General features: G+C 38.6%; 1 protein-coding gene across 3 annotated transcripts; it reads right to left on the reverse strand.

Moving 5' to 3' along the window:
• Window positions 5,262-36,570, reverse strand: HERC4 (HECT and RLD domain containing E3 ubiquitin protein ligase 4). Of its 3 annotated transcripts, none has more exons than XM_021398934.1 (26): window positions 36,400-36,570; window positions 35,474-35,619; window positions 34,073-34,359; window positions 31,378-31,537; window positions 30,319-30,395; window positions 28,264-28,485; window positions 26,741-26,832; window positions 24,212-24,342; window positions 22,965-23,125; window positions 22,492-22,568; window positions 20,861-20,985; window positions 20,268-20,327; window positions 19,638-19,749; window positions 19,106-19,295; window positions 17,606-17,778; window positions 16,056-16,172; window positions 14,719-14,742; window positions 14,150-14,248; window positions 13,346-13,513; window positions 13,077-13,220; window positions 12,174-12,340; window positions 11,315-11,381; window positions 10,992-11,074; window positions 7,475-7,658; window positions 6,763-6,865; window positions 5,262-5,918 (listed from the first exon to the last, which is right to left on the reverse strand). In XM_021398934.1, exons 3-26 carry the CDS (start codon window positions 34,296-34,298, stop codon window positions 5,710-5,712), a joined length of 3,171 nt encoding a protein of 1,056 aa, XP_021254609.1. In that variant the 5' UTR covers window positions 34,299-34,359; window positions 35,474-35,619; window positions 36,400-36,570; the 3' UTR covers window positions 5,262-5,709. The 3 variants fall into 3 exon arrangements, with proteins under 3 accessions (XP_021254609.1, XP_021254610.1, XP_021254611.1); XM_021398935.1 differs by lacking the exon at window positions 36,400-36,570 and adding an exon at window positions 35,738-36,201; XM_021398936.1 differs by lacking the exon at window positions 14,719-14,742 and having other exon boundaries at window positions 36,400-36,569.

Raw genomic sequence — 52,395 nt, forward strand, 5'->3', positions numbered from 1 at the left:
TCAAACCCTGTGCCGTGTTTAGATGTAGTCACTGAGCAGTGCTGTTTGCTCCTACATAGTAAGGGTTCTGAACTTGCTACAAACACCACAGTGCCCTTAAAACAGTCACCCTCTGGTTAGCGTTTTTAAGAGAACACCTGGGTGGCTAGGACTTCCTAAGAAAAGTAACATGTAATGGCGCACACAGAGTTTACTGTCACGACACAAGGCCCAAGGAGCAGTGAGTGAACACGCAGGCAAGCAGATGAAATGAAGCAAAGCGTCGCACACACTGAAACTGTGCAACTTAGTGCCATACAACGCTGTGGGAGCTCAAAGTGGCCCACAAGAGAAATGGGAGGAATTCGGGTGGGACAGAGGGTTCCCAGACAGAGGTCATCTTCATTTATGCTCTCCCTGAAGCACCTGGACCGCTACACACGGTGACAGCTTTCAGCCCAGGTGAACACAGTGCAGCTGGGAGCTCCCAGGGCTCCTGGGAGCTGCATGACACCGACTGCTACTGACAGAGCAAACACCGCAGGGTACACCCTGAGCATGGCGTCCTCTGCCTCGGGGCTGGTGGGAGCACATACACGACCACGCGTCTTTCAAGGACCGATTCTCTTACCGGGCACAAAACAATGCTCTGTGACAACGCACCGTCAGTTCTTTCATTCCTCACCCCTGCACGTGCCCGTATGGCTGCCCAGCCCCAGCGCCGCACAGCAAGGAGTAACTACAAACCGCCCTTAAGCAGCAACTGAAGAGCTCTGAAACAACATACAGACGGATCTCACTGTTGGTTTTTCGCGTGACTACTATTCCCAACACCCTGAAGCAGCAGAGCAGCAAGCACGAACTGCGGCGGAAGGAAAGCGGCTCTCCCACACCTCGTGGGCGGCTCAGGAAGAGCCCCCGAGTCACCGAGAACAACGCTCCGCTCTCAGCGCCGCGCTCCCCACTTACCGCCTCCGCAGCGGCCCCGGGACCCGCGGGGCGGAGGGCCCGAGCCAAGGAGCAGCCTCAAGAGCCGCCCCCAACACGCCCAGCTGCGCTGCGTTTAAACGCAGGCTCCTGAAAGCGACGTACCCAGGGCAGCCCGGGGACACGAGGCTACTTAACAGGAGGCTTCCTGCCAGCAAGGCGCTCGAAGGCTCCCGCGAGGAGCGGCCGGTCCCTTCCAGCTCCTCCCTCAGGCACAGGTACGGCCGCACCCCCTCGCCCTCTCCCTGTACCTACCGCCAGCCGAAGCCCCGCACCTCGCTGCGCGCTGGGACGTCCGTCCCTGCCGGCGGGCACCCCCGGGCTCGCTGAGCCGCAGCGCGTAGCTCCCAGAGAACTCAAGCACCGGTTAGGAAGCACACCTAGGTAGCCTCTGTGCGGAATTAAGGCACAAACAAATTAGTTTCAGCCCTACCACCTGGCTGATCGTTTCTGCAGGAAGCTGGTTTCAGCTACAGCACACCACCGCTACTCTAAGGGAAAGGCTGGGCTCTCTGCTCAGCAGGGAAGGAAACTCACTTCGTCTCTGCAGAAGCCTCTGAAGTCAAATCCTTTCACCTCACGCGGCATTTTCTCCTCTCGCTGTAACTCCCACGTAACGAGGCACGCTGCGAGTACCTGCAGAGAGCTCTGCCCGCGGGCCGGCCCAGCCTCCAGCCTCGCTGAGATAAACATTGCTCAAGTACTGCGCGTACCGAACTACACCAAACGTACCGGCCCTACGGTTCCCATCCCAGACAAGGTTCAAAGCCCTCATCTTTTTTAATACTCTTAAAACTGGTGGGAAAAAAAATTTCAACAACAACAAAAAAACTGTTACCCCAGCTCACGTTCCTGGCATCAGCAACACATTTTATGGATTTGCAGAAGACAGTATATTCAAAGCCCAAAGACAGGCCACGTACAGCAACTGTGGCTGCTGGTGTTACTTTATCGATCCATGGGAGTGTATGTATGCCAGGAAAACACGGCTGGATTTCTCGGAGGCTCTAGTGTGTAGTGTCACAGGACACTGTTACCCGGTCAGTCCGGTTTTAAGCCATTAGAGGTCATGGGAAGGTTCTTAAAGTTGCTGCTTCAAACCTGACTAACAAAACTGAATGGCATGTTCAAAAACAAGAGTGCAGCCTGATGATTTCAGTGGAGTTCACCCCACTCCAGACTGACCCACCAACTGAGAAACACCCACTGGTAAGCAGTGGAGACCATCCCTTGTCGGGAGACAAGTGTTTTGTTCTTCTAGCAACAAATTAGCAGTGACAGCCCTACAGAACTTAGTTCTGGTTGCACACACAAGTCATTCCTGTGGTGCTCACTATATACTACTTCAGCACAATGGCTACCACGTTATTAAAGGAAAGCTTTCAATATCACGTGCCTTTAAGCACTGAGCTTTGTTTTACAGCTATTTGTATTTGATGGTACACTACATTCATTCTGGGATAAACCAAGTTTATTGCAATGCAGAGCAGTGCAATGATTTGAAATCCTTCACAGGAGTGTCAAACTTCTTGAGGGGAATTCTGCATCTTGATGTCCTACGTTACTAACAACCTTAACAGCAGCAACTCCAATGAAGTGCTTAAGTGGAGCTCGGTTTTCATAGCCCTACACTGGCTCAGAGCAACAGCCCTTGGATTTTCCCCTGGAAAATGACGGGCAAGCTTCTGTGACAAAGGTAAATAAAACAGTCTGTGTAGGTCTGTCACACAGATGCAGTCTGCAGTTCTGTACCTGTGACAGAAGCACTGCTATGGCAAAAACAAACCTTCCTTCAGTAAACATAATGGAGATGGATACAACTAGCATTCTCCAATGGTAATTCTGAATGCTTTATCAGAATGCTAATTCTGTTATCAATACTGCTTTAGAGATCTGTAGTCACTGTAAAACATTCCCACTGGCACCAAAATACCACTTCCCCCAGTTGCTCACACAATCCTTTTGAAAGCCTACAGGTTTTTCTTGATTAATTGGAGATGTGACAAGGAGGAAAGCATCTTTCTTCCACAACACCATGGCAATTTTACTTAAGCAGGAAGTTGATTTTTCTTCCTCACATGAAGCACAGCATTGAATACTGCATGCAAAACGCCACTTGATCCAAGCAGGAGAGAAAACACTTCTACCAGAGGAAACAAGTAGCATTTAGCTTTGGTTTAAGTCCTTCACACAGCTCTTAGAACCCTTAGCAGAACTAAGGACAAGGTAAGTATTAACACCTGTGTGACAGAAGTAACGTAACGACTAGTCACTGTTCTAGTACCGCATCAAAGTCTTTTACCTTGTTGTGTAATGTTTCGCAACAGAGCACCTGTTTCACTGCACTGCACAAGCTAACACCTGCAAGGTAACCAGGAGTGCTTAGCAGGTTTTATCCTGCTCTGTAGGATCCAACTCCATTTCTTGCAGAGGTGCATAGAATCAAGGCTGAAAGTGCAAAAATGTCTCAGGTTAGTGCAGTCTCAAGGAACGTGACTCTCACCCTGCTCTGTCAGTGGGCTTCTTTCCATGTGAAATTTAACCAATCACCCAACCCCATAAGGCTTACCGATTCCACTAGGGTTCCAAGAGAGCAAGCCTGTCTTTCTGATGCTGGAGAAACACAAAGTAATTGTCACAGCAGTTTTAGTCAACGTTAATTACAATTCCAAGATGAAGGACATCTATAGTTTTCTAGCACATCCTAAATTGAGCAAATGGTCAATAATGTTCAATAAACAAACATTCAATATCTGGCTTGAATTCTGTCTCTGACTATCTCATCTACAGAATAAGCCTACTGCTCATCTCTCAGATTAATAAGAACTCAATAGGGCAGAAAAACCTATAGGAAAGCAAAAAACAAGCAGTGCTGAGTTTAGATGCTACACGTTGCAATCAGACCTGCACAGCTGAACAGAGAAATAATGCACGTATCAACTGGGTGCACTGAGTGAAGGAAGGGTCCCAGGGGAGGCAGAGGAAGAAATAGCACTTACGTAATGATACACAAGGGAAAAAGAGACAGCTTGATGTTAGTCACTTCCTAATTTCTGAGTACTTGCCTTGGCAAGTCTGGTCTTCTATAATCTCAGAAGTTTTACTATTACCTGGTAAAATGAAGGCATAATATACTTTTTGTTTTCCTCCTTTCTCCCACGCATAGTAAGATTAAGCTGCTGTAGCATTTGTCAGATCCTCACATTTCACAACAGGGAGAACTTGCCAGCCAGGTAACACATGTTGGAAAAGATGAGATATAAAGGCTGCACATAAAGAAGTTACTAGAGGTTACACTGCATCGGAATGCTGTAAAAACACAGTTATGGGAAGAATGCTCTTAACTGCACTGACTGCTTTGTATATCTACATCTAACAGCACGTTCAACAATTTATTCTCTACTTTTAAAGTGAGATCGTAGTGTCCTAGCTATATTCTTGATTTACTGCATGCAGAAGTTACCCTTTGATTGAATGCATCGTTGATGCATGATGCAAGCATCCATACACATCAGTCAACAAAGGTTTTCATTCAAGTCTTTTATTATAGCTTGAAGTTTTTGTCACTGCATTTAAAAATCTAAAAAAAATAAATATTTGTTTCACAGCTGCAAGACACATCATATGCATTAACACCACAAAATCTGGAATTTAACCAGAGAAGGAAAGTCAACTCCAAAAGTGTCCAGCTAAGCACAATTGTCTCATGGCATTTATACTAAAAATAAAATCTTAAGAAAAGGGAAAAAGGGTGTTAAAGAGTTATTTCAAACGCATTTATCTGGAAAAAAGTGAAAACTCTATTAGAAACCATAAACTACACTTTCAGCATTTAAAAATAAATGTTTAACCTCTTGACAGCAACAACTGTCTGGAGCATCTTTTTCTTTTAAGCTGTATCCTTGACACATGGCTGCAGAGGTTCCCAGTGATCAACTAACCTCTTTTATAATTGTGTCCACTTACAGAATCAGTCCTTAAAAATAAAGCAATGTATTAAGTCAGCTTGTCCATCCATGTATTAAAATTGCCATTGTATGCAGGTTTTTGATGCGTTTTTGTTGGGTTTTTTTGTTTTTTTTAATCAGCATTAAGTGACTGCTTCATGGAACTTGTTGGATTGTACACTGTGAAGATGAATGTCTTTCAAGCAATAATTTTCATTATTAAGGTTCTTAAAACAAGCCAGAAAAATATATCTTCAGAAATCAGAGTAGTCACTTCTTTGTTAAAAGCCATAAAATAAGCTCATATTCGATTACAAGCAATAGAAACCATACTGCTATTGGAACATAATTATTTTATCACAAAAATTTATTATTTACAAAATGAAAAGTTACCAAGTGAATTTATCAGGGAAAGACTTAAGTATTCTTACTAAGTGATTTGAAAAACTTAAGCAAGTCTCTCATGCACTCACACGCCAAATTGTTTGCATAAGATGAAATGTTAATTCATGTTAGTGAAACTTGACTCCCACTCACAATACTCGCATTTTATTGCAAGATGGCAAAATTGACATGGTTTTGTACAAGATTTATTAAGACAGTTCCTCATTTTTGTCCCTCTCCCCCCCCCCTTTTTTTTTTTTGGCTCCAATGAATATCCATACCACTTAACATTTTGCAAATAATCAATTATATTATCATCTCCATCATTTAATCCACTGAATTTACCACCACAAAAAAGACACAAGAAGTTAGTTTAATGATCCCACATTACACAGATCTCTCATTTCTGAAGTTATACTAAACTGAAACCTTCGTAGTGATCTATAGCCTGGATCAGCTTAGATTTTAGGGTTTCTTTATCTGTGTATTTTGGAAGATCAAGAAGATTAAAGCAAGTGTGAGCTACCGGAAGATAACCTTCTCCACCTCCTGTTGGCTGGATGACTAGTTTAAGACACTTCATTCCAAGGATTGGAATACGATCACTGCCTGTCAGAAACACTGCCAAGAAAAAACAAACAAAGTCCTGAAAGCAGTTTAAGAAGGAACACCCTATATTGCACATAAGCTGTTCTAGCCCTTATTTACATTTCTCAATTATTCCAGCTGTACTTAGCTTTTCATACTGAAATTGTTCAGATAAATTTGAAAACAAGAAATGACTTAGCCTGATCTCCAGCCTGCTTAAGTGAAGCCTCCACTGTAACCCAACGTGTTATATACAAAGGAAAACATTTCATTTTGGCATATGAAACCAGTGCCCTTGACAGTCAAGACCAAAAAGTTCTTGCATCAGAATCAGTTACTTAACATCCACTAGCTGTACTGCTAGTGTACTCCTGAGCATCTTGAAAATACACAGAATTAGTTTATTCAGTAAGAAAGAGGTTCTCAGCATCAGCTCATTCACAAGAAGCTTCCCTAACTTGTTTTAGCCTGTGCATTTTCCCTCACATCAGTATCTTGAGGTACTGACAAACAGTTATAACTTCACTATTCCATCTATTTACAATGAAAAAAAACTAGAGAACGTGAACCTGATGTGAAATCACAGAGAAAAAAAATTGTAATCAGACAGATGACACTAGTAATTCACATTGCTGGGCAATTTTATTTTAAATGCTGCTTTGGCCTACTATGATCTTATAAACCTCCACCACTCAAAATTAACCAGGACAACTCCATGAAAATCATAGACAAGCTTATAATCAATTGCTTCTACTCTGATTTTTTTTTCCCCTCTATGTAAAGTTGATCATGCTGTGACTGTTCCTATTGCAAGAACCTGAAATCACAGCGATCCTGTTCACTTAGAAGCTTCTGCAAGGTACCGTTGAATACTTACACAAAAACTGTTTTTTCTTCTCTAAAGGCAACTGATGAAAAACTTCCCAGAATATTTTAATTGTAGGATGGTCAGCCCAGTATTCTCCTTTGTATTCCGTATTCTAAAATGAGCAGGAAATTAAGTTATTTCTCACATGTAGAAATAATAAGATAATGCCAGAATTAAGCATAAAGAACATGATTTGTGACAAGGGATACTGCACTGAAAGTGACACACTGTCATTTTCTTGGGTCAAATTTCTTCAGCTCTTCAGTCTGACTTCAGCTGTACGGGCAGATGGACGCACCCCAAAGCAGTTTAAATTCCAGGGAAGTCTTAACAAAATCTCACAGTGAGTTTCAGTAACCAGGAGTATCTACTTATATCAGCTGTATGTGCTTTGTTCACTTTTCCCCTTCTAACTTAAATTTACAGCTGCCTTTCGGTTCTGTGCAATTTTTCTTCCTCTTGGTTCCCTCTAAATCCAATTTTCTTCAGAAATTACATGAGAAAGCTTTAAACAGGAAAGTAAATAATATTTTAGTGTCTTTATTCGCTGACAAAACGAGAAGTTTCTTAGTTATGCAGTCTATCCAATCAAGGCTGGAACTCACACATCACATGCTAATAGAGAAAATAGCTTAAAAGGATACGTCGAGATTGTTTTTGCATCCTGAAATTAAAAAAAATATATGAAACAAAGATCCAACTATGTTGTTTGTTTTTTTACCTTCTCCAGTTCTTTCCAATCATAATTTGTGTTCCCAATTACCATTGATTGCAACTCGCTGGGCTGGAAGAGCTGAAGAACTTTACCTCCACATACTTTGTGGAAGCCTGCATGGAATGCACTGAATAAGGAAGCTACTGATTTATTGAAGATGTAATCCACATATGCATCTACAAAATCTTGCCTGTATAAAGAAAAAATAATTACGTTGAGAGGAGAGAAAAATAAAAGTATGCGTCACCCTTCTATCCCTAAACAAGTAGCCATTTCAACACAGAAAACTTCACAGTAAGTTAAGCAAAAGGGATCCTGAACTATTATGTTGTGCTCCACTTTCCAGCCATAGAGAAGATGACACGAATGAAAACATAAATGTACACATTTTTTTCCAAGACGGAGCCTGTAATGTACAAGATAAAACCAAGAATGTTTTGTGTTACTGATTTCAGGCATCACATCATGGTATACATCACAGTGAACTGGACTGAACGGCAACAAGCTTGAAGGCTTGAGTTGTACGCATTGTCCTGAAGCCAGCTACTGCCAAAATTGCTGTATTTTGGTTTTGCTCTCTTTTTATTACAAAGCATTACCATATGTGCACTGAAGATGAAAATCAATTTCAAGCAGACATTTGAGTCCCACACAGTTAAAAAAAAAAAAGCATCAGGGAAAAGGAGCTAGGATACTAAGAAACAGATTGCCTTATCCATGCTTCAGTACAAGGAGTTCTCTCCTCTTACTGCAAACACCTTCTTCAGCAGAAGCTAGTAGTTAAAATTTCCTGATACAATATTTATTATGATTTATTTATTAAATGATTCTAGTTAACACTGTTAGCTTCTTCATTGGCTCCAGTTATTTGAATAAATCCAGTATCTGAGTAACATCGCCAATAATCTAAAGAACCATCAAAGCACATTTTGATGATACGTTCTACCACTTCAATAATAATGTATCTTCCCTATTTTAGGCACACTGTGGAAGACTAATAGTGGAAAGAAAGGTTTCTCCAGAGAAAACTGAGAGCAGTAAACTAGTTAACATCATTATACTCTGCATTAACATTTTTCAAACTGAATTAAAAATTCATGGAATCATAGAACCATAGAATCATAGAATGGCCTGGGTTGAAAAGGACCTCAAAGATCGTCAAGCCTCAACCCCCCTGCTAAGGGCAGGGTCTCCAACCACTAGACCAGGCTACCCAGAGCCACGTCCAGTCTGGCCTTGAATGCCTCCAGGGACGGGGCATCCACAACCTCCCTGGGCAACCTGTTCCAGTGCGTCACCACCCTCTGTGTGAAAAACTTCCTCCTAATACCTAACCTACATCTCCCCTCTCTCAGCTTAAAACCATTCCCCCTTGTCCTATCACTATCTACCCTCACAAACAATCGATCCCCCTCCTGTTTATACGCTCCCTTCAAGTATTGGAAGGCCACAATGAGGTCTCCCCGGAGCCTTCTCTTCTCCAAACTAAACAAGCCCAGTTCCCTCAACCTTTTCTCATAGGAGAGGTGCTCCAGCCCTCTGATCATCCTGGTCGCCCTCCTCTGCACTCGTTCCAAGAGCTCCACGTCCTTCTTGTGCTGGGGGCCCCAGGCCTGGACACAGTACTCCAGATGGCTGGAGCCCTCACAAGAGCCGAGTAGAGGGGGACCACCACCTCCCTCTCTCTGCTGGCCACTCCTCTTTTAATGCAGCCCAGAACACAGTTGGCCCTCCGGGCTGCCAGCGCACACTGCTGGCTCATGTTCAGCTTCTCATCCACCAGGACCCCCAAGTCCCTCTCCGCAGGGCTGCTTTCAAGTACTTCTTCCCCCAGGTTGTATAAATACCTGGGATTGCCCTGGCCCAAGTGCAGCACCCTGCACTTGGCCTTGTTGAACCTCATTAGGTTCTCGTGGACCCACTCCTCCAGCCTGTCCAGGTCCCTCTGGATGGCTTCCCTTCCCTCCAATGTATCGACTGCACCACTCAGCTTGGTGTCACCTGCAAACTTGCTGAAAGTGCACTCGATTCCATCATCTATGTCATTGATAATGACACTGAAGAGCACCGGTCCCAGGACTGAGCCTTGGGGGACACCACTCGTGACCGGCCTCCACCCTGACACAGAACCATTTATCACAACCCTTTGGCTGCAACCAGCCAACCAGTTCTTAACCCACCAAACAGTCCATCCTTCAAATCCATACCGCTCCAATTTAGAGAGAAGGATGTGATGAGGGACCCTGAATATTTGGGCCCTGAGAAAAAAAGACTTCTTCAGACAACTGGGGACAACAGCACAGCATACATTCCATGGGCACTCTAAACCTTTTTTCGTATTTCAACTCTAATCTCACTGTCACTTCGTGACAGAACAAACCACTTCTGGACAACTTAGAAAATGTGACGTATAAGACAAAGCACCATAAATCCTCTACTATCAGCCAAGGATTAAAAAGAAAAAAAAGTTGACCAGTAGAAGTGACTGCTAGCATCATTAGATGCTTACTGTGCTTGTTTGCTTTTCCCTTCATCGAAGCTGCTCAGTCTTGCTCCTGTGCTCAGAGCTCTGAACCCGGGTCTTTCTCTCCCAGTAATGAGAAGTCAGGAGAATGAAGGTGCTGTCACTGCACAGAGTTTGTGATACCCTCAATCTTCTCTCACTGCTTTTTCCCCTACAAGGGACTTAGCTACTCACAGAAAACGCTGCCCAGAACACGGAACAGAGATAAGCAAGAACATACCTAAAGGTGCTTTTTCTCCCTTCCTATGACACATAGCCTAGGTATCTTCTGTTCTCACACAGCATACCCTTTCCATTTGATTCTCCCTTCACTCAAGGAGAAGAGAAAGCTCATAGAAGACACAAAGATTAAAGCACCAATGGAAATACATTAATGGAATGACTAAAGAGAGATAACAAAGTGATAATATTCCACAAAAACAGAAAAGAGTACCAGACATATTCTATCTATCCTCCAAGAGCAGAAGGGGAACAAAGGGTGGGAGAGGCTGCTTTTATGAAACAGAATTAATGGAATGCAGGAAAGAGGGAGAAAACCACACCCCACCTACTCGTTAGACAATAACACTACATAACAGACTAACTTATCTGCTCTACAAATGGAAGACTTCTCTGAAATGGTATTTCACTACAAAGAGTTGTCACATAATGGCATCTAAGTTGATGTTTTCATTGTTACTCAGTAACTTCCTGCAGAACAATTTTTGACCTTCTGAAATGAAGATCATGTATTCATATGGGCACTAAAGAGTTTCAAAATACTTCCGAGGTCAAAGTGGAAAAAAAAAAGAGATATTGCATACTGAGCAACCTTAGATAGCTGTTGTAGTTACAGACTTGCCATTTACACAATATACATGAGAACAGCTTGGAAAAAACAACAGTAGCTTTGCCTCCCATCACTCGCTTAGCAATCTGGCAAAGGATCTCTATAGCAGCTCAGTTATGTTCCCAAAACAGACAGTAACACTCAACTACTCTATGACCCATAACACTCACCGATTTTGTTTGACTACAGGAATGTCAGCACCATTAGGAACAAGCTCTTTAATTTCTGTTGTACCAAAATTTTCCACAGTGATCTATTTAAAACAAAAATAGTATTAATTTTATTTACTGTGTAGAGGACTTCTTCCTACCACTCAGTTAACAGTATCACGAATGGCAGACAGATCTTAACATATTAAGCACAGAACACTACAATTCACGACTATCAGCAGCCAATGCTTCTGCTCAAGCAATCCTTTAGATGAAGCTGTAATACACAGTACAAGCTTCACTACAAAAACAAAACAAAGCTTCCAACGCCATGCAAAACTTACAGTAAAATTAAGACAAAATGCTTCTTCTATGTCATCCTCTGGATAGTCTAGTAATTGCTGCATTCCCCTGAAAAACAAATTACAAAGTACTCGTACCAGTGAGAGGAGAACAAAAGAGTTCTACTATTATATTCCAGATAGTAGCGTGCTGATTTGCAGTGCAGTGCTGGGAAATTTCAAGCAAATCGTGTTGCTTTTAAAAGTACAGAAAGCAACGCTTTAAAGCAACAGTGGTTTGGTTATTCTATTACTTGTACTGTTGTTTCCTTTTGATTATCTCCAGGTGTTATGAGAAGATTCATACCCTAATGTCTAGCTTCAGTTCAGGGAAGGATTCCCAAGCCAGAGGTGCTAAGTCCTCAATAAGCATTGATGGTGTTTTCCATTAATGTCCAACTTCTCCCTGACCTCTGAAAACTTTCTGCATTCACAACAATGAGGCAATCTAACATCAACTCCGCTACACCACCTGAAAACCCTGTTGGTTCCATTCAAATCCCAACTCAAGGACAGTTATTTAACACATGAAGCAAACACATTTCCTCCTCAGACTAAGCAGAATATACAGAACTGAAATTATGTTCACACTTATTTTATAGAATTAATAGCAGAAACTCAAAGCTCTGAAGTTTCAAAGATTCTTGTAGGACGATAAAGCACAGAAGAGATGAATACCAATACAAAACATTTAGAAGCAGGTGTTTAACAATAGCACACATGTCTGAAATAGCATGATGGCTACAAGTTACTCTGAGATGTTCATGCTGTGTGAATAGCATTCATTTTCTTTAAATCCTCAAAGGAAAGCGTTGAATTCAAAACTAATTCCTAACGTCATTCATATTTTTTTCTTGCCTACCTGCCAACATCTGGCATCAACTCTTTTAAATCATCCAGGGATGGCTTCTTATTCAACAGCTTTTTGTACAAAGCCAAAGGGAAGTGAAGGTCTACAATAGTAAAATTATATATTGCTAGTCCACAGACAACACCAATCAAATGAAACAAGTCACTGTCTTCAAAGGTCTAAGAACAGAAAACAGACAAAATATTTTAAAACGAGTTATTTTTATCATTTATAGACCAGAAAAAAAGGTATGTATCTTAAAAAAACAGCTGCAATATAACATGTTTTGTACTCAGTGATGCATGCTGCTGAAACTAGTGCGAAAAGATTCCATTTTTGTTGGTGACTTATTGTTACAGTACTCATGCCTTAAATATATTTTAATTTAAATTAACTGGGAAGGAGAGGTGAGGAGCTCGCTGTTGACTCCCTTGGACTTAACAGCTAGGGCTTAGAACACAACTGTGGAACATTAATATCCAGATACCAGTGACATAAGCGCTCTAGTCAGTGTCTTCCTTTGAAAGAGGACTAAAAAGTCAATGATCAAAATTTTCAAGCAAGTACAACCAGGTGACTATCCACAAAGTGGGCCCATGAATGCGAATGAACGCAGAAAATAAAGGTTTCACATGCCACATCCATGCCACTCCAATTCTGCTTTTGGAGTGGGTTAGCACATCCTCTGACCAAAGTCATGTCAACTGGGGACAAGTGATAAGGAGTAAGTGAGGAATAAGGTTAAAGAACAAAAAAAGAAACTTTTACCTAGCAATGGCAAAAATTACCATTTTTCAAGATTACTTCCTTCAGCCTCTCCTCTCAAAATAAAACTACCACAAACGACTATGTTTTTATATTATTAACACAATATTTTAACTTAAAGAAAATTCATGACTGTCAATTGCACCCTACCTTGTCAGAGAACCAGATCAGCCTGGACTCTTCATAATACCTGAACATTCCATATTTGGGATCTAGCAACTCCCTCATTATGAGCAAAAAAAATTCTTTGCGAACACCTCCAACATCAACAGCTTCCTCCCCTACAAAAATAACCTGAAACATACACTTCAATTAGCGCAGAATTAAAAATGGAACATGAAACAACATCTGTCCAAAATACATTCTTAATTACTAGCATGTTAATGAAAGACACTCAGACCAGTATATACTGGCAATACCTTGAGTGGCTTCTTGTAGTCTACATTCTTTGTTTTCCTTAGGACTTCCACAGCATCTCCTACAATATTGTCTCTCCTCACCATTAGTATCAGGCATGGGTTAACAGACTCAAATACTGGCAGAAAAAGAAAAGACAAATTCTGCCTGTGAGCCTGATCAACAGCCATCTGGGGGGAAAAAAAGTAAAAAGTAAGTGTCAGTAGGTAACTTAAGATTCCTATCAATGTTAAATGTCCATCACTCTCATCTTAAAGAAGTCAGAAAACATCAATGTGAATACCTATTAGGAAAGTTAATGAATTCACCCAAGTTTCCTTCCTATTCCTTTAACCCCTGACAGCATTTTCCCTCAGTGTCATCAACACTAATACACTCAGGGAAGACACAGAATACAGCTTCTGACATTCCATGTAAAATATTCTGGATAACAAAAGGAAGCAAAAAGAAATATATGTGTGTATGTATATTATATATATAAAATTTTTATAATATATATAATTTTTGTTTGGTTATGGTTATACCTTATTGCTATGAGCTAAGATGTGAAAGAATACATCCAGTTAACAAAAGGGGAAAAAGTTCAATGGATGTTTATATAATTATTAATTTTATTTCAGTGAGATTCCTACTAGCTTCTGTCATACACATACTTAGAGGAAAAATCAGATCCCTTACTTTCATGGAGAAGAGGACTGAGTTAGCAGAGCCGGGAACAACAAACAAGAACAAAAAAAGGCACACCAACCCTCCAAAGCCTCCAGCTAAACCCAAAATAAGTTAGATCTTTAAAAACTGACTCATACCTGCATCTGCATGACTGCATCTGTTTGCAGAAGAGTTGTCTTTGCCTGGGCATCAAAAACAAATGGGTATGTGCAAATGGTAACAGGCATGTCTGTAAGCTAGAATAAGAAGAAACATGTCACAACTCTGTTTATTAAAGAAAACCCACAACCGTGGTTAAAGAAACCATTACATTTATATTCATTTAATATATATTTCACTGAAAAGAAAAAGAAATCTTTACTCATTGTCAACACAGGACCTGAAGCATCTCAGAAGAAGCAGACATTCAATAGTTCAGCATTTCAGCCAAGAAAAAATCCACCCCCACTTAGTACATTTTAATTTCACTCCTTTTAAATTCACTCCTTTTATTACAGCTAGTAGATATCACCAAACAAGTCTGTGTTTTCAAACTCTGCTCTGAATTTGCAATAGAAAGAATTACATACTAGTGCCCCATAAGAAACTTTACAGTCGTAACAACTTAAAGCTTTACTCCTAATGGAACACATCATACAATCCTTGGCATTCCTGTTTCTGATTTCCTCACGTTCCAGAAAAGAAATCAGACTGCAACCCATCTTACCTCAGTTAATCCATGGTTGACATCCTATGACAGCATTTGCACAAAGGCAGCAATAATTAAGATGAAAAAGCAGCATTAGTGTCTGCATTAATTATTCATCTCTGATGTAGAATTATTTAGCTATAGCTTCCCCCCAAAAAAGAATGTTTACTAAAAGATTGATAATCACTGTAAACATTTTAATTAATCTACCAAATACAACTATGCCTTTCAACACCCTAAATATGTTTTTAGAAGGGAGCATTAGAACACCTTTTAAGTATTTATTCCCACGCATTAATAAATGACATTTGCTTTCACATATATATTTTTATTCTTAAGTGACTGTCACACGTCACATTAAATTCAAAACGTTTTAAATGAGTAAAAACGTAAAGGTAACAAAAAAGTTGGTCATTAAATCTCAAGAATTATTTAGACCTACAATACTGCAAATGAGAAAAGCAACTGACTTTTGCAATTTGAGACAGACCACTACATATTTTGCTAGGACTGTGAGGAGACTTTCAGAACAAGTTAGGTAACTCTGCTAAGGAACTAAGTCATGCATCTGGTGGACAAATAAATAAATTTGAACTGCAATTATACATGAGACTCTGAAGTACAACATGTAGACACCTACAGCTCAGACAAAGGGAGGGCCAAAATATCATCATCTGTAAAAAGTGCTCTCTCCATATCCCTAATTTCTAAAGGAAGCACTTTCAGCAGTCCATTTCTCACAGGTAGATTTATGCAACTTTGTACTCCTATTGTGATATTTATTCCTAACTGACTGCTTCCGTGCATGGTCATTTATTCCCACTTACACTCTTCTATTTACAGATCCAAGAAATAATTATTTCACTTCTTATCACTACACTCAAAGTATAAAATGGTATTCATTATCTGTTCCCTGTAACTCCCTACTCTGTTTCCCGACTTAGTTTTCTAGGACACTTTCACCTTTAAGTCTTGATTATTCTGACTGAAACACACTCACATAGTAACTCAGGTTATTCAACATGCTTCCCTACCAAGCGTTATCACTTCGGCCCTAACTTTTTTGATACAGCAAATCTTAACGGATAGCACTCTGAGTCACATTTAACTAATCCATTAGAACACTGAACAGTGTCAGTCCTAACAACGATACCCTACAAGAAGCACATCTACTTAACATATCTTCCTTAACTAGTACCTGACATATAAGTTGAGTCATTTATTATCACTGTCTGTCATCACACTTGTATGAAAACAAAGTGTCCATATTTAGAGAATCTACAGGCTTCTCTAAAGAGATAAAGCCAAACACAGTGCGGAGGGGGAAGATAAAATTAAAGCAAAAAAACACTTACCATTCCAAATACCTGTTGCTGGACCCAGTTGACATAGTCATTTCTGATATCTATCAAATCTTGTATTTCATGAATATAAAATCTGTCGTACTGTATAACTTGTCCTCGTTCATTTACCTAAAGAAATTAAGTTTATTTTATCACTTTGAATAACCTTTTTTTTTTTTTAGAAAGGATTCTTTTTTATTTATTTTTCAAGCATTTGTTATGCCAGCCACAGATAATCAGCCATTAAAAAGTTCTAGAAAAACAATGCCTGCAAGCAAAAAAAAAAAAGTGGCAAAAATAAGCAAACGTGGATTATTCACAATCTCATCTAAGTTGCAAAGAAGAGTAACGAAGTGTACAATACTGCACAACACAGCGCTGCCACTCTGCCGCATCATGTGATCACACAGAATTAGTATTTGCTCATGTACAAATTTAAGAGCTACGATTCAAGAACTTTGGTCTTAATTACAATATGAATACTACTTCAGTGAACTGTGATCTGAGGAACAATTTCTATTTAAAAATATTAAGCTTAGGAAAGTAAGAGACAGAAAGACCGTTATACAAAGGCTTGTCTCTACAGTGTAATTTTAATCCCAGACCTTCCCAGAAAATGCAATAAATTTGCTTTCCTAATACACACTTCTTTTCCAAATGACAGATAAGCACCATTAACTATCAAAACAGTAAGACAGAGTTTTATCTTTATAAATGGATAATCTAAATTTATTTTCTTAAACAACTGAAGAAACCCAATCCCCCCAATTAAGCACAAAAAAATAAAAGAAATAATTTTAAAAACCTGATACTAGATCTGTGAAATATCCTGGATACGTTTTTTCTTATTTTCTTCCTCTTACTTTAGTCCACACCTGTTAATTATTAAGAATTTGTCAATATACCTACCTTGCTGCTCAAATGTTTAAAAATTTATTTCTACGTTGTTACTACATATTAGTCAAAGTTGGGTTTCAAAAAACCAGGAATTTGGAAGAGGAGATCAGAAGGGGGATCTTCAGCAGCAGGTACACACAAAAGCTTCTCGGGCTTGTGATGTTTAGTCAGGTTACTCTGAATCATTTGGGCTATTTTTGTTCAAAGCTCAAAAATTAATTAATTTTCATGTATTAAATTAAGATACTAACACCCTGAGTAAACAAATCAGAGAAGAAATGTTTGTCCTGGCAAAACTGTTAAGATCTTCCTCAAAATGCAACCTGCTCTTACTTTCCAATTTTGACCTTATTCACTATTATTTCTGATATTTCTGAAGTAGGAGACAATTCTTTCCAGCATGCCCTCACAGATGTAATTGCTTGGGTCAGTCACAAGAGAGTAGATAATTCCATCATCATGTCAGATTGGAATTCAGAATTCTAATGGTTTTTAAGTTCAAAAGGAACATGTACAGATATTTCTGTAGATGTCAAGTCTAAATATTTTAAATTGTTTAGTCATTTAACTTCTTTCAACAGCTACACAGCACACAGATGTTGACAAAAAACAAACAGATAAAGTAGTTGGTTAATTTAAACGTAAACATTTAAATGTAAACATACCCTGTGCAGTATTTCTAGAACTCTGAAAGCTGTGTGTAGAAAGTTCGTAAATATTCTTCTTTCGGATGGAGGAATGCCAATCTTATACAACTTCAGGAGGTGGACCACAACATCCTTGTAGAGTTCAACTATCTTGAGGAACAGCGGAGGTTCAAGTACAGACCACCAGTTTTCTGTCAACAAAAGACAAACATACAAATATAGTACTTGCCATTACAGCATTGTTATACTGTTTTTTTAATTAAAGAACATGTCTTATTAGAAAACATACTTGTCAGTTACCAAAAACTGTAAGAAGAGGTGAGCAGAGAGAGAACAACAGAATATTGATGCTTTATTACAAATTCAGCTCTGTACAGAGCAATATTTAGAGAATCAGCAGTCTTCCAACTTTAAAATGGTCCTGGTGTACTACTCCGTAGTATAACCCTTCTCTGCCCACCCTGTTCTGGGATTTAAAACACCACATGGGCTATTAGCAGACGACCACACATAAGCACTACTTTAATGGGGAACAAAAAAGAGACATCCGACAAACTTCTAATTGCAGAAGGCAAGTGAAGAAAGTATGTGAATAGGTATTTGCAAGTGGGGACAAGCAAGGGAGAAGAGGCTGCTGCTTTCAGAAAAGAACTTTTAACCCAGTGATACAAACTTTTAAACAGCAAACTGCTCTTCGTACACATAATGCAACTTCTATTTCAATCCTTCACTGTTACACACCAACTCTAAATTTAAATTGTCCGTTCATCTGAAGTACATGATGGTGTCATGAATTTACTCCTGACACAAAACAGATGGCTCAAACCCTGAAATCATAAGCAAACAGTCCTAACGTGAACAATGAAAACATCTGTAGTGAAGCAATACATAAAAGGACCTGCAGTCCAAAGAAATGACCAGACCATTTTTCTTTACAGCAGACACGCTCTTTACTGACTGCATGCTTTACTCTCACCAAAAACTACTGAGAAGTGTAACAGGTGGGTTACAAGTAAAAGCAAAATAAACCACAAAGTAAAATCCAAAGAAGAAAGCAAGAGTCGCAACAAAAAAAACACATATTGGGATTAGTCAAGAAACATGGGTCTCTAAGAAGAAAAAAAAGGTGCTACAGTCAAAACAAAGACTATTTAACATCTGCTCTGTAGCACTCCTGTAAATTACCGAGTGCTTGTTAGTTGCCTGACCGTGTAATTTTCACTTTAAAGCATTAAGACGCGTATCAAACACACCGGAGTACACAGTATAACCCTTCCCAAACATAGCGAATCCCAAGATTACAATACCAGAGGAATGTACATGGAAGGCCAGTTAACTGACTTAGAAGACTAGGATAGGTGTTTCATATTATGCAACATTAACCCTTATCTTTCTGACTGAAAAATTCAACAGAACTGTTCTTAACAACGTGCTGGTTATTTACATGTCCTCACTGATTAAATTTCTATACATTTTCACTCCTATAACCATTTAAGAGTAAAATATTCTATTTCTTACCAAGAACTTTCAGAGGAGCTTTTTCTAGTTTCAGAATAGCTGTTCCAAATGGAATAGCTAATGTTGTGAAATTGTTTGCATCACTCATCAGCGGGCACTCTGGTAAAGTGAGATACAGCCTTAAAGCTTCAACATCTGGTAAGGAGCTGCTCAATTTTGGAATAAGGTTCTTTTCCAAACTAGCTGCCACCTACAGAGCATAATAAAATTCAGTTACTTTAATACATTTGTACATTAAAACAAAATCTCATCCAGATAAAAAGTAAACTAGAAAATAATAATCAAGGCTTTAACTTAAACTACATTATAATATCTAATTTACTGCCTTGGTTCCAGATTTTAAAATACAGACATACAATATGCTGGTGTGTTACCTTCTGGACAACACAGTACAGTTTTTACATAGCTGTAGTTGATATATTATTGAGTAAAGAAAGCAATTAAAAGTGTCTGAGCAAGCGTAACAATAGTATTTCTGGATAGGTATAAAGAAAGATGTTCCCAAACGTTAAGGAAAACATGCAACACAAACCTGTTGCGATATATGAACGTGGTCAGGCTGTATAAGTTTGTGAAATAGTAGTCTAGCAGCATTCATATCAACCCCTGAGAATCTAGTGCTGGTTTTGTAATGATCATCATTGCTATAGGAAGGGGAAAAAAAAAAATACAGAGAATGAATCCTGTATTCTTAGCATTCTACAAGTTTTCCACCTTTATTTTTTATCCTTATTTACTATGGAATTTAAGTGTTGTTGATCGCAGTATCAGACTCCCATCTCTCATGCAACCTTCGAAGCAGTAAAAAAAATTCCACCTGCCAGGCAATCAAGTAAAAAACACCAAGATCTAAAACAGTCTGTACAATACATTCCTCTTGAATCACATACAACTTGTGGCTGTTAAGTAATGAGTTTTGCTGGTTGACAGGGCAGCAGCCAGGCAGCACGCACTTCCAAGAACTGCTAGGAAACATTCTGCATTTGGGCCAGCTGACAAACCACATGCAATACAGGAGCTAGAAGGTTAAAGTAAAAGCGTCTGAGTAACATTAAGATAAGGAAATCGAGGGAAGGTGTTATTGTTTCAACAAGAGGCACTAGGAAGTTAGCGACTAAGTCTTCAGTTCACAGGAATACTTGTTTAAAAGCTGACCACTTACCTCAAAGCCAAAAAGCTCCCATTCAGGCACCCAGCTGAGGAGAACGTTCCGTCAATTTCACTGAAATTTTTCACATGAAAGAAGTTATATTCTTTTGTTTTCTTTTCTACAAATTAGCATTTCCTATTAAAAACCGTATTTAATCTCTAATTAGTTACATTGTACATAAAATCTAATTCTGAGTTTAATCTGACATTTTAAGTCATAACATCTCCATTCAAGACTGAATGCTTAAATAATGCTAAAAACAAAGCAAGAATCTTCCAGTTTGTTTTTAATTTCTTTGCACTGTCCTTTTGAAAAGTAACAGAAGTAATCTTTGAGTTATGCTCACATTCCTTTACACACACTGTCATTTTTCAATGTGCAACTAAATATTCAAGTTTTGTATAAAGCTGAGGTGACTAAGTTGCGCCAGCTGAGACACAGACTTAAGGAGCTAAATTACTTGGTAAGTATGACAATGAAAGCACAGCAAATGCTCTGCACATAAAAGTCAGTAATCAAAACTACCTTTGCTACGATCTGAACCACATTCATGCCCAAATCAAATAAAATTACGAAAGACGACTTTTTTCCTCAACAATGCTTACTTAGCTATTTCTACAGGAAGCCTTCCAGATGGGAAAGTCAGCAATCTTTGAATAAATGTTTCATTCACAGTCCAGATCTGCTTCAAAAAGTCAGGATACCTGAAATCATCCGGTGGCACCATGTTCTGAAGTTTAAAGAACACAAAGAATTAGGCACATAAAGCTGATTTCCAGGAAATCAGTCCTGTGCTTAAGCTCTCTTTTTCTTCACTGATTGACAATTTGTCTACCCAAAGTATTACTGTGAAATAAGCTAATGGATAAAATTACTGTATTCTAGTAGTTCCGTACTTGCTATGAAAACAAGTAAGCTATGGTAAACTAAAACAACCCAGATTAGTATGTTAATTCACACCACAGGATATCTCACGGCAAACTCTCTAAACTTACAAACACTCTTTTAAAAGATGAAAACAAAAAAATAGGCTTTAGACAAGAACGGCAGATATCTGGTTACTATCAGCCATTTACTTCACTGCCAGGCCATAAGCATACAGAAGAGGATCCATTCAAATTTTGGGTAGCTGCCCTCCCACCCCACATCCATCAGACTCCTCTGAGAATGAATCACGTTTCTCTCTTGAACGTTTACTACATCAACATAGAACTTGCATTTTGATGCGCTGCTCATACTGAATGAATTACAGTGAGATTTCTAATAAAATGATTTTCTTGTTTGTTTCCCTTTTCTGAGTAGGAACACTGGTTGAGAAAGAGGTGGGAAAAAGAACCAAAAAAGTAAAACTATTAAAAGAAATTTCTCTTGAGGATGCAAGCTTACAAACACAGCTGACTCGGTATAATGATGACTAGCTGTTGCCAGAAATCAGTATTCTGATCCCATCCTCCAGGATCTTGCAGTTTTCCTTGGGTCCAGCAGAAATATCATTTAACCACACAGTGAAACAACTCAGGGAACTGACCTGTCCAAAAATTAACTTGAAAAAAACCAAGGAGGCCTGGCTGAGACCCCTTAGCTGGCACAGACACACAGGTCCCAGGAGAACAGTACTCACATAACTTTAAAAGAATTCAATGCAAATTGACAAACTAAGAAGTACTAAAAGGGATGTTTCTGCAGCATCGAAGTCCATCTATTGCTAACGCTTTTTGTACAGAACAAACCACAATAACTGCATTCATAGAGTTCACCTCAATTAGTCAGTCAGAATCTACTTCAGCAGTTATGAAACTCGTGCAGCAGAATTTTTTTTTTTTTTATGAGAAGAATTTTAATAGAGAAGTTTTGAGCCTTTGCCACCAGCGATTTTCCTGGTCTACACCTGTAAAACTTCTATCAAATACAGTAACAGTTACCAAACTCAATCAGCATTGGAGAGGTGGAAGTCCCTTTCAACTTCAACTATTCTGTGATTCCATTAAAAGGGAAGAAAGGCACACATTCATTACTCAGCAAAAACCTTGCACCAAAATGCTTCACTGACAGCTAACACCCCAACTGTATCCAAGTCCTCTCATAGCTAAACTGATGCAGTTTCTTGTGCTTCCATACGCTAAAATATTACAGCGTAATTCTGCATCTTCAATATCAAATTCTCTTGAAGTGCATCAGAAAAAAAAAAATTGAGTTTTAATATATTTTCATTCCAAAGTATATTTAATTTATTTACCTGTGGATAAAAGTAGTGTGCAAAACTTTGGTCTCCACCAGAGAAAATTCTTTTTACGCAATAATACTGCTCACTGTCTGCAATAACAATAAAACACAGGCAACTGAAAAAGTGAATTTGAGAAATAAGATACTGCAATAAATACATTCAGTTGGGAAACAGTTCATTACATAACCTCGCTGTCAGTAGTTCTTCAAAATGCAATCGTTCAAGCCATCCCTGACAGAGGTAAGCAATAAGAGCTCTAAGCTAATGCTCTATTGCTAACAAGGCACCTAACCCAACAGCACATCTAAGCAATTTCTGCAAGTACTTCTCACAGCAGAAACGGACTTCAAGAGAATAGAGCACAGCAAAAACAAACTGTTGGGAAGGAAACAACTATTATCTGTATCTAGTTTAAGTCTCAAGATCTGCAAAATGCTTACAAAGGAACACAAATCCAAGTAGTAAATATGCCAGGTGTTACTTACCTGCAGGTATCAGGCATTGAGTACTGTAAGGAAGCCAGTTTCCTTTTACTGTGAAGGGACTTTTCCTATTACTGGTTGTTCCTGTACCTAATTGCCCATTACCTCCAAGTCCAAAGGAGTAAATTCTCCCAGATGAAGGAACAAATGCAGTAGTGTGCTGTCTAAGGGAAACAGAATTCAGTAACAAAACCCTAAGTATCACAACATGCTTTGCACAGGCCAACCTAAGAATTTTGTTAAGCAGTATGGTAAAGGTCCTATAAACACTCTACATCTCTATTAGCAATGCACCATCATCAACAACATTGCCAAAACATCTTCCTGGAAACATTCAAGGAATGGAGATGCCAGGTTTTGCCTTGAAGCCCGACACACAGTTTGATCCTTTGAGCACTTCTCTGGATGTTCAAAAATGTTTAGTTTCTACCAGATTGGCTGCATCCTGCCTTGTCCCTGCAGATAGCCCAGGTCAGGCTGGACGGGGCTCTGAGCTCCTAATGGCGCTGTAAGTGTCCCTGTTCATTCCAGGGGAGTTGGACCAGACGGCCTTTAAGGGTCCCTTCCAACTCAAACCATACAAGGATTCTACAATTCCTGATCCCAGCACTAGTTGCCCCCTCTCCTATCATCCACCAAGGATGAATCAGTATTGAGTTCATTTAAGCAATCAAATGAAACAGGTCTGTATGGAGAAAGAATTACATCATACGTTTTTTTTTAAATCCAAATAACAAAATATGCCCATCTCTTCAAAAATTGTTAGAATTAAGTTATTTGGACAAGGACATTTTCATCTGCATTGATAAGTTTTCCCATTTCTGGGGTGCTGTGGTATTTATAATATAACAAAAAGCATTAGGAACTGAAGTACAGTATAGTTTTATGGATCATTCACATAATGAGCTACGCTCCCAAATTTTATACTTATCCTCACTGCAGAGGACGTACCTTCCCAAACACCCTCGTTCTTTTTACAGGGAACAATTAAATGACAGCTATGAACAACCACCTGATTATCAACGTTTTCAGTTCAGAGAATCAGAGCTCTCAAATATTGTAACTTTCATATTAGTTCTAGCGAATGTTTTTAAAACCTCACTAACATACCTATCTTTCACTAGAGACTATCTTCCACAAAAGTTAAAAAAGGTTAAAGAAAAAAACACTTCATATTAGAATATATACAAAGTTTTACACAAAACAAGTAGTTCGTAAGATTCACAGAGCTAGAACAAAACAGACCTTACCTGCCACAAGTTATCTGCGTGACAAGACTTCCCATAAGTTCAAAAACTTTCCTTGGGTTTATCTCATGGCTGGTAGAGTTATGACCCAACTGACCATAGCCTCCAGCTCCAAATGTAAAAACCCCACCTTCCTAAACAAATAAATTGTGCAGATTAAAATAATAATATGCTTTGGAATAAGAAAACTGTAAGAAAAAGGGGTTTAATAAATCACCTAGTCTGATAATTTTTGAACTGTGGGGAAAGGACAGGAAACAGATTCGCACAAGAGGTCCCTGAGACACAGAAAGAACACAAGGTTATTACTCTCATGAAAATGCAGCATTGCTATCACAGCTATTACCCTATTTGTGTTAAATCTCGCCCTTGTAATTTCACATTAGTATGCAGCAGTTCTGCCATTAACTTGTGTCACTGACAGACTCTAATCCTCATCCTTTCCTCCCTTCCAGATTTCATAATGAACTATTACGGTATATAAACTCATACTGCTTTAAAGTATAGTTTGGCTTTTAAACCCTGAATGCAAATTTTAAAACAATTATTAAATAGGATGCTGCAGAGTATGACTGAAATAGTTAACTTCATTATCCGAAAGGACAAAACAGAAAATTTCAACGCTGTTGTAAGGCAAGTCAATGTTAAAAGTGTTTTTGATTAATTTATCAAGAAATTAACCAAAAACTTTAATGAATGAATATTAAAACAGAAACATTTTCTTAAGTTATACAACTTAACTTAACTTACAACAACTTTAAAACTTTCCACTTTGACATACTTTGAAATTGGAAAGCTGTTTCTTACTCTGCAACACACTGGACCTCTGCTGGAAATCATCATTAAAATGGCAGCATCCGCTAAAAAAAACCAACAGCTTCATTAACTGAATCAGAATAACAAATAGCGACAGGTTTTTCTGTATTTCCGAAGGGCTTGAGAAAAGGTCACACACATACACAGTACACCTACAAAAGATATAAGTCAAGACCCCCGGTTCTGCAAGGCCTATCATGCAAAGAGAAATGGATTCATACAGGTAATAAATTTGTAGAATTTACAGTAAATTCAATATTTTGAGTCTATCGGCTTTGAAGCAAGCCTGAAGTAAACTTCCGTACATAAAAAGGGGAAAAAAATTATAATGCAAGTTATAAATTGCTGTTTTCTTTACATTCTATATTTCCATAACCTTGTACAATACATAAATGTCAGAGTTGCAAAGTTGCCGCGTCTTTTCCAGTCAGAAGAAGAAAATATTTTAGAACGAATTCTTCGTGAACAGGTTTTTTTCCTTCCATTGTAGAAACATGAGCTTATGTAAAGTATATAAGGTACGGCCACACTTCAGCAGACCATATTCTTCCAAACTTTTCATTTGTTGCAGTGTAAAAATTGAAACATACACATCAAGAAGTGTACATTCTCCAAAAGTAAATACTGATCTTTTCCTTCAAAAATAAAACATTTAAAATAGTTACTTCAATAATTCCAGCACCTCCTACAACATTCTGAATACAGACTCAGAAAACAAATGCTTAGTCACTTGTCCAAATCTTCATCAGTCAGAATTCTCTACTGCTACAAGTTCAAAATATTCTGTTCATAAATTGGTACATTTCATCTAAATGTTGAAATTGAATTCAAGTACCAGAACACAGGCAGGAGGGTACAGGAGTCAAGCACTTAGAGAAAGATGTATATGTACTACTTTACCCACCACAAAATAAGGCTACTTATCACTTGATGCTTGAAACGCACTACGATGAGACAAAGCTCTAGCGTTATGTTTCATGTCTCTCCTTGAAGTTTCCAAACCTCAAACAAACACAAGCCTCCAAATTATGTGTTTAGCCAAGTTATGCATACAGCAGCTTGGCACACCTAAGTTCTCTGTTTTGATTTCTACATCTCTGTATGAACATGCCACACTGACACAGAACACATGCTCTTTTTTCCACCCCTCTTCCCTCCCCCACCACCACCCTCCAAACCGGCCTTGAAATCAATGGCCAACTTTCTATAGAGCCTCACACTAAAATATTTTCTAGTGGCTTGTGTAATTTTTCAATTTCTTAAGTACCTAAGTAGCAAAATGCAATTCAATAAGAAAACTCTTTAGAAAACCACGCACCGCCAAACCTCTGGATATGGAGTTAAAATTCAAAATTAACCTGATCTGATTAGCGATAAAAACAACACTAGAGATGTTACATTCCAGGAACAGCTGATCTCTTTAGCATACACTAATGTAAATACCTGCACAATTTTAATAATGCAACACACACTGCCTTATCAAAAATGCTCTTTTTTGTATGCTCACCCTTACCACGTCTGACAAGATTTTAAAACTACGGAAAGATTTTTTGCATTTTTTTCCCCCAATTATTTAACCACTTCTCCAGCGTTTCCTCAATTTCGTCCAATTAACACTGAAGAAGTTTTAAGTGGAATTTCGTTACTTCCTAATCAGGTAGCATCTTCTCCCAGGAATATTCAAAATGAAAGCATAAACATTTTTAAAAGTTGTACCTTTGTAAGGGCAGCAGTATGATCTTCTCCACAACATATGTGAACAACCTTCTGAGTTCTCAGTGACTTCAGCAGGGTAGGAACATACCTGTCTGAGAGGTTTAATACAGCAACAGATTGCTTGTTTTGAAGACAAAAATCAGAAGACAAATAATTTCACCCATTCATTCTTACTCTGTTCCAAACAAAAAAGTATTTTAAATTTGTTAACAAAAGGCCATCACTGTGACTGAGCCTATACGTCTTTGAGATGGAACATTACTACAGAAAAAAACAGAACTACTATACAGAGTTATTTTGTACCAAATATCCTCATTTTCACATGATCGACCAGATGTTAATATGTAAATAATGAAATACGGAACAGTGCATCAGGCCTGCCATTGACCATGACAACAGAAAAGAGATGACAAATTTTGAGTAGTTGATGTGTTTCACGATTTTAAAGCGTTCCATTACGCGAGTATCAATTGGTTCAATATTACTAAATGACTAATAGCATAGAACATGGAGTAGTCAGGAGGTATAACTAACTTCCTTCTACAGTGGCAATAAAACAACTTAGTCATCTAGTTGCACAAAATAATATTTCTAGATGCTAATACTAGTGTCTATAGAATTGTCGGGTACACGAAGATATCTGGAAAAATACCCTACCTAAACGTAAGAAAAAATAGATTCTGCTGAAAAGTGAAGCTATGTAAAAAAAAAAAAAAACAAGCTGTCAATTTTGCAAAGAGTATGCAGAAGCAACCAAACTTTCCCACAAAAATTTGATTTCACCAGAAAATTACAGAAAGTCTGTGTAGATTTCTTATTACATAAGCATGGCCAGATTTAAAGCATGAATTCAAATACACTTCTTAATTACAATGTATTTTTTTGATATTAGAGGGTGTTGAGAACAAGGAACCAGTGAAAGAACACCAGATGACGAAACTAGCTATAGATTATTCTATAGCTAACTGTGTACTGAGGGAACCTGACAGTATATACTCCTGTGCCAACAGCGTACATATAATGTAACAGAACTAAGAGAAACCAATTTTTGTCTAACCTAACTGTTTTTTTAAAGCAGTTAATGAGTATCACTACCCTAACAGAGGAAATTTTGGAAGTGGGTAGCTGAAATATCACAAACTGTTTATGAGATGTGGCCTGAGAAAGGACGATATCCACAGAATGGTAATAAACAACGAAGACATCTAATAGCTACTGCACAGAAAGCCACTGCGAAAGCCTAAGTCACAGAAAAATCTACTAAAAGGGAGAGAACACAACCCAAGCAGACTAGAATTTCAACATAATGCTGCCAGAATTTTCACTACAAAATAGCCATCGGAGCAAGAAGAAAAAAAAAAAAAAACTATGTCTTCCTTATGTAATCTTGCACGACATAGGTACCATCAGAACATACTCAATAAAGGTTTGTTTCATCCATTTCTATTTTAGGAATACTGGTATCTTTACATTCACAAACCAGGACCTAAAGCATGACGCATTACTTAGTAATGATTACTCACCATTATCATCATTAAGACCCAGCTGTCCAAATTTGTTGCGTCCCCATCCAAAAATGGCTCCAGAAAGAGTTAATACAAAACTGTGAGCTCCGCCTGCTGCAATCTGTGCAAAAGGGATTCCCAGCAGAGATTTAATCACATGTGGAGAGTTTTGCTTTTTATACTCGTAACCTAAGCCCAGCTGGCCATATTTATTTTGTCCCCAGGAAAACACTTCACTTCCTGTTTAAATTTAAAAAAAAAAAAAAGAAGAAATATATCATTGAATTATATGATTATAAGATTTATTTACTTTAAGAAAAATTAAAGCAAAGTTAGACAGTTACAAATATTTTTCAGCTTGAAAATGCATGCAAGTCACTGAACAGACTCATTCACTTTTGAAGCAAAGCATTCTCCTGTTCAACCCAAATATTTAAATGATGTCGCAAACCCTCAGTACTATTCTTAACATTTCATTTTCTGTAGTGTCACATACGTTGTGCTTGGTTATCATGAAGCAAAGATGCTCCTCCATGGAAAGTTCCACCACATATTTTTATGTAGAGAACTTGTCAAAGTTGCGTGCTAGACATGCAAAGGCTTCCAATTTCCAATCAAAAGCCCCATTTATACTTTCATATGGTAACAGACTTATTTTTCATATGCAACGAGATTTTAAAATATTGCATTAAATGTATAATTAATGAAGAATAAAGTCATTTTGGTGTCTCATAAAGTAAAAAATATATATATTTTTTATATATTTTTTTTTACTTTCAAGAAACACAAGTCAGAGAGCTATTTATGCTTATATTACCTCCAAAGGGAAATATTTTAATGAACAACCAATGTTCATTATCCTAAGGGTGAACGCCCAATAACCAAGATATGGTACACTTTAGCTAACAGGCGAATTTTCAAACAGTAACGTTACCTACGTCCCTTCTATCTCCATTTTTTCCAATGAAGTGTTTATCAAGATACAAAACAATGAGGTTTATCTCCTGAGATGCAGGTCATTCGTGCTGTATTTATTTTAAATATATATATATAATTTAAAATATATATACACACATATACAAATATATAAATATACTTTTAAATATATTTTATATCTATATAACTCAGGCAAAGGGTTATTTTTATAACCCAGAATACATATCCTGAAAACAAAGGAATCTCACTAGATTATACAGAGCAAAGTTGCCAGTGAACACAGAATGGCACAGAAAACAATCAATACAAGTCAATGAAAAATTATGCACAGAATCAAGGCACATGTAGTCAGTATAAATTAACGTAAATTTAAAAAAAAAAACAATTAATACTCCTCCTCAGTTTATGCAGTTACTATTTTAACCACACATTGCTACAGAAACGCTGTCAAACACTACCATCTTTTAGTAATCTGTTCTCTTTTTTTTTTTCCTCCCCTTAACACTCTGTATTTCCACAATGGAAATTAACTGTGTCCAGCAGCCACTCGTTTCAGAGTTTTTGGCCACAACTCTCATTTGTCACAATAAAAACATACAAGAAGCAAATTTAAATATGTGTTTGTCTTTATTGATAGCTATATTTAATGGACAAGCAGTGCTCTGACACAAGTGAGGCCAACTAAGTATATCCACAGAGTCCCAGGAAACTTTTGAGAACAAGTTCAACCATTCAAAATGTGGGTTATCATAGAAAACTTTAAATTTTAATTGTAGAATCACCAACAAAACCGACACTTTGCAATAGAAAAGCAGATAAGGAATTCAATGCCTGTGAGTCTCAACAACTGGAATCTACAGGCTAAAATAAAAGACTAGAGACAAAGCAGTATGCTAGTGAGGAGAAAATGAGATGGGGCAAGAAAAAGGAAAGAAAAAATGACTAATTAAAAAAGGAAATTATGTGAAAGCAAGATGATAAATTAAAAAAGCACAAGAAAAAAAAAGAAAGAATAATCAACACTACCTTAGTTTGTAAATTTATTTTGTAAATTCAAGTCTAAATGAAATGGAACATTGAAAACCTTAGGACTACCATGTAAGAAACTACACAAAACTCCAGAAGAATCTCGCTTACCTTTTGAGAGTGCAAGTGAGTGATAATAACCACAAGCAACTTGCACAATTTGTATCTCTGATAAGCTTTTAATGTTTCTATTGGAGTAAGAAAACAGAGAAAGAATTAAACTACTAGATCATGATATAAAATATCAAGTCACATGAAAGGGTAAAATAATCAAGTGCATCCTTTTTACTGCAATATACGTGTAACTAACTCAAATATTCTAAAAGCTATTTAGTAACATTTTAAGTGAAAACCTCCTCTTTGCTAACACCTTCAGTGATTGGTACTATCTTATTTTCAAATTAATCAATTCAGTAAAAAAAACGTAATGAAAGATTAGGGAGGCTCACGTACTTTAGAGATGCTAGAAAGGAGATGTCATAGTTAAATGGAGGCAATGAATAAAAGAAACATAAAGACTTCCCCTTTTTAGTTTTCAAAATTAAACAAGTTCTACAATGTATTACTCTGTTTTAAATCAATATAAGCTGTAAGGGCTGAATTACATTCAAAAAAAACAAAAGCACTCAAATTTTAAAATCTCTAAAATTAACTTCAACTTCACTTACAGAGCTAGCAGACGTCACACAATGTTATCAAGAAGCAGCAAATATACACATTAAGTTCCAGTAAGTCTAGTACATTTTCATGAGAAAAATGAGAACTCCTGAAAGGCCTGGGGACTTGTAAACTTGATACAGAAATAAATAACCTTTAAAGTTGTTATTTCCAACTTTCACATTTATACATGTCACAAACAGTCAAGTAATGAATTACTCATGTTCTGAAGAACTGTTACTTAGTTTTCAACATAGTTAAAAACCCAACAAACACACTACTTTTCCAAGGTAACTTCCACTCTTAGCAGATGACAGTTTATAAACTAACCAAGCAAACTCACTGCATACTTCTCACACAAACTGACTTTTTGAGAAAGGAAATAAGCAGTCTGAGGCATGGAATTTTAATAGCTAAAATACACTTCCTAATGAGCGTTTTTAATTATAACAGAATAGCCTGACCAACACTTTTTCAAGAAAATAACTTTACTATATACTTATTGTTTTTAACCTGGGCACTCTGATGCACTCCTCTGTTCCAGGCAAGCCAAGCTGTCCATCAGTAGCCAGACCCCAAGCATATACCTGACCCTTGTCATTTAATGCAAGAGTGTGGGCTTCTCCGCATGATACAGCTACAATATTTTGGGCATCCAGGGCACCAACGTGCTCTAAGAAAACAAGAAAATAAGTTGGTAATAAAACAGAAGAAAAGCAATGAACGAGTTAATGCTATCCATGACAATCACATTCTAGATGTCCACTGAAATGACATCAACGTAAGCCTAGAATTCTGCCGAAATATCCTTACCTTAGAATGATAAACATGCTATTCTAGGATAAGTTAAATTTGCCACCCAAACAAGAGCTTTTGGAATTAACTTGGCACAGTCACATACAAAACTGCACAAACCCTGCAGAATTTGTTTTTTAATGTCTTATTCTAACCTTGCTATCTGTGAATGAGTAACAAAATCCACTGTCAAATGACCACACGTGTAGACTTTATGTAAGTGGGAAAACATCTCATCACAGCCAATTAAATTCACCTATTCATTATTAACAAAAAGGCCCTGCAAAACTAGGCAGGGCCAATAAAAGACTGAAGCTACTGATTTTGCAACTAGCTGCACAACGTCCTCTTTATAAAGCAAAATACTGTCGAAACAGATCCTAAAGCTTAATTTTTCTAGAGGTAAAATGCACACCTGTGAAAAGGAAACACTAATGCACCTGTGATTTTTTTCCAGTACACAGGTCCCTGCTTGAACATCTTATGCCTAATTTTCAAATGAGAATTCTACTACTGATTAAGAATCACAATGAAAATGCCTGCATATCATCAATGTAACACATAAATAGTGTAGTGCAGCCTAATTCGGTTTCAAAATAGTAGTTAATGGTATCTGTAACATGACAGACACTCAGCTTCCAAAATAATATTTAAAAAGGCAGCAAACAATCGTTCATACTGCTAACAGCTGTTGTTATTAAAGAGGTTACAAGCCCAGTTTAGCTCATTAGGGTCTCCACGGCTCTGCTGGTAGAAGAGGTAATGTTCACACTTTCTAGTTCAGGCAACGTCACGTACATCAGGGCAGACCATCCCTTCTAGCTGCTAAACTTTGCCTAACATAGGTTAAGAATCATTCATACAATCTTTGTGACAAGTAGAGCTCTGAGGGAAGAAAAGAGGTAAGAAAGAGCTAAACAGCATCACTGGTGACACCGGTGGCATAGACGAGCACTCAGTGATAAAAGTATCTTTGTCCAGCAGAAATATACCCAGAAGAGCATGCATCCATTTGTAAAGATACTGAGCCTCTCTCTCCAGAACGCTCAATTAGTTATCCCGATGTACCAACTTCACATTGTAACATTCAATAGTAGTAGTCACTAACCTCTAAATGAAAGAAAAAATTAGAAAGTAGGACATTATAGTCCTCGTGACTGCTGTATGAGCACGTTAAAAAAGTTGTACAGGGAATACTTGCCTATTACATATGAAAGGAAAGCTCATACAGAACTTCTTTAAAAAACAAAAATAAAGTCAGACTTCTTATTTTTTAAGGGTTAAGAGACAATTCCAGCACCGTTTTCAAGGTGGTAACAAGTATTCTGAACAAATTTGACAAGTTGAGTTTCTATTCCAATTCACAAAACAGGGTTTATCAGTTTATCAGTTTTAATATTCATTTACTGTTTCCCAATAGAAGTCCAGATCAGTCCTAAAAGTTACACTACATGAAAAATCTTTATTTGGCACCACATTTGAAACTCTGAACAAAGAATTACTAAAACATTGCATAACAGAGAGGTACTAACTTTCTTGTTTCCGTATGAACCGTTTGTATCAATTGTTGTGCCAAGTAACTTGCAAAATTGCTATCACAGCTACCACAGTAAACTCTTACTAAGGCTTTTCTGTTTGCTTACGAGATGCTTATTAAAGAAGCACTGTCAGAAGCACTGTTCCATCTCTCTCAGTAGCATGCAGATATGACTCACATGCACAGCTCTGAGGGGAGCCCATGTGCACACTCCTCTGCAGTCCCTACAAGATGTTTACCCAGTTCTGCTATAGAACTGCACTAGTGAGAAGCAGAAACACACAGTAGCACAGAAAAACGGAAAAAGCCCCTGCAAGTTTTACATTCCGTTAGGTTCTTCCAAATTCTATTCCTCTAACGGTGTATTTGCAGTTTTTCATCCGTTTTTTGTTCTTATAGAAAGAAGAAAGAAATCATGCTGCTTTAATCAGATGTGCTCTATACAATACACTACACTGTTAAAAACACACAACATGCTTCTCAACTGTGGTATGCCAAATATTCCAGCATGTTCCAGTAGCTAAACCCATCCAAATGGGACAATGCTAATCCATGTATTGAAGAAGGTCATCTCCCCTTGGGATTACAGCCAGCCAGTGAGACTTCCACAGCCTTAGGTAAAGTGATTGCACACTGAAAACAAATAGTTGCTCTGTCAGGCTGTACAGCAGGCAAAAATATGGGGACACAGCCACGCGATCCAAGCAAAGGAATGTTTTTTTTAGTTAAAAATATGACCAATCTTGGAAGAACTACCGTGCATACAATTCAGCACACACACAAGCACTGACAGCCTTGGGCTTGACGTAGCATTACAAAGAGAAAAAACACATTCAAACAGAGTTATGCTCTGCAATTCATTTCTTCCAAACTTACCGGGTCTTTTCCTGGCTTTTTCATGCCCTAGTTGTCCTAGATCATTGCATCCACACGTATAAACAGTCCCATCATCCAGGACAAAAACAGTGTGTCTTAGTCCACACCCTACATCTCTGATCCTTTTATTTAAGAAAAAGTCACTTTTTCTGGGTTCTAAAACAATCTCTTCATCAATTCCACCCAACCCAAGCTGTCCAAACGATGCATTTCCCCAGCACAACATTTTTATGTTCTTGATTGCTGATCTTCCAGCTTCACTTTTCTAGAATTTTCTTGCTCTGTAGCTGTTCAAGAAAAGGAAAATGGACAGCTTTTCAGTATTGTCCCTTAAATTTGTTACTGCCTAGATAGCACATAATCCACAAGTACACACAAGTAATACACAACATTTGTATTAACTGCAGTAAGATGCTTTACTGCTCATTTTAAATTTCAGTTCTAAAATGTGCATGTTCTCGGTCTTATCAAAGTTCACTTCAAATATTTAAATATTGTTCTCAGTGAAACTTCTATAATTCCTTATTCTAAACTATTCAAACATCAGTCACTGCCAATTCTAGGCAGTGGAGGTGACCTCAAACATCTTCTCAGGAGACAGTACATGCTAGTTGATTAAACTAGGGAGTTGCCTGGTTCCAGAAAGCTCTCTGTATGGCTTTGAGAAGATCCCCAAAAACAACACTTGACTCACAGCTTGGAAAAAAAACGGTCAGCTCTGATCAATCCAGTTACACAGCATAAAGAATAAAACACGTCAATCATTACATTTAAACAACGGTGAGTCATATTTGAAGTGAACTTACGATTCTAAAGAATAAATAGAGGCCACACACACAAATTCATTCAGGCCAACTCTCAACACTAACATGCCTAGGTTGCAAGTACCTGCTTTTGTGCTGACAGACTTAGTGCCTATTTGACAAGATACAAAATTACGCTTGCCTTACATTTTCAGTATTTCAGATGAAGACCTTAGAATGTCTTTTTCCCTATTACTTTTGCTATGCTTCCACAACATAAGTTTCCCCATGTTTTCAGAGCAATTTAGGAGTCAGTGCAATACAGTTGAAAAATCACTTTAAATTTTCATCATTAATGGAAAAACAGTACCAATAACATGACCTAAAATACAATGCACAACCAATGCATTCAATCTTATGTTCCGCAGGGTCACGTATATATTGCTTAAATGTAAAACTGCTCAGAGAAGCCAGATGTCAGCGAGAACCAGCATTACGTAAACCAATGGCACGACCCCTGGCAGCACAACAGGGTGAACTACTTTTCTTTGCAGAAGTCAGAGAGTAACCAAAATACTTCTTTTTGTGATCTCATGAAAACAAAAACAAGCAAACAAAACCCAACTAAACAGCTTAAAATACATTGTGTTCTGTTTACCTATCTCAGGAGGTGACGCATGATCAAATATTTCCCTAGCTACGTTCAGAAGAGGACACCAAAAGGGAGATGTCTTCTGTTATGATACAGCCATGCAACAGCAACTTTCACATGTCCATGAGTGTGACTGCAGCACGAGCTTCAACCTGCAACAGAAGTGAGGAAAAAATGTACGACTGTAGCGCTTCAAGGCTTCCACAGGCAAGATCTACCTACAGTCGGGAAAAAATAAAATTCCTCCTCTCTATTCAAACAGCTACATACTTCCACAGAGGACTCGTTTGTTTATTGGAAGAGCCAGAACCACACCAGCGCTGTACTTCAACCTCACCCACGGCAGCACTGCTTCCCTGTCTGCGGGCGCTGCTGGTGTTGTCAGCTGCAGGGTTCTACTACGCGTGACGTCAAAGCCCGTCACACGCCGCCACCGAGCACAGAAAGTGAGAGCAAGGCACAACTCGTTCTCCACTAGCAGCGAGCGAGCAGCGGGTCACAGAAGGGTCTGGATGCTTCCCGCACGCTCGGGCTGGACGCGGGCACTGACGTCCTCCCTCCGCCTCGCGGGCAGCAGCACGCTCCCGCCCGGCTGCCCCCGCGAGGGACACGGCCCTAACGGCTCCGCTCCCGAGCACGGCACAGCAGACCGCTCGGCAACGGCCCCCTGAGAGCGACCGCGCCGCGGGAGAGGCGGCGAAGACCGGGGTCTCCGCCCGCTGAAGCGCGACCGCGCCCGGCTCCTCGGGCAGCCCCTAACAGCCCCCGCCGCCGCACAGCTGCCCCGCCCCGCCCCGGCCCCGCAGCCGCCTCCCACCAGCCCCGTCGCGCGGCCCCGGCCGCCTTCCCCGCGCCCGAAGGGCGGCTCCGCAGAGCGGCAGGCGGCAGCCCCGGCTCACGGCAGCGGCGCGTCACAACGCGACGGAACTCACCGACGACCAGACGGGGCTCCGAGCTCTAGCTCCCCCGTTCTTCGCGAGGCCGCGTTCCCACCGGCCACCGCGAGGGCGTGAGCAGCCCCGGCGCGGAGCGCTGACAGGGCCCGGCCGGCGCAGCTGCGCAGGCGCGAGATCCGCGGGCGGGGCCGCGGCGCACCCGCTGTACCGTCCCCCGCCTCCCCGGCCGCGCGCTCAGGGGCGGTGGCGCTGCGTGACGTCACCGGGCCGCCTCGAGGAGGGCGGTTTAACGGTCACGCCCAGGGCTGCCGCGGAGTCGTGCTGGGTGTGGCTGCCGTTTCCGGGGAGGGGGTAGGCGCGTGGGGCCGTGAAGGGTCTGAGCGAGAAGTTCGTGGCGAGGTCCTGTCCGCTTCCCGGGGGTAGGAAGCCGTGGAGACAGATGAGCCAGGGGGTGGAGCTGCGTCCACTGGGCCGGTGTAGGAGTGCGCTGCTCGGCACGCTCCCGTCGGCGCCGTACAGTGCCGGACTCGGGCGGTGCTTCGCGCGGGAGTCCCGACGAGGAAGGGAGAGCGTGGGTCCAACGTGCTTGGTTCCCGACATCCGAAACGTTCCTACAATCCCTTCGCTCTGTTACGGAAGCTGTGTTTCACAAATGGAAACGAATGCAGTTCTTTGCGCTGTGTGTTCAGTTTCCGAGCACCTCTCGGCGTCAGATTAAAACACTTGTTTGCACTGAACACGTACCTCTAGGGAAGGAACAAAACACAAGTTAGCACAGGAGATACCTTTTTTAGCCCGTTTTTCCCCGAGAATTTTGCTCATATTGGGAGGACAGCTCACTGCAGCTTGTGCAATGGGGTAGGGAATAGAAGCAGAGCCCTGGCCCAGCAGCCCGTCCCGCAGCTCAGCCCTGTGGGTGCGTACAGGCCGGGAAGTTACCAGGACGAGGTGCACCGCGCAGCGAGGGATTTTCTGAGGGACAAGTCGGAAAGGTGGCATGTTTGGTGTTGCTTTGCTCACTGACAGAAAGTATTGTTAAGGACGTAAGCAAATAGGGTACTCTGGCCTTTTGTGTATCTGAACAGGTGAGGCTTCACAGGACTGCTCAGGACTTGTGGCTCTAATTGTGTCACTGAAGATCTAAAGCAGAAATGCTCCATTCTTACCCAGAGCAAACAAGATAGGCTTTGTCAGCTGTGCAGCTAAGTGCAGACTTGTCAGTGTGGCAAATACACAGGTGTATCGCTTGAGAGATGCAAGTGATTTGCCTCTGTCCTTTCTGTGTACAAGAACGGAAAGTTATTAGCAGCTGCTATAGATAACAAGTGGAGGACAACATTTTATTCATTAGCTTCTACACCTCCTTTTCCTTTATATGGGAGACCAGCAGGACAGTAACTGAGTCCACTGCACTGTGGAGTAGATTGTAAATGTTAGCATTGTGCAATGTGCCCTCTGACCAGTATGTGGGGATATGTCCACGTGCTTGAAGATAACAGTAATATGCCCAGTGCAATTTTTACATTAAGAAGTATTTAACTGGCCTAACAAATTAGAAACATATAAAGCGTGAAACAGCATAGAATGTTACCCAACAAACCTCACCTCCCTTGCATAATAGACATAGCTATTTTATTTTTAAAAATTATTTTAGATTACTGCAAAATAAGTAAATAAAGTGTGCCTTGAAATAAAGTATAAATGTATTTTGACTCCACTTACTACCTAGCTTGAGAACTTTTCTGTCACATGACCCGTATCCTGCCTATCTTAGTGCCCTGAGAAAGCTCCTTCCTTTGTGGATGTTTCAGTCCAACCAGTTCTGCATCCATCTACTGGCTGTACTGTGGTTCCGTGGCAGCAGCAAAGAGAACCACATGCTCACGTGGGTGACCATTGTTGCACCTCAGTGTTCTCAATATCCTTTCCAGTACTTGTAAAAAAACAGTATTTTGCAGCGATGCAAAATCCAGAAAATACAAGAAATGCAAATCTAGTTAACTTCAGAAAAGTGATTTACTTCTCTTAAATGCTTCAATATAGAGGGCTTGCTATGATGGTTGCAGTCTTACTGATGGTCATAACAAGTAGGAAACTCTTCGCCATTATTAAAATAGTAATACTTGGTTACTGCCTGGTGATTGCTGTCAGCACAATTGTTTTTTTAATTTGTATTCCAGTTAAACATCTATTTAGACAACACAAAAATGAAAAAAAATACAGAATGTTAACTGTCACTATTGTTAGTACATTCAGTATGCATTCAGTATTCACATTAGTATGCATTCAGTAAAGCATACTTTGTGCTCTAATACTGAAAAGTGTTGTTCAGTTAATACACATTTCTGATGCTACTGTGTTATGGAGTAAAACTCTCTGAATAGTGAATACAGGGATGAAATCTTCCCTCTGCCTCCATTTTCTCCCAGCAGCAGTCAGTACATACTTTTAAAACATTAATTCCTCATTTCAGTTCCCCTCCCCTTTTTTTTATAATACTCTGATATGTCACAGACAACAGAAAATAGAAATGTGTGTCCAGAACAGCTGACAGCATGAAGTTAGAGGTGTCAGCTTTTTGCTGTGAGAAATTGCTAACCTTTGTGACAAGCCTTTGTGTAGTAGTGTGTTCTTGATTAAGACAAAGGAAAAGCTTTAGAATGCAAATGGCATTACAAACAAGGCAGTGTCAAACCTTTTTAAGCTGTTTCAGTTTTTCTATTTTATCCTTATCTTTCTCACAAAATCAATATTTGGATGTTAGTGAATTAATGAATGTGCCTATGCTCTGCTGCTTTACAGCTGAGCACATTTTGATTCTGTGCTTGCGCACCCTGCACATTGTAGTGATTCTTGCTAGCTCATGTGCTTGTCAGTAAGACCAATTTTTTGGTAACTGATGGCAAAATAGTGAAAAAAAATGAAGTTTTCGACACATTTCTGAATGTTAAGTCACTATCTAGATGCTAAATCTAAAAGATTGCAAGCTCTTTGTCTAACCTGAGGCATCTAATTAAGGGAGCTGTTAATGAGAAGCAGAGGAGTCATACCTCCAAGTGAGATAAGAACAAAGGGCTACATTACCACGTTCCCTTCATGCCTTCGGGCCAAAAAATATAGCTAAAATAAACAAAAAGAATGCTACTCATAGGATGACAGATGTACAGAAAATGGAAAAGCAGTGAAGGACAACTATGGATGCTGGACAGGAAGACCACAATGAAGGGAACCTGACCTCTGCATGAGGTATGCAGCTCTTGTGCTCACAAACTTTTGTGTGGATCCAGTATCCCCAAGCCCACACAAAAAACAGCTGGGACTCAGAGCAACTACCCCATTTTCTTGGCGGTGTGGCAAAAGCCACAAAAGTGCCTGGTCATCTGCAGGCTGGGGCTGAAGATGCTGAATATTTTCAAGCACCCCACACAGAGAGGGCTAGAAGTGCAGCCCCTCCTGCATGTGACATGTTCTCCTCCTATTGCTGTGATGTTTTGCACTATTACATTTAATTTTCTGGTATATAACAACAATAGAACAGCAAGCTAGGTGCTGAATGAACACCAGGAAATTTCTATGTCATCTTTTGTTCGTTTTTTTTTTTTTGTTTGTTTGTTTGTTTAAGTTGGATGCTGACACACCAATTCCCATGTCATTAAACTGGGCTTTTGGTCAGGCTGAAATACTGAACTTTGATTTTTAAGGCGCACTCCTTCAAAAGTACAAGATAATAATTGAGCCAGTTCAGCGCTGCAGAGACCAATTTGAGGACACACTGAACCTCAGCTTATAAAATAGCAGCTCCAAGTGGTGCCACATGTAGCTGATTCTGACATGACACTGTGTCTTTGCATGGCAGGATGATGAAGCACCCTAAAATTAGCCGTCTTACTATTTCGTAAAGAGCAAGCAGAAAGGTAGCAGGCTGCACTGAGGAGAACAAAGAGGCACAGGAGAGGACCACAACTGAGGCTCACACACAGACAGGTCCCACCACTTCATGGTGAGCGTTCTTGGCTTCTTTGCAAATTTCCATCTTGGATTGTTTTGTGTGATTTCTTATCCTAAGCATGGGGAGACCTTACTGTGAAAGAAGAAAGGTGATTGTGCAAATGGTGGGGGGATCTGTTCTCTCAGTGGGCTTGGGAAACGGCAGAGAGGAAAACTAATGGTGAAAACAACAGTGATGATCTATTTTCTTGGGGGAGTGGGGCAGAACTGGCATGTAATTCTCAGAATGAGGTTTGTTGTTAATGGAATAGAACTGGGAACAGAAGAAAAAAATAGTACTGTTATGGGAACCTGAAAAACCATGATAAAGCCCCCTCTCTCTGTTGAGCTAGGCTGATTGTTTCCAGACATTCAGCTCTCTTTCCACCCCATTTCTTGGGCTTTGCAAAGAGTAAGATTTGAGAGAAATAAACTACAAGGCAGTAGGAAGACAGGCGTGAATGTGTTTGGGTATGAGAGTAAAGGAAAAGGTTCTGGAACAACATGAAATTTGCAGAGGAGGGAAAAAAAGAAACTGTAAGGAAACATTTGAATACCAGAGGGCACAATAGGCAAAAAGTCAAATGGATGTTGGAGCTGATTGCTGAGAGAGAAGAAGGACAGCGTGATTCCCTAGGAAACAGAGGACTCAGCCACCAGCTCGGTGCAATAGTGTGTGTGGCTCTGCCTACATGAGTGTCAGGACCTGCTTTTTTCTCTATTCCTATGGTAGATCATTGTGGAAGAATAGATGGGAATGAAATAATTGACTCTGAGGCATAAACTATGACCAGAACTACTTCTGCTGGTAGTTCTCTCTCAAAAATATGGGGCTGTTTTGTGACAGAGATATTTCTGTTTGGTAAAGATGGTTAGACAGTACTATTTGCAGCTTTCATAATTTAATTCAGGATGAGACTAATGATTTCACAGGTATTACTGAAACCCAGAGGGGCATGATACTTAAGATCTATTTTGGTGCTGTTAGCAAACGATATTTGGTACAGCATGGACTGTGCCATTGGTATCAACTTCAGTATAGGAGATCTCTGTTCAAAAATGGATTAAATATTCACAGTGGATGAAGACTCCTGGATGGGTGGAAAATTAGATCTTTCTTGCAGAGGTTATTAAGGGCCTCCAGAGAAATTATACGTGAGCAGTCAGAGACTGGAGAGCTTGGAAGAAGGTAATTCTGAATTTCCTACAGTATAAGTCTCAACGTTAGCATTGCAATAGAAGAATTCCAAAAATGTTGATATGATTTTGGAGAGAGAAGCAAAGTAAGTGTGTAAGATCAGCAACCAAATCCTCATAACTATGTGAAAAAATGGAATTACTACTGCTTCCCAGTGCACAACTCCTATGCAGATAAACTTAATGACTGCTCATGTTCCTGGAGATTTTGCATCTCAATAATTAACAAGGTACCATTTAGAAAAGGAAAATTGCCACAGACAATCTTTTGTTTCTATTTAACAACACTGGAGTTGTGCAAAATGCTGACAATTTTGCTGTTGGTTTTTAATAAGTGATTTAGAGACTTCTCTCCAGAAAATTGTGGGATAATGTTTTTAGAAGACTGTTTTTTTGTTTATTTGGTCTGCCAGCACAGGAAAAATGGCTTCAGTTTAAAACTTCAAGCTTGTAAGAGGAGGCCAAAGCAACTATATATCATTTTCAAGCAGAAATAGTAGAGCAGCCACCTGTGCCAAACCTCCATTGCATTTAGATGGCATTTTTTTCTTGGATAACGAGGGTGGTATCAGTGACTCATCACCCTTGTCTGATTGACGAAGGCTTTCTTGTCATTAATGTCAGCAAGCCACTAGGGCACCACTAATTATGATCATTGATCCCAAAGAGAAATGATTATTTGAGGAGTACTGGATAGTCCCCACTTAACACACACATATTTACTTATTTCCATAAGAGAATGATACGCAGCTATTTCCATCTTCTAGGCAGGGCTCTAGAGCAGCAAAATGATCCTTAAACACACATAGATATCCATCTGAGAGTAGTCCTAGGGCCTGGATCCCTGGAGATTCAAGAGAGATTGTTCTGAGACTCCCTTATGAAAAGGCACAGCATTTCCACACCATCAAACAGACATTGCAGCTTCTGTACACCCCGTGACCCAGTGGAGACATCAAAAACCATAGAGATTGCTAGCATGAAACTCCAATTTCATCACAAAACACTTCCACAAGATCTTTTATCTTGTAAATTTGTAAAGCTTTTAGCTTCTAGACTTGTAAAGCTTTTAGCTTGCAAACTTGTAAAAAATATTGTGACCAGTGTGATAAAACTTTAGCAAATACAAGCAATTCAACACAAAGAATACTGCATGTTGATAAGCTTGCAGCAGTTTCAGCCAGGCAAATGTTCTTCAATAGTTTAAATTTACAAATTAAATTCCTTTCAGTGTAACAATATTTTCTTTTCTTAATGAACTTAATGCTTATTTGGTCTGGTAGATAAGTGGTTGCTTTGTAAAAAATGGTATTAAGAAATCACTTTTCCTAAGAAGCAAATGACATATGATCCTTATATTTTCCCTGGCCTCTTGTTCAAGCTTGAGCCTCTAAATAGCTCCTCACCATTATGAATCTGCTTGGGTTATCTTCTGAGTTTATAACAACCATAAGCATTAAAATAGTTCATTTGTAACTCTAATAATCCCTACTGGCTTCCCTGCAGAATTATAATAGACATGAACCTAGAAGCATTTTGTTTATGACCACTACAACCAGTCATAATTTCCAGTGAGTTATCTATTGCTCAGGATTGCAGTATCTGCTCATTTTCAGGGCAAACTGATGGCTGAGGCTTAGTTTAGAATATTTAAGAGGAATACATAAAATTCTGAAGTCTTCACTTTTACATTTGTTCCTGTGTATCATTAGTATTACAGCTCATTTTGGCTGGATACTACAGAACTCACTATTTGCCCCAATAACACTAAAACAGATACTGTTTTTAATATTCATTTTCCCAATGTTTTCTAACAAAACCACAAGCTAAAAGAAATATCATTTGACAACATTTTACATTTACATATCTTAAACTGAAATACAAAAGCTCAAGAAATTAGCAAATAAAGTTATTTTTATAGCTATATTTCAGGAAACATAATTTCTTAAATATCTGAAAAAATAAAGATTCAAATAATTAAAGATTCAAATAAAAGATAGAAAGATTCTGCCATAATTCCTTTGGATATACAATGATCAACATAAAAAGAATAAAAATTGAAACTAGTAATATATTGTCACATATTTTCTGATGTAAACACTTGGTTGCAACAAATTCTGTGTTTCAAGATTTAAAGCAGATAGACTTTCATTTCTCTGCAAAAGAACTGAAAATTTTCTCTTGTGCCACGAGAGTAGACAGCAAGTATTTCAGAATTAGGAATAGTAGAGTACATAAACTGTTTATTTCTTAAGCTTTTCCATCTCAGGAAACAATATTGTTTGGAGCATTGTTATCCCTTTTATGAGTTTCAGTCACATAATCAAAGGGACCCCGTGGAAGGTCACAGGAAATAGTCATATTTGCAAGCAAATTTATATTATTATATAAATTTATTTATTATTATTATATTATTAATTATATAATATTATTATATTAATTTATATTATACTATTATTAGTCTTAGCCTTATTCCTGGGAATCAAAACATTCATTGGTTCTTAGATATTAAACTTAATTATCTTGACTAAAGCTAGGAAAACTCTGCAAGTTCTTCCCACTGACTTCTTTCTCTTGGCCTTCTCTGGCCAATAATCAAAGCTGTCCTTTTTCCTCCTGCTGTGTCCTATAGGTCAAAGCCTCAGATGAGAAAAGTGTTTCTCAACAGAAGTCAATGGATCTAATGCCAATTTAACCTAGTTGAGCCTTGAAAGAATTTACATCACTGCTCAACAAAAACACAACTGAGTATTTCAAATATGAAAAATATACATGTTTATATTCCTTCTTTGCAGAGCAGTCAGAAAACTTAAATGTATTTCTCATAAATTCTGTCCATGACAGTACGATACCAGCAGTCCTTCCTTCCTGCTCCAGACACCACTTAAACTTCTGTTTTTACTCAAACACCTTAAATCCTATTTAACAGCTCAGTACACAAGAAGACAAATCCTATCTATCCAGGGGGAATAGTTTTCATACAAGATACCCAAGGGTTATAAGAACAGTTGAGACTTTCTGAAGTAAGTCTTTTCAAAGTGCATAATTTGATTTTCAGAAAATAGTGAAGATTCAAAGATTTATATAACTGCCTCTAGTCATCTAAATGTCAAAATCTTGGCAAATATCAAGTTACATAAACACCACAAATGGGAATACACAACAACACAGGTAATCCTTTAGCTTTTCAACAAACATGTAAGAAAATTGAAAGTATATGTTTTAAACTATTTAATGACAATGTAGGCTTTGTCTTCATGTCCTGTCTCTGAATTTGCAAACTAATAAATATTTCTTTACAAAATCTATCTTTTCGTGATTTACTATGTTTTCCTCATTTAACATTAAGCACATAATTTTAAAAATGTCTAAAATTTTGTTCAAATATCAAATTTCCACAGTCCCACACCATTAATTAAGCATACATAAAAGGTTTTTTGTGCTTTAAAGGGCTTTTACTAATTAGATTAAATGAAAAACGCTCACCATAATATTTGCATTTTCTTTCTCAGTGTCAGATTGGAGTTTTCCAATATTCTTCCTTTTCTTAAGCAAAAAGAATTACGATATTTTAAAAAAACATATTCAAATCCATGCTAGACAGAAAGAAAATTCCTTTTTATAATTTGTGTGATAGCACATGGCATTACTACATGTCACAGAGGTACCAGTTGGCCAAAACTTGGCTTGTAATACACATGGTTTATTAAATAATGTGTTTTTTCAATCCTGTGATATGTCTTTTGACTCCTTCTACTGATTAAATTGCTGTTTTGACTGTTTGGAAGCTAGACAGTTCTAGAGACTAGCAACAGAATTAGGAAAGGTATTTTCCCTCTCTTGCTCTTGCTGTTTCTCTCCTGCTTTGTACTGCACTTAAGACAAAGTCTTATGAAAAAGATCACAGTTGGCACAGGTAACAATTTTCACAGCCAGTCTGTATGGACAGAACGGTCAGCAGCTTATGCTGTTGTTTTACTGAAGTAATTTTCTGGGTCATGATCCTTCCTTTGGTAAGTGAGCTTACATTGCCTGAGTAGCACTCGTTCTTTAGCTAGACAGAGTGATTCAGATACTGCTGGTGTTCCATATGCTGGTCCTATCAAATGACTTGAGTTCTCATATCTATCCATTCTGAAAGTTAATTTGTGATTTGCCAAAATCAACAGTTTCTAAAATTAATTCTGTCAGTAATATTGAATCCTAAGAAAAAAAAAAATTGAAGGTTAGCTAGTATCTATACATGTAATGTTTGCAATGCATCTTCATATAAATGTTCACAAATTATCTTATAATGGTAGTCAGTTTAAAATTACAATGAAGAAAGCAACATTTAAAGTGGGAAGATGACTCAGTGGCCTGGGGGAAGGAGTTCCAGACTGATGAGGCAGCATGAGGGTAAGAGCGCCAGAATAACTGGGAGGGGCAGGCAAACTGATCTCAAGTGAGTATAATAAGGTGACACACCAAAGTGCTGGTAAAATATTAACTATTTCTGCTAGTCACCCAATGAGATTCAGAGCTTGAGAATTCTAACCCAGATAGAATTTCATTAAAAAATGACATGCTTTAATAGGAAGCAGGAAAAACTTAGAAGCCTTAGAACTTCTCAAGTTGTTACTTTCCCTTATCTATACAATCAGCAGGGCAGTGTCACTGCTTTTGAATGCTGTACACACGGGATCAAGTATTAGCATTCATCCCTCTAGCTACAGCTAGGCCACGCCATGCCCCTAACCCTATGCACCAGTACTGCCATACTTTTCTGCTGCCACCATGTGTCTAGATCATAGCTTCCATGTGACGTGTGGATATGGTATCTCTCCCCAGCTGTAGGACTTCAGACAGCACTGTTTGGCAGTTCATTCTGTTACACCATTGTAATACACTATATTTCCTTTCCATGGAGTTTGTTTCAGTAATATTTTAGCAAACTGTCATAAAATAGTGTTTTCCTGCTGTCTGATTTATGCTTATCAAGCTCTCTGCTTCAGCTAATTCCTCTAGTCACATCACTGGTCAATGATGGTGCTGTCCTCCAAACTGATCAACAGTGGCCTTCCTAGCTTCCATAAACTGCAATAATCATTGCTGATAAACCACTGAAACTCTCATCTGAGTGTGCTTGGGAAGCAAGATGTCTCTAGAAATTATTTTTAATACGTAGACCATCTAGAGTGCCCTCTCCTTATTCTTTTCTGGCAATGAACCTTTAGGCAGGACACTGCGTAAGTTATTGAATGTTTTATCCTATTAAGCATTTGCCTAGAGCTGATTTTCTCTACAGGTCTGTTATCTGTAACAGGTGCCAAAGCCTCTAGTGTTCAAAACACCAGACATTAATTCTAATTTGGGTTCCTCTAAAATTCTGAAGGTCTTGATCTGCACCACCATTCGGCTAAGCTGCCTCTGCCTCCTACGTGGCCCTTTTGTAGTTAACTTGCTGTAGGCCTCAGGGCCTCTAACATAAAGCAAAGAAATACCTTGGAAAGCCATTCTGCCTAGTTAGAAAAAAAGATACAGAAGATACTTGTATTTTATATAAATGGTATATATATTACTGGTGCAGACAGAAGGCAAAGACCCGAGTGTATTTTTCTCATTTCCATGCAACTCACATTAATCAGGTTTCCACAAATAATAGCAACACTTACTTGTCTCTTTTTCGTTAGAAGCATTTATAGTTAGACTCCTACTGAAGCCTCTCAGTTCTTTAAGGATTTTGGAATTTATTTGTAAGAAGCCTGGGTGAAATTCTGTGCAATGCCATTTAAGTGATAAGAATAGAGACTACACTGTAAACTGCTGTTTGACAAATGTATTATTGGAAATGTGGTTACAAATACACCTCAGTAGACTGACTCTTAATCCAATTTTAAAAATATAGTCCATAATGCATTGTTGTGCTAATCTCAACCCAAAGTCAAAAGGCATTCATGTGTATGACCCTGTCACCAGACAACATTATGCAGTTAACAAAGGCAGACACTGTAGATGTCACATCTGCTTAATATCAACCATAGAAATAGCTGCAATGGAAATTATTTAAAATTATTCAGCACAATACAAAAGGAAAAACTCAAATATTCAAAATATGAAGTTTACAAGTTGGAAGACATAGTTTAGTGGGGTTGTTGGTGGTAGGTGGATGGTTGGACTAGGTGATCTTGTAGGTCTTTTCCAACCTAGCTAATTCTATGATGCTGTGATTCTAATACATCTTTCACTTTAGTTAACCATCCCTTATTTCCTTTCCTTCAGACTTAGGTAACAAAATATGTCCACTATTTTTATCAGTTCTACTTACAATCTGTTCGGTTGGTATTTAACATGGCTATAAACAACCTTATTTGGATTTTTGGATATTTCTGTTCTAAATAAAGGTAGAGAAGCGAATGGAAATGGATAGATCGGTAGCGCTAGTGTCTAAACATGTTGTATCTGAAGATCAAATTAGATAAGCCACAAAAAGGGGGGACAAAACTCGGAAAAGAACAGCAAAAGTCAAAACAGTGTTTGGCTTAGTGCCTTCTCTTACATGTAATCTGAAGAAGACAAGTCCAATCCATTGTTGTGTCAGCTACACAAGGCCTGTACCAGCAGCAGACTTGAGCTGGTGCCAACAACTGTTCTCTTCTTGGAGGCCTGAAACAACGCAGCAAAATAAGTCTTCTCTGGTAAGCCAGACAAGTGGTTCTTATTGTTTAAGTGGTTCAATGGTTCTCGTTTAAAACAAGAGAAGAAAAGTCATAAAAGACAAGATATAAAGCCAGGAAATAAGGAAGGAATGGGAGAGGGTCACAGTAGGAATGCAAATCTTACAAAGCACATTAGTGCTCCAAATTAACTGAAGACAGCAGACAGGTTTTGTCAGATACCCTTCTCTGGCTTGTTTCGCACTAGACATGCCTTGCAATCAGGACAGTGAAATCCGATAGTGTCAGAATAGATTCTGTAGTCTCTGAAGATGCTGAGAGTATAACAATGGCTGTAAATCTCACACCTTTCAGTCAAGCTGGGTTTTTTTTGGCATCTGTGTCAAATCAAGCTTCCTCCTGTTTTGCTTGCCCACAGAAAGTCATGAATTGAACAGCATACTCCCTTGATATTTTGTTCAGCAATTAAATCCAGTTTCTGGGTTTTAAATTTTAATCCACTGACTTCTGATCTGTTTTTCTGTTGATTATGAGACATAGTCTCCCCTAAGTCACTGGATTTTGTAGATAAGAGTCCTCATCGGTGTTATTTTCTTTTTTTTTCTGTTTTTTTCTTTGTTTTTTATTTTTTCCCCAATTTTTGAAAGCAGTCTCACATAACAGGTTCCATCAAACTTCTGATTCTTTAGGCAACTGTTTATGTATGAGTACTTGCTATGTGCTCTACAAATCATTTTGTCTGGTAGCAATGACCCTGTTCCAGAATGAAGGTTGATGTGAACCAAAACCTGTACCTGAGATCATGGTAACTTCAAGGAGAGCCTACTCAGCTACATGAGCGCTTCCAGATGGAGCACGTGCACTTTATATTTGAATCATAAACAATCCACATTAAAATTTGAATGCTTTCAAATTAAAGAACACAGGTGCTTGTAGAATGTTGTTGAGATATCCTGACATAAAAATAGAAATTCCCTTACAAAAGGAAGAATGTGGGGGAACTCAGTAAAACATTAACTACACAGGAAATAGTAAAATGTGAACACTTTTTCTTAACTCCTGTGCAACTATCTTTGACCAAGTTATTTTAAAGGCTAATATTATAAAAGATAGTATTGTACAAAAGATAGTAGAGAACAAGAAAGAAAAGATGATAATTTGAACTACTGACTTGGTGTCCTTTAGTTTTTAAGGCAGAGAATTCAACTTAAAGAGACACTTTCAAGATTGTGTACAAGTATTTTTTTAATGAAAAAGGCATGTTACAAATCCCCTTTTACAATCATCATCCATAATGTAAATTATTTGTTGCTGGAGATTATCTCTATTATTTTCTCTATTGTTCTGGGGATTATCTCTATTATTTTCTGGAAATACTGATAACATTTTTCAGCTGTACCATTTCTACTGTATCAAAGCAAAATATTGTTATTTTTTATTTATGGATTCATTTTGAAGGGAGAGGGATGAGGGAATGTTTCAGCATTATTATTTGAGCCTCCTGCAGGAAGGAACTACCATTTCTTTCATCATTCTGATATGTCTCCACTTCTAAAATTAGAATTTGAGTTGGAATCACACAATACCTGGCAGGCTTATGCTAAGATATGCACTGCAAAATGATATGAATAGAAAATATCCAACTGATATTGTTTGACACAAGGTTTGCAAATCACTATTGAACTAGCTTTACCAGAAACATTCAGAAAATTGCTGTTTACACTTTTCTTACCAAAAGAACAATGACCTTAAAATAATTCATTGAAGTCTGTAATTCTGTTCAAATTACTGAACCTTTAAATGCAGTATTAGTTCTTCATGCAAGGGTGCAAAAAATGGGATTTAATCTTTAATATCACAACGTTTGATCAGATTAGTTATGCTAGTTCTAACTACTGATTTGCCGAATATTAGGATACTACAAGGAGTTTTTATGGTTCCCAGGCAACACTCCCGACATCTAACTTTGAGTTCTAACTTGAAGTTAACTTTAGGTTAAGGAGTTTCCCTCATCCTTAACTACAAGACATAAACCTCTTAGCTTTGGAAACAACTGCCTTATGCTGATAGTGATAAATTGATGTAGATTACCATTTTAAAGTAGGTCAGAGATTGGATGCCCCTTATAAGTTTTCTTCCTTTCAATCAGACTGACCTTGAGATACCCTTTCAGTAGCTGTGGTTGATTTTTAAATAAGCTATACCAACTCACAACAATAATAATGTATTAATGGGCAAACATAAAAACATACAAAGCACATAGCACAAGAAAAAGATACTGCTCTCTCACATTTCAATTCCTCATCCTTTCTGTGTTTAACAAGCATCTTATTATCCACTGTCGTATACTCCAAATGGTATAGTAGCACACTTTCTGAGGATCAATTCTGCTTGTTTTTTAACTTTTAAAACATACACACAAAATTCCCTTGGTTATTTTTGTACCAAAAAAGATGCATTTTTAAACCTCTATGAAAACAGGATTCTTTAAATTAATTCAGTGCTAATGCTTCATTAGTGTCTGGTTGGGAAAAGTAGATTGTTTCTGGTTTACTTTAAAGGAATTGTGAGAAATATTATCAAACTGACATTAGCTCACATGCTAGAGATTAGGTTTAGGTAGATTTAATATAGACTTTATAGGAATAAAAACAGAAATGGGTAAAGCATTTTGTTTGTAAGATAGCTGTAGAAGCACTGTCTTCCTGCTCTGTATAATTGAATGCCACACATTCATGGGTAATTGTCTGCACAGTCTGCTGCTGTAACATATATTGGGTGTTTACCATGCTCCACTCAGAAGAATACACAATAGAACTTGTGGGTTAAATGTGTTTTTTGGTCCTTTCTCAAAACATTTTATTATGTATGAAAATAGACAACAAAAGTATTATATCGTAGTTTCTTTTGAATGTCTTCTGTTTTTTAGACTGAGCTTTAATAAAGTGCATTTGAAACCTAAATTGTATCTACTGGCAGTAAGTATTTGATTTTAAAAAGCATATATTATGTTCCTCTAAATCAACAGCAAATTGATATTGTGTTGTATACCACCTTTATCAGCTTAATGGCAAGAATCAGAGTGTTAAAATGCATACTTTCATGGATTTGTGACAGCATGGTAAGAAATTTTTATGACATATATGATACCACCTTTTCTTGATAACAATTTGATGGATGTGAACCTCTGTCAGCCTCAAAGAGGCTGTGGGCCATGAGTCTGCTGACAATCCAAACACTGATTTGTCATTTCTGCTATTTGTATATCAGTTCATTGTTTCCACACAAAACTGGAGGATTTTCATTTGTACAATTTCCAATTATACAGAAAATGCAGTCCTTCACATTAATATGTAGTCTTGTTCTCAGGTGTCCTTTTAGGGCAAAGAAATTGCCCACTTTTGCTCAAAGTACAGAGTCTACTTGCTCTGAATGCAGAAGCAGCACTGAACCCTTATTTTCTTTTTTTTGTTACTTTTTTGCCAATCTGATATGTAGACTATACCAGCTATCTCTGGATCTGCCTCAGCACTCTTGCCTATCCCTTGCAGAGGCAGACGTGGCAACAACAATCCGCACTTGCCCATCGGCCAACACTTTGAGTACAAAGTCACAACCTGTAACATGCCTCTATCTTTAACCATACTGCAAATTCCTTTAGATCCTTACTGGTTTAAGAATTAAGCCAAGAGATTGGTGAGCTGTAATAATTTTTATCTGTTTCTCCTGTAGACACTGGTTGCACTTTCTATTGCCCCAGAATAAACATACTGAGCACTGATACCTTCTTCTGAAATAATAACAGAACAAAGATGAGAGGATATTAGAATGAGCTGTCATTACCAGAGACATGGATGTGTGAGGCAGTCACAAGCTACTCTCGTAAGCAAAAACACCAGAGTATATCCAGGCCTTTGATGATGATGAGTGTTTAACTGAAACATTGGACAGGCTGTGAAGAGCAGCACAGTTCTGGGTATGCAGGGGAGGAGTAGACAGAGGTTGCTCACAGTGATTGATCATCTCCAGAAGGAAGCGTAATTGTAGCACGCTCTGTGACTTGTGGTTTTGAGGTCTCTTTGTGACTTTGAAATTTGTCCAGCAGTTTTTCAGCACTAGCTTCTGCAAGAAGTATCAAACTAAGCAGGGATGTCCAGTAATGTCTGTCCCAAAGCTTACTGCCAACCTGCAG

The sequence above is a fragment of the Numida meleagris genome, chromosome 5 (genome assembly GCF_002078875.1).
Source record: "Numida meleagris isolate 19003 breed g44 Domestic line chromosome 5, NumMel1.0, whole genome shotgun sequence".
NCBI classification, from domain to species: domain Eukaryota; kingdom Metazoa; phylum Chordata; class Aves; order Galliformes; family Numididae; genus Numida; species Numida meleagris.

Excerpts from the sequence above, each read along its gene's own strand:
- HERC4 (XM_021398934.1), bottom strand. The coding sequence starts at position 34,298 with ATGTTGTGCTGGGGAAATGCATCGTTTGGACAGCTTGGGTTGGGTGGA. Across the intron at positions 23,126-24,211 it reads ACGCAGATAACTTGTGGCAG|ACAGCACACTACTGCATTTG; the intron begins GTAAGGTCTGTT and ends TGTTTCCCTTAG. Across the intron at positions 11,382-12,173 it reads TTGATGCCAGATGTTGGCAG|GGGAATGCAGCAATTACTAG; the intron begins GTAGGCAAGAAA and ends TTTGTTTTTCAG.